The sequence below is a fragment of the Nannobrachium achirus genome, assembly GCF_963921795.1.
Source record: "Nannobrachium achirus genome assembly, chromosome: 8".
NCBI lineage: Eukaryota > Metazoa > Chordata > Actinopteri > Myctophiformes > Myctophidae > Nannobrachium > Nannobrachium achirus.
In genome coordinates, this window is record NC_137817.1 from 17226735 (window position 1) to 17294364 (window position 67630).

The 67630-nt window shown below is 42.8% G+C and overlaps 1 protein-coding gene across 1 annotated transcript; it reads right to left on the bottom strand.

Annotated features, from left to right (window-relative positions):
- Positions 1-32445: 32445 nt before the first annotated feature.
- LOC308289290 (G protein-activated inward rectifier potassium channel 4-like) lies at positions 32446-45982 on the bottom strand (the record flags this gene model as incomplete). The annotated part of the gene is made up of 3 exons (XM_080730937.1): positions 32446-32825; positions 42076-42949; positions 45920-45982. The coding sequence occupies 3 exons, from the start codon at positions 45980-45982 to the stop codon at positions 32446-32448; spliced, it is 1317 nt and encodes a 438-aa protein (XP_080587063.1).
- Between the last annotated feature and the right edge of the window lie 21648 nt (positions 45983-67630).

Genomic DNA, 67630 nt, shown 5'->3' on the forward strand with positions numbered 1-67630 from the left:
ACATGCAAACTCCACACAGAAAGGCCCTATCGCCAACCCCACTTAGGGTGTGGGTGCTGATGACGCGGAGGGAGGATTACGCCGTCAGTGCCCACAGCATCCCCCGGCGGGAATCGAACCCAGGACCTTCTAGCTGTGAGGCGAAGCGCTAACCACTGCACCACCGTGCCCCCTGCTCTCGCTGGAGCTCAACTCGCTTATTTAAGAGGGTGTCACAAATACCTCCGACACTTCCATTTTACTGCATTTAGCAAATGTCCGGCCGCACTACGGATATTCATTTGCAGATGCTCTAATGAATTCAGCGTTAGTTTGCTAGTTCCTGCTAGTTTTATACTGTGGCATCACCTACCTGATGATAGCAGCGTGAACAGATTGTGGCTGGGATGGTGAGTGTCTTTGATAATTCACTTAGCCTTGGGTAAACACCCCTTGAAGGAGGGGGGAAGGCACATGCACATTCTCTGTCAAATCTGATAATTTGTTTGCAATTATAGTTAATACACGTTTGCTACAGCGCATTTAGTCATTTGACTTTGCATGCAAATGTACAATGCCTGGCTTCTTTTTTTTTTATGGGCTGACATTGTCACGTTAATCTTGACCCATTTATCTGTTTCATACGTAGATTTTAGCTACTGTACAGTATATACTGTATTAGCAATATGTTTTTTTTTTTAAAACTCTTAGGATTTACAACAGTGGTTTAGAGCAGTGGTTATCAAAAATAGCAGATGCACAAGCTCACAACGCTTCATTTCGTGTCAGGCTGAGAGCTTGTACATCTGCAATTCTTACAAATTGAATTGTGTTCTTAATTTTTCTTACACAGATTTTCTCTTCCCATTTGTGATGGGGGCACACACACACACACACACACACACACACACACACACACACACACACACACACACACACACACACACACACACACACACAGTAAAAATCATCCTCAAAGTCGTGGCTGAGACGACTGTTCTGACAATCCTCAGTATGTTTTCCCACATTGAACCAAAAAGAGTGGCAGACGGTTTCCTACAAGCCCCAGAACCAAGCCTGTCATAGCTGGCATTATTGTTTATCTACTAGTTCAAACCCACAGCAGCCTCTGTGAGCCTAGCCATGACAGGCTTGGTTCTGCGGCTTGTAGAAAGAAAACCATCTGCCACTCCTTTGGGTTCCGACAGAACAGAGCAAATCGGGGTCCATCACAATGCAAACTTTCAATACTTTACCTATGTATTTGCCACTTTAAAAAAAGGCCTATGTTTGTTGCAGTATCCTTGCAGATCTCAACTGCATCCATTGAGATTTGAGTATTGAATTAAATAAACTAAGGGATTACTTTACCAGGACCAGTCAGAGCTTAGGCCTATATTACTGTATTATGCTAAGGGCTATAGAACCAGCACTTGTCAAATATTGATTAATTAGTCACTGCCTGTCAAATGTTCAAAGTTTTTGAGGGCCTTGCAGGTGGTGAGTAGAATATTGAAGTGTATTCTGAGTTCGTCTGGGATCCAGTGAAGGTCATAGGAGAGTTACTGGTGAGAAGCAGAGCAGTGGACTTTTGTACTGTAGTTTGTTGTTATTGCACTAATCAATCTGATATGTGATGAATGCATGTATGAGTGTTTCTGCAGTGCACACTGCAGTGTGTAACAGTTTGTCAGAGGCAGGCGATGCCTGGTGAAGTTAATATTAAGGTAAAATATATCTATATCTTGTAGAAATCAAAACAATGGTATATGATATTATGAATAAATAATTAGCACAAAGACAAAAAGTGCCTATACCTATAATAATAATTGTGTTTACATCTTTAGCACTAGTGTCGAGTTCAAACACACAGTGTGTTAAACTGGGAGTGACTTTATGGCAGCAGGCAGCAACTGTCATAATTCCACTCCCCCTCTATCTAATTATTGCAAAGTATTAAATACCAGTAAGATGCCCTAAAGGGCGAGGTCGCGCTGAAACGAGACTGACACTATGTCCATATATGGGCATTCCCAGATATGGGCTGACATCAGGGATCTTCATAGGCATAAAAGGGACAAGCTGGTCGAGTCATGGTTCTCGCGTGGGTCATGGTTCTCAACCCACGTGATTTTTCTTTTAAAAGTAATAATACCTTAATTATACTACTGTGCAGAAAGTTCCATGCAAGTAACATTTGTAAAAAGAAAACACCAGAGCAATAAACACTCAAAAAACACACTAAATCAGTAAGATTCCCTAACAAACTTTAGAAGGCAGTCGTAGCCAATCAGGAGGGAATATGGGAAATGGGACAGATCCATGATGATGACATGACTTTACCGCTTTGTGTGATTTTAGGCCAAAATCTGTAGGAGCAGTGTCCAAAAATGTGTTTGAAAAAAATCGGCCTGATGGTGGAGCTAAATGTGACAGATCCATGTTGATGAGTCTGTTCCATCCCCCTTCCACGGGTTGCTGTGAGTGAAGTGAAGTCACAATTGAAGGACTTAGGAACAGCAGTGGGGGACGAGAAAAAAGACACCCGTTGTTCGGACGCAATACACGGGGACTGTTGGTGCTGACAGCCCACTGATCTCTCTCTCCCTCTCCTTCACACACACGTCCGTCCGTCCGTCCGTCCGTCCGTCCATCAGGTTGTATCACGAATCACGTGATTGGGGATGCGAATGAAAAGTCATCAGGTGCGGACGGGAGCGGGTTTGTTTTATATCAAACAGAAACAGCAGAAATAAACACTACCAGTCACTTTCGCTCTTGCGAGTCAAAGTACACGCCCATTTCCTTCAGAAGCCTGCTGATCTACAGTACAAGCATCTTTGTAAATTATAATAAGATGTAAATTATAATCAAGAGCCGGTCGCAAGCAAGAGCCGATGTGCAGGACTCCCCTCCCACCATTAATTGGCTACCTCTCTGCGACTTGTCACAAGCAGCATAGGTGGAAACAACATGTTTATGTGTCTCCCAGAGAAACTAATACAAGCCATGGATACATATGATTTTATTAAAATGTTTGAATAGAAGACTGCATTTTGTCTCTCAGTATCAACGTAGAGGCCCTTAGTGGATGGTCAAGGACGGTGTACTAACACTACACAATTTACAATTTATAGTTTAGGCATTTTGCAGACACTCTTGATCCAGAGCAACTTAAAATAAGCAAGGTAATACATCAATACAATAAGCAAGGTAATACTCAACATCAATACATCAACATCAGTGCATCAAATGCATAGAAATATCAATCTAGACAAAAATAACGTAGGTAGACGGAGCACCTAGTCAGCAAAAAAAAAAGCTTTAATCAATCAACATCTATTATATAAACACCCCCCAATAGCCCCATGTCTTTTCATTATTTTTCATTATAAGCAATCCCAAGACAATTATTGTCTTTGAGTTGCTTCAGATAGTTGTATTACCTATGGAGCACCTGGCAGTGAAAGAGAGAGAGGGAGGGAGGGAGGGGGGAGGGAAAGAGATATTAAGAGGGGTGAAAATTTTGAATGCGTTTGAGTCAGACATTGCACTGAATTTGGCAGTGTGGGATTACTATACAGTATAATACTAATTACTAAATGATAATCAACACAAGTACTGTATGATAGACTGCGGTCACAAAAAACCCTGAAACAGAGCCTAATAGTGCAGTAAAGAATGTAAAGATGCACAGAAATGTAAAGAACATTATGAATACATATGAACCAGCAATGGATCAAATGCTGACACAGAAAAACCAAGTAAATGCTACTATAGGAGGAGGTTGGGGGAGATAGAAGGAGTTTGATGAGTTGTCATAGTGGTAGCAGAGAGAGATTTTGAGCAGGAATGAGTGAATGTCTGTCTGCTTAAATACAGTGGGTTACAACATTTAGCGTCGCCAAGTCTAAAATGACACCTAGAGGTGTCAAGAGGTGCCTAGAGGTACCTCTGTCAAACACGCCTCCAAATTCTTAGCCGCGCCCCCTAGAAATGTGATATTTTATTTCAACGTGTAGTGTGGCTGTTCAGCCACGGGGTGGCGATTCTTCAATATGAGTCGACTATTCGAGTCTATTACTTGTTGGTTACTTGTTATCTCTACCTGCATTGTGAGCTTGTAAATAGTTTCTTTTCAAGTTATTTTTGCACTCAAATTGTAATTATTTGTTTAACCCATTTAGGCCTAGGATTATTGACTGCTTTAACTATTGAAAAATAGCAAATATACAAGCACATGTAGATCTGCTATTTTTTTTAAATCATGTTTTTTTTTGCAAGTCTTTGAATATATCTACTTAAAAGCGAACATTTGTAACTCAAATATTTGCTTCTGGGGGGTCCCTGGAATAACATATTTTGAGATGGGGGGTCCGTGGCCAAATACCTGTAATTTTGGGGGTCCTTCACATGAAAAGGTTTGAGAACAGCATGATTTCGATTTTAGAGGAAGGATTTAGAAGTCGGGTCAAAGATCGGGTCAAAGATATTCAAAGACTTGCACTCATTTTCACAATTTTTCAAAAATAGCAGATCTACAAGCTCACAACACCTCACACTGCAAAGTGTTGTGAGCTTGCAGATTGGCTATTTTCGGCAAATACTTTAGGTGTGGAGGGGAAAAAAGAGCATACTAAGCAGTAAGCACAGAGGTTGAGGTACAAAGGGTTGTGGGGGTCCCTGCTTCATCTCTCTCAACTAAGGGGTCCTTGATCTGAAAACGTTGAAGATCCCTTTGCAAAACAACTCTTTGCCATCAAATCTCTTAACATGTTCACAAAATGGAACTCGTGTTTTCATTTGGTAAACACAGCCATATTTTCACATGACACACACATGCATTCATTGAATAAACACAACTAGCTTTTGGCTGAACACTACCAAGCATGAACAGAACACTGAAGAGCAAAATTGAAAACACAATTGTCGAAATGGAACACACTGAATGAATGTCAATTACTCTGGTAAATGAACCAATTCCCTTTTTGTAAAATGACCCAGTGTATGCCCACTTCTCTCATAGACAAACATAAAACAGCACACAAATATGCAGACAAAACATTTTATTGACTGTAGGTCTAAACGTTTACCCCCAAACACTCCAAACAAGCCCACAACGCGTTGTGTGCTTGTAGATCGGCTGTTTTCAATAGTTTTGTGCGACAGTCTTGTATGATGTAGCATGGCTTTTCTTTACCAAAAGCCGTACACATTTGAAACTTGGAGATACAAGTTTTCTGCCCGACAGTGACGATATTTTAGTGATTATGTTGCGAGGAAAACGTTGAGCCATTACATAATAGCCATTTTGGTTAGAACTGACTGAAAATAACTTTGTACTTTATATAATAAATAATATTTTTTCAAGTGTCCAAATAAATTCAAAATATTATCAAATGATCTCGCGGCACCCCTGGACTGCCGTCGTGGCACCCCAGGGTGCCCCATCACCCACTTTGAAAACCCCTGGCCTAGAGTGCCGCATGAAGCCCTGACAGGCCTCAAAGCCCACATCTCCATAAGCCTCCTCCATGGCCTGAAGCAGTGGGACCTGGCTCTGAATTGCTCGCCTGACCCGAAAGTTTAGAGATTTGAATATTTGTGTGTTGTGGATTGATGCTATGAGATTTTATGTGAGAAGTGTGTGCAAACCTGAAAAGTGTGTCTTGTGTTTTGACAACAAGGTGATGTGAAATTTACATCAGAGTGTAAAGAAGGAAAGTCAGAGTCTAATATGATAAGGAAATCTAAAGTAGTAACAAATTGAGTCAAGCGATTGGGGACAGAAGTAAAGGTTGTGAAAATTGTGCCAAATTTAAAAAAAAATTGTTTTAGCAATCGAAAAAAAACTGTAAGCTGATTTTGATACTATATACTGTATGTATATATATATTCTAGGGCTGGGAGAGAGAGAGAGAGAGAGAGAGAGAGAGAGAGAGAGAGAGAGAGAGAGAGAGAGAGAGAGAGAGGCGGAGAAGTCATCAAATGACAGAACGTTGTGACACAAACAATTACAAAATAATTGGTTCACACACTGTCCCAAAACAACATAAACGTGACATAATAATAATAAGCTAAATATAAGGAAACGAAAAAGACACAACTTTTGTTCACATGTTCAATTGAAATTGTTCTTTATTTGGAAACAAGGCAGTAGGCAACATTTTTCCAATAGCCTCATAAAGTTGTTCATAAAGATGTATTAGTTGTCCCAGACACCTGGACAAACATTTGATTGTGGTTTAATAATAATAATGTAATGCCATCATGGTCATAAATGTAGGCCTAATGCCTGTAGAAATCCTTCTCCATTCCTCCTCTTCTGGTAAATGTCAACGTCTCAGAAGAAGATGTGACAGCGAGGAGGTTTTTGAGAACCAAGCCTCTGACATGACCAATCGCTTTTGCTTTTGTGAAAGGGTCCCTTTCTAATTACAGAGTGAAAGGTCAAGTTAAAATGTCAAACTATTATTTACCACACTGTTTTTCAATACTTTTCGGTAATCATGACATTTTGTGAGAAAACATACGTTTACATTGCCAAAGCAAGTGTCAAAAAATTAAATAAAAACAGTCTATAAGGGAGAACATCACATGGAACATATACAGTAGGACGGTTGGAGGGGGAGCAGCTGACCATATAGGCGACCCTCTAGACAAGCTAATTGCTTCCAATACACAAGTATCTGTGCCAAACATTGAACCAGTTCTATTGTCCGCCCGTGTTGAATTGACGGCACACGCAGGCTTCATTGGTGTACTGAGTACATTTACTCGAGTAGGCTATTTTTATTCCACTACAATCTTTTGAAAACAGTTAGATACTTTGCAAATTTTGATTATTAGGCTATAAAGGCATACAACCACTTCAGCCCTACATTTAGGCCATTTGAAAATACAAGCTCACAATATTGCTTAATCTGCTCAAAAGTTGTTATTTTGATAGAGAAATAGCCCATCCCCGTAGATAATGTCCAGAAATATGCTCCATAGGCTATAAATGTTCCGACCTTCATCTTCCAGGTGACTTTTGTTGGTGTTTCACTTCACCTCGCTAAAAACCTCCTTTTGCGGGACTCATTGAAATATGCGAACAGACGATAATAATATGGATTTGGGAGCATAGCCTAATTACAAAGCATGTCTCATTAAAAACAATATATATTTTATAGTTGAAGGGTAAATACACAGTATAGGCCTATGTAGGCTGGGAACATGACACAGTTCAGTTGAGATTTTTTTTTTTTTTTTTGGAGGTGGGGGTAGAATACTGTATAGGCTACAGTAGAGCTACATCACGAGTAGACATACAGCCTTTGCAGACAGCCAGGATGTGGAGGCGGGCTTTGACGCTGGGTGACGCCCTGCTCACATTGAAAGGGACAAAGCCGACGTGTGATATCGGCTGAGTGCCAGGAATGCAGTTTGGCCAGTGCTCTCATAACTGTATGCTCAATCCCTCAGGCGCCCCCTGGACTACATGATTATAAATGTTTATAATTGAGAACTGAGAGGTGCAGTAATCAATGATATATAGACACTGTGAAGTAATGACCACCAAATTGAATTTGTAAATACTAAAGTAAAATACAAATACCTCAACATTGAACTCAAGTAATTCTTAGAACTTAGGTAATACATCATTACACCAACACCAATTACATCAAATGCAAAGAAATAGTAGAATTAGTTGGCTAATCTAAGAAAAACATGGGTAGACACATGTTTTCAAACCAACAAGGAAACAAAGACAGACAAGCGAACAGCAGAGCTTTTCCATAATGAAACATGCTCTCTCTGAAACAGTGGAACTGTTATTAAGTGCTGGTAATAAGCTCATTGTCATGTGAACTGTTAACTTTATAATTATCCGTTTTAGTCCCATAGCCAGTTTTAAATGGACCCTTACAAATACAAATGAGACATTTAATTAACATTTAATGAAAAAGTCCTATGCCAAAATGTATTTTTACACCATTTAAAGTATAATTACTCTCTAGTATCTACAGTAGTCTCTTCTGTGGTTCATTTCAATTCATTTCAATCCCCAGCAAAATAGTTAAACTAATTGCTCTGCTATGCCATCTAGTGTCACTTGACTGTATTGCAGAAGATAAGCTGAAAGGACGGCCTCCTATTTTTAGACACTCCCATCTCCAGAGAGACCGGTGGGTGTCCAGAGGTACCTACAGATACCTGAGGCGACTCAATTTTCTGTGAACCACTGTAGACCACATAGATAGAACCATTAGGATTGTACAGTAGCTGTGACTGGAGGGTGTATGATGAACACGGGACCGGCTTGACTTCCGTGCCTGCCTCAGCAACCACGATGCTGAATTTATTTTTACAGTCTATGGAAAACACGCAATTGTGGAAGAAATAATGTCACGAATGATAATAATATGACAGACGGATGAGGAGATAACACCCGGCACACGATGTAGCTGATTTAAATAACGATTGGAGCTTTCCAGACGCATATTATGCACGCAGTGAATTCCATGCACATACCAAGACATTCACGCTCTTGGTCTAACCATGCTATATGAACACACAGAAGTACAAGAAAAACTGTACCCATAAGCCCAAAAGTAGGGGTGAGATGCCGTGGGAGTAGGGGTGTAATGATATATAGTAACTGTATCGAAATATCGTTTTTAACTTAAAAAATTGAAGTATATCGAAATGAAAACAGCTAAAATCGAATCGTATCGTTTTATTTTGTATCGTATCGAATCGGCAGTGCAAAGAATCGATTGTATCGATACTACCTACTTGTGCATTGTATTTAGCATTTTTAAGAAGAAAAAACTAAAAGGAGGGGGGTTTAATTACTTTTCCTTTCCATATAGCTACACTGGTCTATCGATAAATGTGTGTAATATCTCTGGGTTCATGTCAAGGTGCAGGTTTTTTTTATATCCATAATAAGACATGTTTCCCTTAAAAACCTGCACTATCCACACCTTTCACACAGATTTAATTTCTTTGCTAAATAGTCACTATATCGATTTTAAATCATTGAATCGAATCGTATCGTTTCACCATGAATGAACCAATATCGTCCGTGTATCGTATCGTCAACCATGTATCGTGATATGTATCGGATCGCTATTAAAATGCATTGTTACACCCCTACGTGGGAGCTCAGAGGTACGGCGTCCCCATTCTTTTCAAGCTGCACGCACGTGCCCCCCACATGCACATGCGTGCATGCACGTGCAGCCGTGCACGCACGTCGTCAAGATGTGTGCGGCGGTCAACACTTCAATCCCCATACCTGGCTGCTTTGCATAACAATACTCGGGCATGCCTCACCTGACACTTACTGTACGTCCTCACAGCAGGACTTTGCCTTGTATTCTCTGCTAAACAGGCTAACGTGCTTAGCTGCACTAAAAGAGCTCGCATGGGGAACACATAGCGTTAGTGGAGTTCTAACGCTATGGTCGGACCAGTTAGGGGAACGTATTCTGGCACAGTGGCACTGTCATACGACTGTTTCGTTTCAGGATAGTGTAGTGTGGGTGAGTCTATTTAAAGGTATTTTATATAAAACATATTTTTTATATATAAAAAGGAAAATACCGGTACATTAATTGAAACTAGAATAAAAGCAACAAATTAAGTAGTAGTAACTAAACAATAAATATAATTAGACAAAAGTTTTCCATCATGGCAGGCTGGGCGAACACATTGCGTGCACCTGACGCCATGAAAATAGAGTACCTCTACTTCTAAAATCCACATCACACCACTGCCCAAAAGTATAATCACCTTGATCAAAGTCAGGGTGAAACAAGGACAGTAGTATTATTTTGATGTGTAGTTGGAAGAGGAATCATCAAGGTTGCCTACATAGAGACAAGAGAGAGGAGAGATGAGAGAAGGAGAAACAGATGTTAGAGGAAAGAGGAATGAGTTATTGTGAGAAAGATAAGGGGAGAGCAATATAGCGAGAATACAGATTTGTTTCTTCATATCTGCTCTCCAGTCCTATAGGATTAGGTGATTTCTTTTCCAGCTGAAAACGTGGTGTACTCCACCGTACACACATTTTCTCAATAAAATATTACTCTGTGCGGCGTTGAAAAATGCACCTTCTAGAATGCATTAGGCTACCGGTTCCATCAGAGCTACTTCATAACAAGAATTACCGTACGCACTATGTTGTAGATTAAATAACCTCGATAGAATATGGAATAAAAAGCCACTTTATTTCAATTTGATGCCATTTGTAATATTGCTCAAATTTAGCATTTCCTCGTAAATGGATATTTTGGATCAGATGTCTGTGACTTTCAGATATAATGCTTTATGCTCCTTCAATGACTTGAAGGTGGTAAGTATCTGAATCACTCACTGTAATAAATCAGCCTTTTTAAACTGCCTATAGCATTTTAAGCATGCCTATTCATGTCAGTTTATATTATTTTGCTGTACATAGAGAGTAAAGGTTGCCTCCCCACTGAATGTTGGAGAGTTTACTATTGATACTAAAAAAGCAGCCTCGCAGGAACAGAGCAGCCCCTGCAGAACCTTAGAACGTTGTTGGAACAAAGTGCTTCTAGATGATAGAAGCTTGCTTCCAGACAAAGTTAACCGAGGCCCTTCATTTGGCACCATTGTGTGAAACTATAGATTCAGCTCTGCTATTGATGTGGGATCTCTCGCATCTACAAAGCGCGCTCCCTCTTTCCTACGCATCGAAAGGTTAGACTCAAGAGGCCATTAAAACAACGTGCGTAATAGTCCTAGTAGTCTGTCTACCCCATTCACTTCCACATGTAGAAAAGAGTTAAAAGAATTGTCTCACATCATATTTGCGGGGGGGGGGGGGGGGGGGGGGGGATCTGAGTTTGAGCAGCACACATAAAAATGCCCTCATGATTGAATAGTGATCCACACACACACACACACACACACACACACACACACACACACACACACACACACACACACACACACACACACACACACACACACACACACACACACACACACGAAGCGTGGTTTGAATTCCCAGGCTGAAAAATGTAAGTGGGGAAGGTGTATGACTAACACTTCGCCCTCCCTCAAGAACTAATATTGAGGCACCCTTTTGAAAAACGCTTAACCTCCAGCACCCTCAAAGGGCTGCCTCTGTGGCCCTGAGTAGAATGCAGAGATTATACCGAGCAGCTCCCTGTACTGGTGTGAATGTGTAGAACTGTCTGGAGGTGATGCTTCTGAAACGATGAACCTCTGGGTCTTTCTCAATGCATTAGTTTGAATTCTCATTGGAATATCCACACCTAAATAACAAGATCCCCTTCCCAGCCAGACATTTTAAATCCCTATTTCCTTCAGTGCTGCTGCACAGGAGCCAACAGACCAGGCTTCCAGATGGTAATGTAGGCTACATATCGTCGTTGTCAGGCGGAAACCTTGTATGTCCAAAACCTTGCTTTTTTTTGGTTATTATTTTAAAAGCAATTTAAAATAGTGAAAATAGACGATCTACTAATCTGCTATTTTTTTGGGGGGTGCCTCCATTTCACACCAGAAATGTAGCTAGTCCATAGAACTTGGCATGCTTTCTGGCTGTCTCAAATAAAGTTGTTAACTATGGGAGGGCACTTGACATCTCTGCATCAGGTGAAACCAAAACTGACTGACTGGCAACCAGCTGATCTCCACAGCTTATTATGCTAGGTTAATTACTAGTTGTCTGTAATTTAACCTGCTGTGCAGTTATAAACGCTTGAATTAGTTCAGGATGCTGCAGCTAGGGTTCTCAATTTTGAACCCATTACCATCGTTTCAGATTTATATCATGGTGCTCTTTTGCACTCTTTCTTTCCTACGTCATTATTACTTATTATTTTTTTATTTTTATTTTACTTTAGATGTGTTGTTTTTGTTGTTTTGCTGTTATTTTATATATGCCACTGCATTGTCTGAAGGAAGCTGAACAAAAATAAGGTTTACTCTTATGTACCTGTACAAAAGATGTAACAATAAAGTACAACCTTGAACCTTGGTTACCAGTAAAATTTTGCATTGAGTATACGTAAGTTATAACTAATAACAAATCTTTGAATTGACAGGCACCCCAATACATTAATTGACGGAGATAGAAGTTGTCCCTCAATAGCCATCTGGATGCCCTTTTGTCAATATTACACCCACATCCCTCCCTATTCTTTTGAGAATCAAGACAGAAGGTACTGACAGATGGCCCCTCGTTGTTTTTTATATCATGGACAAAAACTAGTTGACAACATCAACAATTTTGATTAAGTGAGCTTGGGTTTGCTTAGTTTTGTTTACACAATGACAAAACATAAAATCGAACTGCCATAAAACACTGGAAGAAAAAAAAGGAGGTGCAGACAGATGAGAAGAAATTGCTTTTCTGCGTAATGGCGATAGAACAAACTGGTCAATGGATTTGGGAGAACACATCACACCAGAGCAAAAATGTACACGTCATGTCATAAAAAAGGAACTTTGCAAATATGATGCTGAAAACAAGATAATGAGCATGACTGCATTTAAAGTAAATGGTCATTTTTAAAGGACCGATTCACCCATTTTCACCCTATCTTAATTTAATTGATCTTGAGGCTCCTTATTATATGATAACATTTTTGTCTACTACCATTTTCTATTCCTGAAAGCATTAATAGAAGCCATTCTTCTTGCATTATATTTTATGTATATATTTTTTGTCCCACGATTTTGTAACCCATTTTTCCACAAAGTGCCAATTGCCTAAGCTGTAATCCTGGGTGTTACTCTCCCTCTGCCAACTTGTTGAAAGCCCCGAACTGAGCTAATGCTTCATTCAATGCATGAGGAGTGACAAGCCGCTTCTCATCACCTGACAGGGGGAAGTTTCCCTGGTTGGACATACTGTATCGCTTGAAGGAACACGTTATTCCAACAAGTTCCTTTCCAAGTTCCTATCCTGCGCCCGGCTGACCAGGGGGAGGCAGTATAGAGATCAGGATTACTCCATGTTTTTTTGTGAGGGTACCTACCCTAGGGGACACGGGGAGAACATGCGAACTCCACAAAGAAAGGCCCTTTGGCCTACCTCACCTAGGGTATGTGCACGGATGATGCGGAGGAGAGAACACACCCCCCATGCCCAGTGTCCCCGGCGGGAATCAAACCCGGGACATTCTAGCTATACCGACTGTGCCACCGGGACCCGGCCGGGGCATTAAGTAAAAAAAGAAATATAATAATATATCTTGTTTGAAGTGACCAAACCCCCCTCCTCAAAGACAGAGTGAATAGACAATTACGATATTATAATGAGCGTAGTGGTGACGATAGGTTGGTCCTTCAATACTTTTTATGCCCAAGACGTGTTAACACATTTTCGGCGCTAGATGGCGTTCTAAACTAATCCAAACTCTATTACTCAAAAGTATTTTTACTCAGGGGGACGTTGTCCGATGACATCATGACGCGTCATGACGCTGGAAGCAAAACAATGTTTTGTTTTGTTTTATCAGGACTCCTAAAAACCTCCTCCAATGTTATTCAATAGAGACAAACGGCTGCCTACAAATTCATGCCCCCTATTGTGACAGCGCCCCCACTTAGGTAAGGGAGAACGGTGGTGTACTGCAGCTGTCAATGCAATCCTTATGAGAAGCAGTAATTTCACTGGTTGAATACAGAGGTTGTAGGGATTTTATTTGTGTTCTAATTATGTGTCCCGTTTGTCTTTCCCTTTTTAATGTGATATAACTGCCATTGCAAAATACAACTCACAATATACCATATACCATAATATACTTCATCAGTGAGTCAAAAGTGCTAGGATTGAAAATTTTAAGTTTAAATCAATATTGTTTTCAGTTCATGAGGATTATTTTAAAAGTAGGCTAACTAAAGATGAATTGCAATGGCTTCTATGGGCTGGCTTGCAGTACACAGTTCTCTCTTACCCGAAGTGGGGCCGCTGTCTAAATTGTGGATGTGAATTCGCAGGAGCCCATGTGTCTCTATGGAGCAATCTTCTCATAGCATGCTGTACTGTGTTGCGCCGATCTTCATAGAGGATCGCGGCCACTCGCCGCACGGGTGTGCTCGTGCAGCATGCACGCAGTACAGAATATTTTCAGGGGCAAAAACAACCTTTTTTGGAGGGAGGGCGATCTCTCCCAGTCCCGGAGACAGATCCCAACAGTAGGGACCCGTCCCCACGTGGAGACGGAGTGCCGTCAGGTAGCAACTGGAGACGGGGACACGATTCTCCCGTGGAGAATTCGCGTCCCCGTCCCATCCCCACGGGACGGGAGGACAGAGCACTGTCGCCAGGTAGCACCTAAACCAAACCTTAACCCAAACCTCAGTAAAACTAACGCTGGTGAAATGCGAACCTGGTGAGTGGCTAACCTGCCGACGCTGGTGAAAGTTAACCTGGTGAAATTCTAACCTGCTATGAGTGGGGACGGGGACGCGAATAGAGATGGCCCTTGCTGCATTTTTGGGCAGTGAGTGTTTTTAAGTGGTTAACTGCTTGGTTCTCAGACTCTCAACACCAGCAGAACTAATATCGCTGCTGCATTGCTGTTCTCCTGCTGCATGATGATGAGTCAGTCAGGGAAGCGACTTCTCTGTACTGTATTTTGTATTAGAAACGTCCTCGGTTGCCTTGCCTTACTATCCCCAAGCTTTGCATTCAACCCATGTTCCAATGCAGTATTACTGGGGAGGTAATTATGGGATGCAAAAGGTCACAGCTAATTAATCTGAATTGTGTGGTCTGTTGGCTGCTGTCCTAAAATGTCTAGCGGTGACTGAGTGGGCTCAGCATTTAAACTTAAACGCTTGTAGATCAACTATAGTGAGTAGAAGAAGGTGTGTGTGTGTGTGTGTGTGTGTGTGTGTGTGTGTGTGTGTGTGTGTGTGTGTGTGTGTGTGTGTGTGTGTGTGTGTGTGTGTGTGTGTGTGTGTGTGTGTGTGTGTGTGTGTGGCCCCCAAAGCAAACACGGCTGCCGACAGTTTTTTTGTAGGCAGCCATTTTGTGGCCCTGGATCTATACTTTCTCTCCTTATGATATCTCCTGCATACTGTTTTCTATCCGTCTGTCATTCAATGTTATAAGCTTACTAGGATCTCCTTTTAGTTGACCTTGTACTGTCATGAAACTGCACCTTTTCCTATGCAAACTTCTAATAAAGTCTTCAATCAATCAATCAATTTGGACAACAGGGACATTTCTGCCTAGTAGACCCCATGAACAGTGATTTGGGATCAATATAAGTGGGTAGATGAGTCTACTGAAGATTCTATTTTGTGCAGAGTTGTCCTTTAACGCAAAAAGGTTTCTCTTCCCCAACTGTTGTTTACTTTGCAATTGCTGTCACTGTTGGTATTCTTTCATAACTTTTTTATAGTCTTTTCCCCCTAATTACTTGTCTGAAGAAGGCAAATAAAAATAAGTTTTACTTTTATGTGCCTGCAACACAAGATGAAACAATATCGTTCAAATTGAACCTGAACCAAACCAGTAAGACTCCCTAATCGGGAGATAAGCGACCGTCAGGTCACATACACAAACATTAGAAGGCAATGGTAGCCAATCATGAGGGAAAATGGGACGGATCCATGTTGATGACATGACTCTAGAGGCAGGGGCGTGCACAGACCTTTTGAGGAGGGGGTGCTCAAGTGAAAAAAAGGGCACCTTGTGCGGCGCGTGGAACCGTCGACTGCCTAGTTAGGGATGGACAGTGTTGCATTGGTGATTCAATGTTTGGGGGGGACGCCATTTGAATGATGTCACACGGACGGTGCTTACACCTACATTAACATGTTCAGACAATGGCTTATTGATATGCATACACGCCCTGCTCTGACATATCTATTGATATGCATGAATCAATTAATTGAATAATCGATTAAGTTAATCATTTATGAGATCAAAGTTAATTATCAAAAAACATATTATTTGTTATTGGTATCCAGAGACAACACAAACTGATGAATGAAATGAAATATGAATTTAAATTTTTGGATGAAAAAAAAAAGACTATGGCATTACTTCTGCAAGTGGTAAATACACACACAGCTGTGCTGAGACTTTCTTCACAACATGAGTTGAAATGAATGCAAGCAAGCAAGCAGCATGTATCTAAGAAAGACTCAGCACAGTTGTGTGTGTATTTACCACTTGCAGAAATAATGCCATCTAGTCCCTTTGAGTTGAAAGGGACATGAGTCTTTTTTTTTCTTCCAAAAGTTAAAATTCATAATTCATTTAATTCATTTGTTTTGTCTCTCGGCAGAGTTTCTAGTGTCTCTCTCTACTCTAGAAGAGAGGTTTTACATGAACTCTGCAGCCGCACTGAGGCGCTCCAACACAAGCTAAATGTTGCCTCAATCAGTGGTTCTCAAACTTTGTTATGTCAAGGACCCCCAACATGATATGTATTTGGCTGCAGATCTCAAAACATTTTGTTCCAGGGACCCCCAGAAACAAAGATTTTATATTAGTTAATTTGGGTCTTGCCTCAGGCTAGATGCAGAATAGATACATGCTGCTTTGATCCCAGATAGCCTACGTGTGTGGCAAGATTCCAGAGCATTTTGGGGCATAAATATATACGTATTAGAAGCTTTTAATCCAGAATTGACCAATGTCACCATGGGCCACATACTGAACACTGTACAAAACAAACAAACACTGTACAAAAAATGAACTTCATAAACAGTTCACATTGATCCAGTAAGGGAAAAAGGCAGGTGCTCTAGCACCCCCTAGTGTCTATGTGTGCACGTCCCTCTAGAGATAGGCTACTGTGTACAGCTGTGCGTGATTTTAGGGCAAAATCTGTAGGAGCAGTGTCTAAAAATGTTTTTTGCAAGAATCGGTCTCATGGTGGCGCTAGAAGAGGGACATGTGGGAAATGAGGGGTGGGGGTTGTGGTTTGGCAGCCAAGGAGTGCGTGTGCAAAGTTTGGCATGGATAGGGGCAACAGTGGCAGAGATATGAGTAGGGCAAAAGTGTGACGTGTGACGGACAGACAGACTGACAGACAGCCGGTGGAGGTTTTGATAGTAACTGCAAACTCTAACAAATAGCAAATTTCATTTAATAAGATGCCCATTTTCTTCTTTATACCCCCCCAACCCCCCCTTTTCTTTTTTTCTCGTGGGAGGCTGATAAATTTAGCATTGCCTCTAATAATTAGCATTCCTGAATAATCCCCTCTGCTCAGCATCACATCACTGGGATGAACAGCAGGTTGCAGGTCTAACCACCTGCTCTGTTGGAGACGCTTCTCTCAGGCTATAGACCTCACCATCAAGGTGTCAATCACACAGACTCCCACAGTGGTGTCTTTGGCATTCCTCATTCCTCAGACTGTGTGTGTGTGTGTGTGTGTGTGTGTGTGTGTGTGTGTGTGTGTGTGTGTGTGTGTGTGTGTGTGTGTGTGTGTGTGTGTGTGTGTGTGTGTGTGTGTGTGTGTGTGTGTGTGTGTGTGTGTGTGCGACAACGACACTGATCCACTAGGGATGGGCACGATAAGTTTATCGTGATAAAAAACACTCACGGTAATCGTATCATGGAGATTTAATGTATCGTGATATCGTCCTCCGTCATGCACCGGTACCACTTAAATCCTCTATAATTGGTAAAAGGTACTTATAATATACGTACTTGATAGTCTTTTTTTCTCACTCTCTATCACATGTCTTTGACAAAAAATAGGCGATCTACAAGCTCACAACGTGTCGCAAATGTTCTGCCCCAGGATAATGGATTTTGATTATCGCGATATCGTAAATCGCGATTTCTTTTGTCACAGTAATCGTGATATGACATTTTCATATCGTCCCATCCCTACCCTCCACCCCCTCCCCACCCTGGAGCAAGCGCCATCGCCGTACACGATAGACAGCTAAGATTGTGTGTGTGTGTGTGTGTGTGTGTGTGTGTGTGTGTGTGTGTGTGTGTGTGTGTGTTTGTCACAGCAGCTCGCATCTGCGACGCTGGATGCAGGATGCAGTCTGCCCGGAGGACCCGGCGGCGGGCCGGCCCGCCTCGGCTCGGGGGCGCCCCGGTCGCTTGCTCTGTGCCCCTGCCGGGCGCACTTTCTCCGCGGCGGTGCGTCGCGACCGGCTCTGGGTCGGGATGAGTGTGCAGCTCACGTCTCTCGGTGACCCGGTCTGAAAAAATCAGCCCCATCCCAGCTCTGTGCACTGTGTGCAAGCCCGCTGCCCGCGGGAAGTATTTACAGCACGTCGGTGAGGCGGACCCAGGCAGGATCACATTTCATCAGTTTAATGGAAACAGGCTAAATTCGCTTTGTCTTAATAAGCATTTCTGATAATTCACTTCCCTAATTCGAATACGTTTATGGAAACATGGCTATAGTTTCGTTATCATGAAGCGATTTCTAAAATTAAAACGTCTCCATATTGGTTTGGAAGTCCACTTCCATGACAACTGACTGTATTATGTCCCTGTAAATATTTAAATGTTCGCTATTTTAAAATAGACGATGTACAAGGATGTATTGAAGACAACAATACAATGAGATTTTTGTTTTCAGCTGTGAAACGCTGTCCGCAGCTTGCAGTTGCAAGCCTGCAGGGCTTGCTGTGAGGCTTCCCTCACAAGAGGGGGACCCCCCATTCATGTCAATGGCATGTTTGCATTTAGATTTAAACCACCTCTACAGCAAGTTTAAAATGAATCCCTTATTGATATTTAAATCGAAGTTTAAAGTAGTGGTGCAACAGGATTAACATTAATCCAGGTTTAGAATGAAAAGTAAAACCAAGATTAAAAGGATGGTTTAAAACTAAACCAGATTAATGAAAACTACAACTAGATTTAAAGTTTGGTGCAACTGGATTAAAAGATAAACCTTGATTTAAACCAGGTTAAGGCTTAATCCGTGTTGGTGCAAGCCGCCCTTAGACAATGATTTAGTAACACACTAGTCTAAAAATCACACCCCTGTGAACTGAGCGGTGGTTTACCCACCAACCCCCCTCCCCCCTTCCCCTCGGGCCGTGTAGATCTATGAATTCTGTCACCCGCCCCCCCCCCCCCCAGGCTAGTCTCAACAGCACCCTCTTACCCACCAACCCCCCCCCCCCTCCCCCCTTCCCCCCTGTGTGTGTGTGTGTGTGTGTGTGTGTGTGTGCGCGTGTGTGTGTGTGTGTGCCTGGCCTGGCCTGAAAACAGCGCCCCTCCCTTAACATGTGTGGTCATAAAAGGTACTGTAGGCTACATACAGACGCACCCACCCACATACACGTACGTCTACACACACGGCCACGTATAGGAGCGGCGTGACCACCGCTCAAAAAAGTAAGGAAACACGACGGGCCGCATAGACATGCCACAAGGGCCCACGCGCCGCAGGTTGAATAGCGTTGGTCTACCCTCTTCCTTTGCCTGAGACTGCTCTTGGGTCTGATTTCCTGTCCTTGTCACGGACAAATCAAAGGTCAGACATGTCCCTGCTCTCTGGGAAAAGTCAACACTGTCAGTCTGTCTGTCTGCCTGCCAGCCTGCCTGTCATTCTGTCTCTGCTCACCCCATAGGTCTCAAGGTGAATCTGTAAACCATGTACACATTGTACTTGCTGCGTCAAGAGACTCAAATAAGGAAACTGGGAAGAGAAGTAACGACACGCAATAACACTCTTACATCAGCAGCTGCCAGCTGCAAGGAGAGAGTGGAGTCTTGTGGAAAAATGTATTGTTTGTTTTCTAATGCATATTGTACCACTGTTTTTTGGAATATACTGTATGTTACTCTCTTTTTATTCGACACTTGGCTATACACACATCGACTGGGTGCTGGGTTAAAGAGGCTTAAAGGTGAAAACCACTGTCATTAATATACCTTAGAGGAGTTGTGTGGAAACTGGAAATACAAAAAAAGTTCCCCCCTTCTGTGTTGCCTAGAATTGATTTGGTTTGTATTGCACAGGTACATCGTGATGACATCACACCGGTGTACCACCAATCCTCAAGCTTATCGGACGTACGTACAGTATGCCCGTGTATGTCCATCTGGCATATGCTATGCTACGGACCAGACGTGTGTGCCCTTATTAGTGTGATTGCCTATGGGGCAACGAACTATAGTTCTAGTGTTACTTTCTAGGTAAACAATCCAGACTATAAATAAATCCTAGATAAACTTTTAGCCATTCCCGGTGACGTCCATTGAGTTCAATGGGGGAGCGGTGCTAGCTTGAGGATTGGTCAAGCTTCACATGACAATTAGGCTATCCAGACAATAACTAGGCAACCACACTCGCAATTTCCCACAATTGCATCTTTCTAGTACAGGGGTAGAGCATGTCTCTTGCTCTCAGAGAAGTGTCCTTACACCAGGGGTTTTCAAAGTGGGTGACGGGGCACCCTGGGGTGCCGCGATGGCAGTCCAGGGGTGCCGCGAGATAATTTGATAGTATTTGGAATTTATTTGGACAGTTGAAAAAATAATTAGTATCATTTTAAACTTTAAACTTTAAACTTGTGTACGTCTTTTGGTAAAGCAAAGCCCTGCTTCATCATACAAGACTGTCACACAAAACTAGTGAAAACAGCAGATCTACAAGCACACAACGCCTTGGCGTTGTGTGCTTGTAGATCGGCTGTTTTCACTAGTTTAGTACATTTTATAGATGATAAATAAAAAATGAACGGTTTTGGACATACAAGGTTTCCACCCGACAATGACGATATGCTATAAATATAAGGTGCTGGGAGTGAAACTTATAATGTAGGGGTGCCTCGGATTAAAAAATATATTTTTGGGGTGCCCTGAGACAAAAAAGTTTGGGAACCCCTGTTCTAGTATATGCCTCGATATTATTACGTCACCTTTGATTGGCTACGGGCATAGACGGCCCCTCTCTGCCAATACATATATGCCTCGATGTTATGACATCACCCGCTTTACCCCTCCCCGATTAGCTACAGGCCCATGGCTCATAGATTTGTATGGCCCGTTTGGCCTACTTATGCGCCAGAAGAGCACGCCTTGTAATTTATATCAAGTCACACTTTTTGCTGGTCCCTCATTGGCTGTTGATGGTGGTGATGACGTCATCACCCAGTTAGTGACGTCACTCCGTTTTTTTTCAAGGGTTTTCCCCATTGGATGATGCCACTCTGTGTTCTTTCAAGGGTTTTCCCATTCGATGATGTAAGTGCAGACTCACGGACGGACGGACGGGAGGACGGACGGACGGACGGACGGACGGACGGACGGACGGACGGAGATTTGCCTAATTAATTTATAATATAGTTAGAAATTGCGACCGATGCAGTATACCATAAGAAATGTCGCAGCTTGTCCGTCCTTGGCTTTACTAATTAATATACGTTTTATTCCCATATATGGAGATCCCTGTCATGTCATCAATATTAAGGACATATCTGGAATTGCCCATATTTGGTAATGCCCATATATGGGCATGTTTTTACATAACATTGTTGACTATCAAGCAGGGGTCTCCATATATGGGTAACTGGTCCGATACATCACTGGCCAGATGGCCAAGAATTGTCGCATGTCGCCCTGAGGCGTCTTACTAGTTACTAGCTACAGTATTTATCTGATATGTTTCTTTTTATCATACATATTTATCATTGTTTTCCCTTTTTTAAGGTCAAAGCCTCATGCATAATGTTTTGCATAATTGCGACCGTCAGGGAGCAGTTTACTATGAAAACCTCCACCGGCCGTCCGTCGGTCGGTCGGTCACACGTCACACCTTTGCCCTGCTCATATCTCCGCATCAGTATGACATCACACCACATGTGTACACAAACCTTTGTGTACGTTGCTGTGGCAACAGTCTGTTGTTGCTGGTTTGTTAGTGTACGTTAGCAACCACCTTAGCAACCATGGTTTTACCCTAGCAACCAACTGTTTACCCTAGCAACCAACTGTTTACCATAGCAACCATGTTTTTTACCCTAGCAACCAACTGTTTACCATAGCAACCAGATACACAGAGCAGGGATCTCCATATATGGGCATAAACAGGTGACATCACACTGATGTCAGATACTCAGAGCAGGGATTTCTCCATAATATATGGGCATAAAAGGGATTCTGTTAGGGATCTCCATATATGGGCATAAAAGGGATTCTGTTAGGGATCTCCATATATGGGCATACAAGGGATTCTGTTAGGGATCTCCATATATGGGCATAAAAGGGATTCTGTTAGGGATCTCCATATATGGGCATAAAAGGGATTCTGTTAGGGATCTCCATATATGGGCATAAAAGGGATTCTGTTAGGGATCTCCATATATGGGCATAAAAGGGATTCTGTTAGGGATCTCCATATATGGGCATAAAAGGGATTCTGTTAGCTGTTAGTGATCTCCATATATGGGCATAAAAGGGATGTTGTTAGGGATCTCCATATATGGGCATAAAAGGGATTCTGTTAGGGATCTCCATATATGGGCATGAAAGGGATTCTGTTAGGGATCTCCATATATGGGCATAAAAGGGATTGTATCCCAGATGATGCCCTGTTAGGAGATCCACACTAACAGAATCCATATATGGTCCTACCGACAGCTGCTATAAGCCAACCCTGGCGATAAGGTCTGAGTCGAAGAAATGCTTCTTTCCTGGCAAGAATTGCCCCTTTATACTGTAGGGCTCGTTTGTGTATTGTATCATATCTCCATATATGGAGACATAAGTTGCTCATGCCCAAATATGGGCTGGTGAGGTCAGACTTAGTGTGATGCGTAGGTTATCTCCATATATGGAGATTCAACTTCAATGAGTAACCATGGCAAACTGTCAACTGCCCGTATGTCTTGATAATTGGTAAAACAAACTTTTGGCCTATTTGTGGAGATAAGCGACCAACGGTCGCTTATCTCCCGATTAGGGAGTCTTACTGGTACTGTAGGGCTCGTTTGTGTATTGTATGACATCACGCCACATCATCGGCTGAGGACTGTGTGATGTCATCATATCTCCATATATGGAGACATAAGTTGCTCATGCCCAAATATGGGCTGGTGAGGTCAGACTTAGTGTGATGCGTAGGTTATCTCCATATATGGAGATTCAACTTCAATGAGTAACCATGGCAAACTGTCAACTGCCCGTATGTCTTGAGCGCAATTGAGAGCCTTCGTTACACCCCTAAAAACCAGTACTTGGGATTTGTTGATGTAAATGTTCACATAGAGCGTAATAATTGGTAAAACAAACTTTTGGCCTATTTGTGGAGATAAGCGACCAACGGTCGCTTATCTCCCGATTAGGGAGTCTTACTGGTTGCGACCGTTAGGTCGCAGTTTAGTATCAAAACCTCCACCGTCCGTCCGTCCGTCCGTCCGTCGGTCACACGTCACACCTTTGTTTGTGTACGGTGTGATGTCATACTGATGTCAGCAGTGTGATGTCATACTGATGTCAGCAGCTATATCTCTATATATGGAGTTATATGTTGTTCGTGTCCAAATATGGGGCTTGTGAGGTCAGACTTAGTGAGATTCGTCGGTTATCTCCATATATGGAGGGAGAACCAGCTTATGAGCCGATGAGTTGTGTCAGAGTCGAGATCCTGCTTGCATCTAATCTGTCGGTAGATAATGCCGGTCTTATATAAGGGTCATTTGTGTACGGTGTGATGTCATACTGATGTCAGCAGTGTGATGTCATACTGATGTCAGCAGCTATGTCTCTATATATGAAGTTATATGTTGTTCGTGTCCAAATATGGGGCTTGTGAGGTCAGACTTAGTGAGATTCGTCGGTTATATTTGTGGAGATAAGCGACCAACTAGGGACCAATTAGGGAGTCTTACTGGTATGTTAGGTTCTATTTTCTTTCATCTTTGAGCGGTGCCAGCTAGCCGTTCCAACTGACCGGGTGTGTGTGTGTATGTCTGTCTGTCCGTATGTATGAGTACGGCCTCAACAGCTAGGTGACCTACCTTCAAGTGACGCTGTTGAGCAGCCTTGAAGTGTTTGATTACTGTGTACCATGGTATTGTATAGGCCAGGGGATACTTGCACAATTTTATTTTGTATTCATGTGAAAGTTCCACCTAAATGCTACCTGTATGGGTCCTCCTCTTGTTGTTGGCGTGACTCCTTGATTGGACTTTGCTCTCTGTGCTTCCTATATTTATGTGTCATTTCAATTGATTCAAATACCGGATGAAGGTCAGTTGCCTGAAACGTGGCTTGTGCAATACATATTTCTCTAAGTGAAGACTGTGTGCAGGACTTTTTCCTGTTCTCTACGTTGGCTTTTCCTGTTCTCTACGTTGGCTGTTCTCTTCAATGCACCCGTCTAGGGGTGCGAAAGGACATTTTATTTTATCATAATGACATTCCCAAAATAGGGAAGGCCTTTTGGAAATGGTTAACATATTCCATTTTATATTGGGTGAAGTTGTGTATTGTACAGTGTACAATAGTTTTCTGAATGTAAAGTTGCAATACTTGATTGATTGCGACCATCAGGTCGCAGTTAGTATGAAAACCTCCAGCTCATGTCCGTGAGTGAGTGAGTCACGCTCATAACCGAGGCGTGTCGATGATTGACTGTACCTTTCGCAGCTGTAGTATGTGTGTCTGTGACGCGTCGCTGATTGCCCATGGCTTTCACAGACAGCTCAGCTGTTTAACCGAACTGTGTGTGTGTGTGTGTGTGTGTGTGTGTGTGTGTGTGTGTGTGTGTGTGTGTGTGTGTGTGTGTGTGTGTGTGTGTGTGTGTGTGTGTGTGTGTGTGTGTTGGGGGAAATTGCTTCGTGACCAGGCGGCCACTTCTCGCCCTTACAGCGGGTTACATGTCCCCTTGAATTAGTTTATACAAAACAACATGGGAGAATTGCCTGCTTCTTTTCAATCAGAACAGCGCACAAAGATGGCATGGTGGTGATGAGTTGCGGGAACAAGCGAACACTTGTAGGCAATCCAATTCAACTTGAAATAGTTTAACAGTATACACACTGTTTCTCTCTGTACTTTGCTTGTGTTTCTGTGTATGCATATGTGTGCACATCTGAGTGTGTTCCTTCTATGTAGAAGTTTCTTTTTTTTCCCCCTTCTTTTTTTATGGGGTCAGGCAGCCAGTAAATGCCAGTGGCAGTGAAAATGAGAGTGAAGGGGAAAAACAAGAGTAATGAGAGGAAAGTGTGCTCTCAGTGAAATTACTCCTACTTGCTTCAACTGAGATTGTAATTATTTTATTTCAGATACAGAATGTTACATCCCGGCTACACGGTTGTTAATGGCCTATGTGCTTCCCTCTTTGTCACAAACATGCATTATTCAGTGGGGATGGAGAGAGTATTAGCCAGCCATGGATAAGTACAATAGCTTTGCTTTGTTGTAGAGCAGTTCATCAGCCCCTCTCGCTTTGCCTTGGTTTCATGTCCTCACAGAAAGAAGTGTGTCCTCAAAAAGGTGTGTGTGTGTGTGTGTGTGTGTGTGTGTGTGTGTGACTGTGTGTGTGCGTGGCTGCGCGCACACGCATGCGTGCGTGCGTGTGCATGCGTAGGCAGATCAGTTATGTGTTTGATGAAGGATTGATATTGGATCTCTCTTTTCTTCACACTCATGTTCACTCCCACGCACTCACGCACACCTGCCTTTGCGCACCTATTTCAATGTACCGTTCACTTCAATACATCCATTATAGTCATCATCTTACATTATTCAAACCTGAATCAGGGCACCGTCAGCCCGCTGACAGTCTGCAGACACCGAATATAATAGTCTGTGACGAGAATAGCCTTGACAGCAAATTGCCATGATTCTGTAGATTTCTACGGCATGCTGGCTACCAAATGAAACACCCATGTTCCAGCTGCTCTGACCGGTGTACGTTGTGGGCGCTGAATAAATGAGATTACCTTGGTGACTTCTGGGATCGCTTCTCTGTGGCTGGTTAATAGATGTGACAGCTTTCCTAATCTCTGTATGTGCGTGTGTGTGACTGTGTGTGTGCATGCGTGTGTGTGTGTGTGTGTGTGTGTGTGTGTGCGTGTGTGTGTGTGTGTGTGTGCGTGCGTGCGCTTGTGCAACTGCGTGCGTGGAGATAGTGTGTGTGCGTGTGCTTGAGATCCATGTGTCGAGTGTGTGGGAGAGGTGTTACTGACTGAGTGTTGTGCGTTTGTGGATGAGCATGTACAGAATAATGTTACTATTCCTGCACTAATCCCTTCAAAATCACAGAAATATTGAAACAGCATAGGTTTGGAACACCAAATGGCAGCCACTGTTGTTGCAGCTTGTAAAGGATTTGCTGAAAAACAGCTGCTGGCAGTTTTGGTTATGGTGAAGCCAAGAAACGTTTCCCATTTTGCTCTCTATACAACTATCTTCATATAATTATTCTTGATCTTAATCATTTTACTTTAAAATTGGCTTCACATTGTTTCAAAAACATGAATCGTGAATGTTGGCTAAATTGTCTTGAAGACAGGATGACAATCTCTATGATCATAGACTATAACGGAGTCCCCCATGGGTCTATTAGGCCAGTTTGTAGATCTACTGTTTTTGCTGAATGTTTGTCCACACTCCACAGATTAGGAATTCATGTCAAACTAGAAGCAGTGCTCTTCCGAGCACAGGTCTCCACCAGGCCGTGTGTCCTGGTGGTGTTACTGTATAATAGGCCAATGTAAAAAGGGTGGCATATGTTCTTCACCATAGATCTTTCATGGAAATCGGACGCTGCATGCATGATTTGAAGCATTGTGTTCCAAAAATGTGTTTTGCTAAAGTCTACCTGCTGGTGGCGCTATAACAGGCCAATGTGAAAAAAGGTAGCATTTGTTCCTTGACCTAGTGGGAATATGTGTGGCAAATTTCACGGTAATCGCAAGCTGCGTTGATGATTTGAAGCATTTATTTCAAAAACTGAGCAATCCTGCAAACTTTGGAAGCTAATATTAGCCAATCAGGATGGAATATGAAATATCAGACGGACCGGACTTGATCACATGACTATAGAGATACTGTGTACCGATTTGCGTGATTTTTGGATAAAATCTCAAGGAGTAATATCCAAAAATGTGTTTTACATAAGTCGGCCCAAAGGTGGCGCTATAAAAGGCTGATGTGAAAAATGCAGGGCAAAGGTTTATCCTTAGACTCTAGGGAGTGCGCTTACAAAGTTTGAAACTGATCGGTGGAGTTATAGGTAAAACCACAAATCGGCCTGTTATAGCGCCACCATGAGGCTGATTTAAAAAAAAAAATAAGTGGCATTTCTTCCTCGGCCTAGTGGGAACGTGTGTGCACGATTTCATGATAATTGCACTTTGCGTTTGGGATTTGAGGCATTTTGTTCAAAACGGCTCAATCCTACAAACTTTGGAAGCCAATCTTAGCCAATCAGGATGGAATATGCAAAATCGGACAGATCTGTGTCGATCACATGACTGTCGAGATACTGCCTACTGATTTGTAGGATTTTTGGACAAAATCTGTAAGAGTAGTGCACAGAAATGTGTTTTGCGAACATCGGCCACTAGGTGGCGCTAGAAAAGGCCCATTTGAAAGATTTAGGGCAGAGGTTCTAGATTGGCATCCAGGGAATGTGTGTGCTCACTTTGGCAGCGACCGGGCCAACGGCGACTGAGATTAGCTGCACACAAACTGCGAGGACACACGGACACACGGACGCACGGACGGACGAAGGGGAAAACATACTCTCCCCCAAGCCTTCGGCTGGTGGAGACAATAAATATATATATAATAATGCATACAAAAGGAGTCATCATAGACCATTACAAATCTACTGATTAACACCTCCTGTGCAGTATGAAATCAAATGAACGTGTCGGATTTGGACAGACTGTTTCATTTTTTAATCACGTACATTTTTACGTTTTATTTCTCTGCCGCTGTGGAGCAGGTTTTTAGCGGAAGACAAGATTGTTCCACTCTATATGGTATTGAGCCTTGCTTTCTAATTATAAGCACAGATAATCCATTTACCAGCTACACGGCATAATGGTGAGTGTTAATTTAACTTAGAGTAGACCTATATTTGAATGTGAAGCTTTTTATAAATCACAGCTATTACCTCCAAAACCCTGGGTTAAATGATCTTCTGCATGCTCTTTCTTCAGACTTGGTAGAGCATGTCTCTTGCTCTCAGTGAAGTGTCCTTACACCAGGGGTTTTCAAAGTGGGTGACGGGGCACCCTGGGGTGCCGTGACGGCAGTCCAGGGGTGCCGCGAGGTATTTGGAATTTAATATTTGGAATTTATTTGGACAATTTAAGCTAAAAGACTACTGAATTCTTCAGATTACAAGTATTCTCATTCATTGTACAATAGTGTCACGTGAGGCGTTGTTATAGTGTTATAGTTTTCGTATTATTTTTAAATTATAATATAGATTAGTGAGGGAAGAGGTTGAACAAGGTCAGAAAATAGCAAAAAGATGATGTGTAGATCTTGATCTTCTATATTTTTTGGTTCTTTTTAAGATTTTTTACCAGAACATCTGTATGATTTTAGTTAGTTTAAATTAGTTTTGTAAATACGCAAAACAGTTTCAGTTATTGTTCTTTTGTAAAGCCTAGTTTGTTTTATTTTATTTCAGTTAACTAAAACCTTTTTTATTCCTCAATTATAGCTTTTGTTAGTTTCAGTTAACCCTGACTACCCCATAACCCTGACTACCAGCTTGTAGATTTTCTGCACACAAATTCTACCTTTTCTGGAAGGCAGAGGAACAGATGCACACACACACACACACACACACACACACACACACACACACACACACACGATTATGACGATTAGGGATGTCCCGATACCACTTTTTTGCTGACCAAGTACAAGTACGAGTACTTATTTGAGTACTTGCCGATACCGAATACCGACACTGTGAGTTAAGTTTCTGTACAAGTGCTTAAATAGTGTGTGGTGCTCCAAAATAAAATGCTTTAAATAATTATGTTGTCATGCCTACAGTGAGAGAATGTGAAAACACTGTTCATTAGTTGAACTAACACACACAAAACTGTCTTAGGACTTTTGATATGTTGTTACCAACATATTTATGAAACAAAATGGTTGAGTTGAGCAAAATATCCTGGTATTGGGGAGAGTACCGATTCTGGTATCGATATCGGGACATCCCTAATGACGATCATGCAAAAATAATTGTGATTACCTCAAATAATTGCAATTGGGTGATCATCATTGTGACAGGCCTGCACGCACACACACACACGCACGCGCACACACACACACACACACACACACACACACACAGACACACACACACACACACACACACACACACACACACACACACACACACACACACACACTCACACACACATGCATTTGTATGATCTAACCAGGGCATATACTGTTGTTGTTGTTTTTTGGCCATTTGATGTTTATTCCCTTGAGAACACACAGAAAACATGACATTCCAGCAATGGGAGATGATCTCATTCTCTCTCTAAAAGACAATATTTATGCCACTTAGCATAAATATGAAACAACAATGTCACAGTGTAAAGAAATACATTAATCTGACAAGCGTTTGTAGAAATGTAACATTAAGTCGGGGGGGCCGGGGGCAGGGTTGAACTTAGTCTCAAGAATTGTATTTTTATTTCAGCGAATGATATTTGGCTATTAACACATTGTCTGGTGATACATCCATAGAAACTGTCCACTTAACAATTTGCATGCCTAGAAAATACCCTGTATTTATCATTGTATTAAACTAGCTATAGGTTAAGGGAGATAAGGAGGGCTAGGATCCGCAGTCGGGGTATACATGCAAGCCGTGTCCCTCAAATGAGTAGAAAATACCGTAGGCTATAGGAGACTTGTGTGACTCTCCAGAACTGTAGAGCTGTAGAACACTACAGCAAGTGAAAAGAAAGACACCACTGCCAGATATAAAGGTTTTGATTGAGCTCAGTATGTCTGAAAGCAGGAGTCGTCATTCTATATATCAAGGTGGAGCCATCAGAAATAATTCAAAAAAGATGACAAACTTCACAGTGGATCGAGGATGGAGGGGTAGACTCATGACATATTGTAGACAGATCATTATCATCTGCTTCTTCCATGCACATATCAGACCAAAACAAAGGAACAAATGAATCACATTTGACTCAAGTATTTGATACAAAAATGAAATATGAAACAAAAACATCAATCCTAAGGTGTGTCTGATTTAGCTCAGAAGCGTTTGAAATATTCATGTGCCTGGTGAATAAAAACGAAGCACATTTCAAATAGTAGTTGAGAGTAAATATTTAATATAAATATTTGAAACTACTTTTGAATAACATTTTTTTTTTTTTTGTCCGGGACCAGCATGCATCAACCAATAGCAGTGGCTTGGTAGGCGGTGGGGTCATTGCTGCGCAGTCACGTCTTACAGAAATTGTGCTTTCATGGATGTGCATTGCATGGAAGTATCCTTCTATCAGCTGTGCCACAGTGATAAATAGTGTTTAAGCAGTCAGTTTCATTTCTTAGCAATGGAAGTTGAGAATACAGCAGTACCAATGGAGAAAAAAAAACACAGTTTCATTATCTGCCAAAGTGGCTCGTTAAAATGACTCACTTGGTGTATATGTCGCTGCCTTTTACACTTTTGGCTAGTGGCTAATGTAATGTTACATAATAGTAAAATGAGGTACTGCCTGGTTCCTCTTCATCAAGGCGTCTGGTTTGTTGGGGGTGACTGCTAGCTGCACACAAACATGACAGTATAAGCACACGGTTGATTTTGAAAAACGAAAACTGCATTGTGCTATACCCAGTACAAACAATGTGATCTAGAACAATGTCCCTATCCCTATCTTTATGAACTACTGTAAAGCAAAGCCTGATATCTTTCCTCCAGCTGGAGAGAGAGAGAGTTCCGCCGCAGTGTAATAGCAACACTGACAGGGAGGGGCAATTCCAATCTCACATATCTTTAAACCTGTGATTAATAAGATTAGAGATCAAGGTAGCTGCTGCTGCAGAGAGATGAGATTAACATTCTACACCCTCTAAAAAGAAGATGGTAGAGTATCCATTATACGCCTGCGGTACTCGTATAGCGTGCGTTGCCGTCGGGCAGAAACCTTGTATCTCCATATTTTAACTTTGTATGTTTTTTTTTAAATTAATGCCCTTCTTTATACTACACAGTGTTTGAATCCTGAAAAGTGACAACTTAGGACATATGAGGTTTCCGCCCGACAACAACCATATACAGTACTGTAACATGAGCTATTACAGCAATATGTGGCCGTTGTGATTATAAAAAAAAAAAAGGCAATCTGACCCACCTTTAAGTGTAGATAATAGATATAATGCCTCCGTCTCTGTGTGTACTTGTGTCTACAAAACCAATCTATACTATAGATTGACACTCTAGAAGAGGTGTATTGCATGGGTTGGAGTAGAGGGTGGTGGTGGTGTTCAAAGGGGGCGTTGGGGGGGACAAGCTGGCCATTGACTAATTTAGGCATCGTGTTGAGGCCTGTCATGGAGAGTGGTTACTTGTGGTTAGCAGTGCATGCCACCATGCAGAAGTAGTGACACCACTCACTCTTCAAAGAAAAGGGAGAGATTGTAGCGTATTCAGCCTCAATCCCCCCCCCCAGACAAATCAAAGAACATACACAGCAAAATCCTGTTTGTTAAATGAAGCAACAAAACAAGACCCAACAGACTGTGGTTTGCAGTGATTTTAGAACAGCTATGGGCCGTTAAACAGAGTTCCTAAAACCCACTAAAATAACTGTGAACCACTGTTTTTAAATGGAAATCATAGGTACATCCCAATCAAAATAGCTTTTAATAACAATTTAACTACAAGAAAGATTCATACAAGAAAGTTGTCCCCGACTGCCTGCGCAAACTAGACAGACGCTATCCCCTATAACTGCATGGAAGCTCATGAATGCACTTAACAAACATTTAAACTTGCAGTTACAAATGTGAAATGAATCTATTTTGAGCAACTCATTTCTCGCCTAACATGTAATCAGAAACCTTTCTTGTAACTCAAAACAAACAACATAATCATTTTCAAACAATTCGCTTGGCGCAGTAATACTGATACATGCGATCACAGTTACGCGTGTATAAAGCGGTTGCTTTGAACGCGACTCAGCCAATCATAATCACGGAACTATCCCTTTTAGAATGTTGATTCTGACAGTTCAAGATAACATTCAGAATTCTGCTGTCACTTTGATATGGCAAAACAATTCAGGGCAATTCTTTTGTTATAGCAAAACAAAAGACAACACCCGATTTCTCTTTCCTTTTTTTCCCCCGCATACGCTACATTGCCATCGCGGTGGCGTTTTCCCCCTATATCTAAACTGGCTGTAACCACGCACCAAGCGTCTCATGACAGGCCTCTGTTGTCCACTGCGTCAGTCCGTCCTGCGATTCGGGGTTGAAAATCTGCAGCCGCGATCTTTTAATTGTCAATCTGTCAGTCTGTCCGTCAGGGGCTGCTGCTCCAGCGCGGCGGCCGAGCCGTTGGTCTCCCCTCTGTCGCAGCCCGGCTCCCCCTCGCCGTCGTCCTCCCGGCTCAGGGGGTCCCCGGTGGTGTGGTGGGTGTTCTCCAGGGCGTGGGTTTTGAGCTCGGGGGAGAGCAGGGACAGCTGGGGCAGCAGCGGCGCCTCCCGCAGCTTGATGGCCATCTCCTTGGCACTGCAGGAGGGCGTGTTGGTCTCGTAGATGTCGTGGAAGCTGTTGTAGTCCACCTCGTAGAAGCCCTTCTCCAGGGAGAGCACCGGGGTGAAGCGGTAGCCCCACAGCACCTCCTTGTCCAGGTAGGAGCTCCGCGCCTGGCACGTCATCCCTGTTTGACGGACATGGACGCATACATATTAACAGACATGCATAACATGCATAAATGAAATGGACGCACGCATACCCCACAGGCATAATGCAAAACATTCACACGGGCATATACAACAAGTACCCACAGGCATATACAGAACATACACACAGGCAGATACAGAACACACCCACAGGCAAGTAAACATGCAATCAGAAGGGTAGTACCGGTGCACACACACATCCACCACAATGAGACAGATGGAAAGGGTTGTTTGGGGGTGGTGGGACAGACAGACACACACACACACACACACACACACACACACACACACACACACACACACACACACACACACACACACACACACACACACACACACACATAGACAGAGATTGAGAGAGAAAGAGAGAACAACATTAAATAATTGACAAACATGGTTCAACTCTTGTATCAACAACAGGCTGAGGCCTCTGAGGAGCCATCAGTCAGAATAAGCAATGAACAGGTGGAACTATGGGTTCAACTTGTCTCCACAATAAGGACCTTGTCTCTGTCTCACACAGTGTCAGTCCAAGAATGATTTCCCAATACTACCATAGAAATTATTGTGTCTTCATATCTCCCTCATTGACGCCGTGATCTGTTACTCAATGTGGAAATCAAAGTCTCTAATGCTAGGCCTACTGATAGAAGAGATAACTCATTAGCCAACAATTCCAAGGGACGGTAAAACAGTCCCTGTCAGTGGCAACGTCTCAGCACTATTAGTAGCAACGCTCATCAGAATTCGCGACAGAACACTGTTGCTAAGGTTGTTGTAGTTCTGGAGCGGTATCATTACTGACAAAATATGAAAGTGCACCAGCTAACTTACAGTAGAGGAACTGTAGCTGAAATACACTGAACATTCAACATGATCAAAGACTGAGTGGGCAAGGATGCCAATGGATGAAAAGGATGCACTGTAAACAGAAACAAAATATATATATATATATAGTTTTCATGAGCTACCGCTGTGTTAAGAAGACTGACTAGTTAAGAAATGTTCAAGTTAAATGTGGGCAGTGTCTATGCATGCCTAATGTAAGTCTAAAGGTGCTCTATCACACTGTTTCTCAACCTGTGGGCCATGAGGATATATGTCACCCAAATAATTGATAAAACACTAAGATCTTAAAGAAAAGCGAACAACCAGGTGCGCACAGGAAAGATAAAAAGGTAAAAATAGTTAAACGTATCAATGGTGCTCACAGATTAAACACTTTGCCAACATGTTTCGACCTCGGCAGGTCTTCATGAGGGCGAAATTTTGCCCCGATGAAGACCTTCCAAGGGTCAAAACTTGTCAGTTTCCTTTTATTAAATACATTTTCCTCCTTTTCACTCCTGAGTGCCCGAATCGTTTTCTTTTTTTTTCTTTTTTTACACAAATATTTTAGACTAATAAAAAGTCATTGTATTTTTTCTTCTGTAAAACCTTGCAAATTGATTCTACGTTGTGATACTGACCAATAGAAGATGGCATTAAGTATTCTATGTTACTTCCATTGATCCAAGCCGCAACACAATCGATAGATTGATTGTTACACGCCCTGAAAATGCACCCACCCATCTGACCACCTAATACAGCATTGTTGGGCCGCAAACTGCTCTATCAGGATAGTGTAGCTAAATGAGAATAATGTGTCTGTCTTCAGAGCGGCTGTAAACAGAGGTGAATCCAGGATGGTGGAAATGTCTGTTGAGCCATCTGGAGGTGCCGGGGGTCTACATCTACTCAACATCTGTGATGGAAGGTCCCTCACTTAATAACCCTAATTACAATCTTTCTCTCTCTCACACACACACGCACACACACACACACACACACACACACACACACGCACACACCCACACACACTCTCCCACCCACTTCACTCCCCTCTACAATGGCACTCACCCTAAAAAGCGCATGGGATGGCTAGATTACATCCTGTGCATTGGTAAATACCTATACAGCCATTACCCTTGAGGCCCTAATATTGATTCGAAATAATTATTCTACTGACTAGGATAATGCTCACAGTAACCAACACCACAGTGCAACCCATATGGTAAATCAATGGATCTTTAGAAGAAGAAAGAAAGGGAGAAAGAAAAAGCCCCATCAATTGCTTTTGCAAGCAAGCAAGCGGAATGCATAATGCATTTATTTTTCTTCTTCAGTGGTTGAATAAAATGTGCTTTGTGCAACGTGCATGCATCTGCTGTGATCTACTGATAAATGGAGTTGGTCCCTGGTGAGTGCTGCTGTTATATTACATCTAGCTTTTGGAAAGCCATTAGTCTGGATGAGAAATCGTGCAATCTATTCTACTGGGATATGTGCTGACCTTATAGGCCTAAACTTTGTATAATTTTAATATAGGGGAACAGAAACCAAATCGGCACTGGATAAAATGTTCTTGGGCTGTCACGTCGTCATTCTGGGATCCTGCAGGTGTTGCCCAAGTTCTCTGCTACGAAGGGTTCACTTATTCAGTTGGGAATTTGACCGGAGCAGTTGAACATGATTAAATGGGATTTGAATTTCATGATATAAAATGGTTTAAGTTCTTAACTTTGCTCAGCAGTCTCGCTGGAGATGTACAGCCCTATAACATTTTGATAGCTTCCATGCATCATTGCAATTTATTTTATTTTTTCAATCCAATCAACTAAGCATTCCGGGATTTAAAATTCCAAATTTCCATTAACATGACTGTGATATGACATTGTAATGAAAGATGTTGTGTATGTCTATGGCAGGGTTACTCTTTTATTTGTTTGTTTGCACAATCCTGTGGATGTCTTGAAGACTGAATAGACCAATTGACTTGATTGCATTGATTCGTCAACATAAATAAAAGCATTTATGATGAGCATAATGTGTGGGCCACAAAATCTCATACAGACATCGTTATTATACACTGTATATGTCTGCTAAATTCTTACCTGGTATACCATTAATCCTGCTTTTATGCAAGCAATACAGATTATGAGAGAATCATGGAGACAAGGAAATGTTATTAAAGGGGAGAACGACCCATTTTCAATATTGAACTATGTGGTTCTCCCCTTTAAACAGTCTCTATTTTATCTATAAACAAATGTAAGCCTCTGAAGCCAGACCATGAAAATACTACCTCACACCTGCTATCTTCATACTACAACAAGTAAAACAAGACTATGTTGGCAACATCAACAGCCTGTTGATGCACTGTAAACAGACTGCACTGTAGTTACTTTGGTTTATACAGTATAACAGTAACTGTCCTCAGACTTACTTAGTACAGGGGGGGCTGCCACTTTCTTTGCGTGTTAGGAATGTTTGTTTTTTCCCTAAACAAGATTGAGTGTTAAAATACTAACATGAATTCAACATATTATTAGCAAAGTCAATTCAACAGCATTGTTGATAGTTCTGTCAAACTAATCTATGAAGCCATCAATACTGCGGCATCACTGGTAGGCAACCCATATAGGCACTAAGGAAAACACAGTGGAATACTTCCAAGTTAATCTCAACTCTTGAATCTCTCAGCAGTCAACAGACATTGATGAGACAATCAGTTAAAAACACTAGCTCTGAATGAGCTTTGAAAGTCGCATTGTGGGGCTCGGGCAGTGCAGCGGTAAAGCGCCTGCCCAACACCGCTGAGGTCGTAGGTTGGAATCCACCATGATGCATCCAGTTTTGTCGTGCGTCTATTATAGTACACAAGCACAATTGGCCCGTGTCCGGGGGAGGGAAGCTGGGCAGGCAGGGTGACAATAGTTACTGCACATACTCCTATGAGCTGGGGGGCGACAACTGTGAGTACGTGCATCCGGCTTTGTCGGGCGTCTATAGTACACAAACACAATTTGGCCGTGACCAGGGGAGAGAACCTGGGCAGGGAGGGTGACAATAGTTACTGCACGTCCTATGACTATGAGCTGGGGGGGTGGCAACTCTGAGCAGGCAGTGTTGGGCTGGAGGATTAGAATGAAGGCTCTACGTCCTCCCGGTGGGGGCTCCTCACTGGTATAGGTGAGTAGGATAGAGTAGGATACAACAGCAGTGACAACACAGAAATGTGTGTGGGGGAATCAATTGGCATTATGGGTATGAAAAGGGGTAAAAAAGCTAAAAAATAAATCAAGTTGCATTGTAGGCTTTCTCAAACATAAATAAAATGTAATATGCAACAGAATTTACAGTATGTAGCACAATGTATGTGGGGGTCACTGCTTTGTCTCTCTCTCTCTCAGCTAAGAGGTCCTTGGCCTGAACAATTTTAAATACCCCATGGTTTTTAGATAGAGGAATCATTATACTGTATACTGTGTCACCAGGAAATGTGCCAGCATGATTTTCGTAATTCAGAACAGCGATGATGACAACAACGACCCAAGACTACCACACGAGAGGCCACCCCTCCCCCTTCACCCCTTCCCTCCCCTCTTCTCCCCCCTTTCTAGTCACTTTTTTCAGCGCCATCAAGGTTGAAGAGCCAACGTGCATGTGGGAGAGCCCATCACCTCTTTGCATTAATTGGCCTTCCAGAGGAGCTGAATAACATAACCACACACCCACGCACAGCGTACGTGCCCCTCTTAACCCTGAAAGTCGACAGGGCTAAGGCAAAATCCATTGGGATAAAATAAAAAAAATAAAAAGACGAGTGACCTGCAAGCCAGCCAGCACGTCAAGGCTACGGTTCCCATGGCTATTTTTTGACAGCTGTGCTGGCAGTGAATTCAGCTGACACCGTGAAACACTGAGGGTCAATGCTGCACCGCACTCACAGTCTGAATACACACAGGAAATTATGGGACGTAATGACCACATTTCTGTCAAGAAGCCCTTCAGTAACTCGCTGAAACATTGAATTAAAAGAAAAGAAAAAACATGCATACACAAATTACTATCCCTTGGGCTGTAGAAGGCTAATATGCACTATGCAACACATAACGAATGTATTAATGATCTATTTATGTGATGAATAAAAGGATACATTGTATTTCACATTGCCGGTACCTCTAATTTGTTAGATGGGATTTTAATTATGATCAGATATTTTGGTGCTCTAGATTAGTGTTTCTCAACCACTGTGCCTGGGGACCTTTGGTGTGCCCCTGAGAATGGTCAAGTGTGCCCCTTGAAACTGCTTGAAAGCCAGTATTGTATTTATCATTTTAAAAATGATTTAAACTAGTGAAAACAGCCGATCTACAAGCACACAACGCCACGCGTTGTGTGCTTGTAGATCTGCTGTTTTCACTACTGTTGTGTGACAGCCTTGTATGATGAAGCAGGACTTTACTTTACGAAGAAACGTACACATTTTAAACTTGGAGATACAAGGTTTCTTCCCGACAATGACGATATTATGTTGGTGTGCCGCTGTGCCCATGGATTCTTGGGACATGAAAAGTGTGCCCATACAGAAAAAAAGGTTGAGAACCACTGCTCTATATTCATCAACCACAACCAAATCAAACAGTTTATTTTTTATCTTAATAGAGAACTATGAAACTCATGTTGAGAGAACCTCATACTGGGCCTTTTTTTTTCCTCCTTAAAAAAGGCCATTTCACAATAGGGGGGCCACAGCCAGAGGCTATGTCTATGTGTGGGCGAAGGGAATTGGGAATCCCTGTACTACAGCGCTGCACTGCCTACAATTTTATTCATTATTTCCTATCTAGTGAGAAGGAAAAGGGCAGAATGTTCCTTGGCGTGATAAATCATCCTCTTATTTTACGTGTCGGTTGCAGGCTCAATTGTGCGGCGGGTGTGTGAGAAGCCAGCGTCACTGGTGATTTTCCTAAACTGACTCACTTGTATTACGCAAGTCTTGCTGCCCGCTTGTCAGTGTAAGAAGTAAAACTGATGTAGGCCCATTAGGCGTACAATTAAGCCATTCTGTCGCCAAGTTATCTATCAATTTCTCTCTTTGATTCATATGGTGATACTGCAGGAAATATTTTTTTCTTTTTTTTTGCAGGTGTTTGCATAACCTGATTAGTTAGACATCAGAAGTAAACAGTGTGCATTTTCCTCAATGGGACTGACTAGATATACAATATGTAATCTGCTGCTGGGACATAGAATGCCTTTTTTCCCCCTTCTTTTTTACTGAAACGGAAATAGAACACGCTCACGCAATTGCTTATTGCAGGGGTCTTCAGCGTTTTCAGGCCAGGGACCCCTTAGTTGAGAGAGAGATGAATTAGGGACCCCCACGACCTGTTAATAGATTCCATGTAGTTTAATCGTTTGACAGCACGATCATCAGTGTATTTTGGATTCATGTCAATTTGTGTTTTCAGATATTTAACCACTTGAACCGTCAATACTTGACCTTTCACCCTCTACTTAGTCTGCTCTTTTCCCCCTCTACACCAAAGCTCTTTGCTAAAAATAGCCGATCTACAAGCTCACAACGCCTCGGCGTTGTGAGCTTGTAGATCTGCTATTTTTGGGTAGAGTTCTCAGAATATGGACACTAGGGTTCAAGTGGTTAATATAAAAAAGGAGAAAAAAAAAAGATTTGGAGGACCCCCTGTAGTGACTCGGAGGACCCCCTAGGGGTCCCGGACCCCCTGTTGAAGACCCATGGCTTATTGGATGTTGTCTGTGACCTGTGAACGGAGGCCAGTGGTCATTAGCTCTGACTAATGCCACTCAAAACATGCCACCATCTTCTGCCAGACTTGACTGAGGGGATGCTTCAGGCCAAACCCCCCGTGGCCTGCTGTTCCCCTGGGTCTCCTCTCCGGGGTCGATAGCACACTGACCTGACGTACTGTATATTTCAAACCCTGTGTGTCAAATGTGGTACTTGCTTGTAATTTACACAAAGTCCCATGAAATCAATGTCATTAGCAAAGAGCGGGGCCATATTTCCTCTCAAAGCTATCGACTTGCTTTCTCAATGATTAAAATCATCTCATGTGAACTAGCTAGGTGAAAGCTTACAATCCCCCCCAAGCCTGAGGGGCTGGAGGAATACGACCCCTTCCCCTCCTCCCCCCAATCTCCTTTTAATTCCCAGGAGACAAACACTCCGTGATTGGATCCATACGTCTCTTTAAAGATAATGACAAGCGGGGGAACAGGAAGTGTGGAAGAGACAGAAGAAGAACACATTTGTTCACCGCTCAGCGGTCAGCGATTGTGACACGTTTAATCCTCCCCAACACCCCCCCCCCCCCCCACACACACACACACACACACACACACACACACGCCCCGCGCACACCGCGGGTCCCCGCGAGGCGAGGCGGAAGGCGATGCGATTTAATGCCTGAGTCAAGTGTCCAACGGTGTGAGCAAAGGGAGCCACGATGACTACTGGTGCCGAAAATATATAAATAAATGAATAAAATACTAAGAGAAATAGAGCAGAAATATTCAGACGCATGAAAGGCTGTGCCACATTGCATTAGGTTGGGAGAGACTGGGCGAGTGGTTTATTTTATGCCTTTTGTATATATATAAAAAAAAGAAAATAAAATGGGGCAATTGAAGTTTGAATGGGCACTAAAAGCCAGTAATCATGTTAATGAATATATGGAATAGAGAGTGATGGTGGACGAGTTACATGTATAATGCATTGTATTTGAAATGAGGCCTTGGGCCAGTAAATGATGCGTATTGCGTATGGGCCTACTGTATTTATTTACTTGACTTGGAGCCAACGCTGCTCATGAAAAACGCATGTCAGGACAGCAAATATGTAATTAGCCAGGGTGCTTCGTGCAGTAAATGTGCATTTATCCCCTTACGTTAAAGTGATAAATACGAGGATCAATATTCCATAGGATTTCCACAAGCTTTTCAAGGCTAATGGAACACTAGCTGGGGATCTCATGAATACGATCAATTTAAGAATCCCCTGGAATGCCGTAGGGTATTGAGAGTGTGTCGTTAGTCTTGTAACCGTTCTTTTCTTTTTTTTCTTCTTTTTAGTTCAGAATAAAAAAAGCCACTGCATATTTTACTTCCAAGGTTTAATTACAGTCGTGGAAGGACAAATTACTTTCTGGCCGAAGGATGGCACTTGCCTGACGGTGAAACTGCCTTGAAGCAGTCTTCATCACTGCTTGTACTAAAGATACCAGTGGTGTGGGCAGATAAAGTTTGTTCGTTTGGGAATAAACACTTTCAAAGAGACGGCCCTGGTGTAGCAACAGAGGAAATGTGGGCTGCAGTGCGTAGAGACGGTTGCAAGTTGCAACACAGACCTGCACCTCCAGTCAGAATTATGTCAAAGGATCACGTGGAAACTATGGCTGTGTGATACATGTACTCCTCAATATTATTTGCCTATCCCTATAATGTTGGTAATCTAGAAATGAAAGATTGTGGCTTTTTTTGAGCGTTGCTTTGTGTTTTTCACCATGTGTTGTTCCAAGGGTTTTTTCCATTTTCATTGGATGACGTAAGGGTTTTCCCATATGGGGTTAGAACCACACGTGACATGACGTCACAGGATACCAGTATTTGATATTATGGGAAAACACTTATATAAAACTTTCTAAGTTGCTATGGTCAACTACTAAACCCCTATATGTTGTTGACTGGGTCCCCAGGGTTCTATTCTATCCCTCCTGTTTTCCCTCCATAAAATCTTTTAGCTGAAAATAGCTGATCAGCTTCTTTTTATTTATTGCCAAATGTTCATCTACTTTTGCAGAATGTCTGCTTATTATGAAAAGCGTAGAATATGGATGTTGTTTCGTGTCTGCTGAATGTCACATGGAAATGCAAAAAGATTTAAGCTTTAAGATTTTACTATTGTTTTACTTTTTTCCCAATTTTCCCCCTTTTATCAATCAACTAAGACAGACTACAGACAGTGGTGTGCTCTCTAACCCCCATGAGATCTATAATATAAGACCTGCCTTAATTTATAACTCCCCCAGTTCCCTCTGTTTATTCAAATTTGTCCCTACTGCATTTTACAATCCTTTAACATCCTTACTTCCCTATTTCTCTTTGCCTCTCTCCATTGATTCCCCCGTTGACCCACCCATCAATCTATTGATATTTCTTCCCTTGTCTGCCCCACCAATGCTTCTTTTCCATCCATCCATCCATCTATCCATCCATCTTTATTGTCAACCTCCCTTTCTTCCTAAACCCAGGACAAACCGTTCATTAATCCATCAATCTACTTGCTCCCTCCATCTTTTCATCAATCTACCCTCCCATGTGTACGTATTTCAACACTACCACCCCCGCCATCCCTTTTCGTACCTGTGGCCTCCACCATTCCCTCGAGGATAACCACGATCTCAAACTCCTCTTTCTCCACCTGGGCCTGCGACCACTCCCAAAACGGGCTCTTCTCGTTGATCTCGTGGGAGATGATGAGCGGCGACACCAGGAACAAGCGGTCGTCGCCCGTGTCGAAGCCGATGTTGAGGTCCGTCTGGTTGAGGGGAATGAACTCCCCCTCCTTGGTTTGCTGCGAGCGGATCAGCTTGGCGCGGATCGATGCCTCCACAATGTGCGAGTTCCTGAGGTCCCCGACGCGGAACATCAGGCACATCCTGTTGTCCCGCACAGAGATGACGGCTTTATGCGAGAACATGAGCGTCTCTGCGCGATTCTTGGGCTGAGAGATCTTGACGAACATGCAGCCCACCATCATGGCGTTGACGATGGAGCCCAGTATGGCTTGGATCAGCAGCAGGATGATGCCCTCGGGGCACTTCTCAGTGATGACGCGGTAGCCATAGCCGATGGTGGTCTCCGTCTCGATGGAGAACAGGAAGGCAGACACGAAGCTGTTGAGGTTCTCCACGCAGGGGGTCCAGTCCTTCTCGTCGCCGTGCCACAGGTCGCCGCGGATGAGCGCGATCAGCCACCAGAGCAGGCCGAAGAACAGCCAGTTGACCACGTAGACCAGCGTGAAGATGAAGAGGCTGAGGCGCCAGCGCAGATCCACCAGCGTGGTGAAGAGGTCGCTGAAGTAACGGTATCTCTCCTGCACGTTGCCGTGGTGTACGTTGCACTTGCCATCCTTCTGCACGTAGCGCTGCCGTGGCTTCTTGACCGGGTCGGAAATCAAGTGGGTGCGCTCGGTCGAGATCTGAGCCTCCCGTAAGTGCTTGGGAAGCTTTTTCACCTGCAGAGAGACAGAGAGAGAGACAGATGAGGTGAGATTAAACAAGAGGGAGAGAGACATGGAGATAGATGAGGAGAGAGAAAACGAGAGGAAGGGAGCTATACAGATAAATGAGGAGAGGGAAACTGAGAGAGAGACTTAGAGAGGGATGAGGAGAGATAGCTAAAAATATACATAGTAATAGAGAATACATGCACAAGAAAGAAAGAGAAAGGGTAGAGGAATACAAATCCTTGGTTTTTACAGTAGTCAGGACTTTATCATCATCATTCCATTTCTTTAAATTACCATGAACACATGCTCCTGTCTTATCCTATATGCTAAGTTATGGCTTTGAGTCTTTAAAAGAAACAGGCAGTCAAAGTGAATGAGTAATGCCCTCCTCTCCTCGAGCAGCTAAGCTGAAAGTGCTTCTGTGAGCAAGACTCTTAACCTCCAATTGATCAGTGCAACAGCAGAAAATTGTGGTTTTGCTGGGCAGCTCCCATGTGAACACACATGTATAAACATGAAGGGACATTGCGTTCAACCTAGCCTTCTCTAGGCAAATAAAGGTTAAAATGGAGACTGGAATGATTCCAGTGAGGAAGGTTTGAATTGCTCTGTGCACCAGACCTAGCTGCAATACATGTACAACCTTTTTAAATTAACTACACTTTCAACCTTGAAAATAATGTGTTATCACTGCTGTCACAGAGAAGTAAAACTGCAATTCTGTTCACCTTTGTTTTATCCTCAAATGAACATAGCCTACACGGGTCCATGAACTTGATTTGTTCCTATGCATTTCATGACCATTAAAAAACCCATCGTCTGATACCAATCAGTGATTTAAAAATCTCTGTTTGCTGAAACAAAATGTTCTGGGCACAGCTCTGTTTTTTTATACCATAATAGTGCAATGGCCATAAATACAGAGCAAGATGCATCAGATCTTTCTCCCTCTGCCGTAGTGGAAGTGAGAGAGTGGACTGCACAAGGATCTAATAAAATGAAGGGCTCTGATAAAGTCAGTGCTCTGCACTATACACCACAATGACATTATGAGAGGGAGAGAGGACGAGAGGGAGGAAGGGGCGACAGACAAGGAGAAAGAAAGAGATTGAAGCAAGGGGAGAGACAGGAAGGCAGAGAGTGAGAGAGAGAGTGAGAGAGCAAGAGACACAGGGAGAACACAAGGACATACAGGTCTTCATCTGTGTTTGGCCCGACTCCAGCCAAGCGATCTATCTCCACAGCTGTGCCCTGCCTCTCTCTCACTCACTGTCCCCCTGTGTTCCCCTCCCCCTCGTCCCCTGTGGGAGGCTGGCAGGCCTGGATCAGAACAGGAACTCAGAACAGACCCTCTGCCCCCATCCCCCCCCCCCCCCCCCCCCCCCCCCACCCAGCAGGCCTTCACGCCATCCCATCACAAAAAAACAACAGACATATGCCCACACTCGCATATGCTGCCCTCATGATGTGCAAAACAGGATAGTGTGTGCAGGAACAGCACGCAGGCACTCACTCTAATGTTAAATGAGGGCTAGAGACATTTTAGGGGCATAGACTGCGTGACACGTGAAGCGACAACTGTTACAGAAGAGAACGTGCAGATTTCTTCCTGACATACACACGTTCGGACAGTGCAGCAGCCTACCCTTCAGGCATCCCAAGGACACTCGCAAGGACATTGACACTCCGTCATCCCAGTCAGAGTTGTTAATTGAAATGTGGTGTTGCGTTGAGACAAGAGGACGTTTTCTGTGCCCTCTGTCTCTGAGTGCTAATCACACACCTGTGATCCATCTCTCTCCTGAGTCATGCTGGCTACATTTATAGACAGGGCCGTATCCTGTTGGGGTTTGTACTATTGAGTAACTCCCAAGCACTTAAACAATGGCTCTCCACCCACAGTTCAGTGGGGAGAGGACAAAACCAAGGTGGTGTAATATCAGTGTATATAGAAACCAGATAATAAAATACGTCACCTAAGTATTGACCTGAGGTGGATGAGTTTCTTTGAGATGCCTACTGTGTACTTTTCCCCACAGTTACCCTGTGTACAAGTACATCAGCAGCGGTCTGCATGTATCAAATGTGCCGATATTGATGTGAATGGATCAATGTATAGACAGTGCGTTAGTGAGAGGTTTGATAATGAGGACTGGGAAGACAATACTTATTGACCTGTACAGCAATTACTGACCCAATGACACTTGTGACTAAACACCAGTGGGCTCCAGCTGCTGTCAACAGTACTTGTAGAAAGTAGAGACATTTTAACTAGTTCCACTTTTCAGTGTTAATTTTCTGTGCTGTTATTAAAGAAGTGGCTAATTGAGTGATAGATGAAGCTGTCCCAAACTGAGCAACCCAATCTTTGCCCTTTGTAGTCAATGTGGATCCTGAGGCGGATGCTTGATAAGCACAATCATTAGTTCTCCCAGTGTGTGGCACTGCTGAGCATGGAGGGTGGTTTCCACTCAAATAGGCTTTTCCTTGACTTAGTTTGAGAGGGTGGAATCAAATCGGAGTGGGAATCAAGTCAAATAACCGCTTATGTTACAGTATAATTGGGAGTTGTGAGTGGTTGTGCCATTCTCCAGTCCTTCCTCTTGTCTCCAGTGATATTACCTCTCTTGAAGTTCTGCACTTCAATGAATCTACAAAGGCTAGATCTCTTTGATTCAGAATATTGTTTTTGTTTTTATCACAGTATGGTCGGTCTGTCTGTCTGTCTGTCTGTCTGTCTGTCTGTCTCTCTCTCACTCTCTCACACACACACACACACACACACACACACACACACACACACACACACACACACAAACACACACACATTTCAGCATCGTCATCCTCTATATAATCTAATGGGGCTTCCCGGAAGGATGCAAAAACAATCTAGTATCACTCTTTCTCGTCGCCATACCCCCATCTGTCCAAAGCACATTGCAGATAATGAGATAAAGTGTGAACTGTGTAGTATACCTGTCCAGGTGTGACACCTATCTCCATGTCGTGGTCCATTAGGATTTGAGAATCTCCTGCCATCCTCAGCTGAAGCTCAACACCTGTGAAAAGAGCACACATCACAATTCACGATAATTATTATTTGTAAATAAAAGTAGCAACCTCGAAGGCACCGAACAGTACTACTGTAGCTAGGATTTGTAAGTAATTGCCATTTGACATTTATAAAAAGCAACTTCAAAGAAGCCAACATTACAAGTCAATTAACAGTAGGAAATATAATTAAGCCTCATTGCCCAGGAAATCTATTCAACAATAAGCCAGTGTTGACCTGTTGTTCAATGCTGAAAAGTTGAAAATGTTGTCTTTAGACCACAGATCCATACTATATCGATTGGCTCCATATCGTCACTGTCGGGCAGAAGCCTCGTATCTCCAAGTTTAAAATGTGTACGTTTTTTTTTTCTCGCAAAGTAAAGCCCTGCTTCATCATACAAGGCCGTCGCACAAAAGTAGTGAAAACAGCCGATCTACAAGCACACAACGCCTCGTGGTGTGAGGCGTTGTGTGCTTGTAGATCGGCTGTTTTCACTAGTTTAAATCATTATTAAAATGATAAATGCAAAACGAACGGTTTTGGACATACAAGGTTTTCACCCGACAACGACGATACAGTATGTGACTCTTTTCTATCTGGTCTAATCCGTTCCTGCTGGAGGCAATATGCACTTTCAACCCACTAGCTCTTAAAAAAATGCAAGCAAATAGTCACGTCTCCCGCTGGAATAGAACCCGGACCAGCCGGTCATCTACCGTCGTACCGCATTTGTAACCTTTTGAGGGAAACTGACCTGAGGTGCATGCCAGCTATGTGCTGAATAATATTTTATTTGAAGGCTGTGGTGGAAAATTACTATATAGCAACTCATCCTTGTGCTGTGCTCAAGACACTTCTGTAGACAGAAGCCTTTAGTTACAGTCGTTCCCTTATCTCGTGCACGCATATACGTAGTGGCAGAGCATTCCATTCTATTGAGGCTATACTGTGCAGCCAAGGTCAAGATTATACATTAAGTCTCTTTCTCTATAAGGATATGCTGGTGAAACTGGGGTGTTTGTGAAGAAAAGATAACGGCAGCCCCATCTATAAATGAAATAACTTTCTAATGTATGGAGAGACACCAAGAACGAGATGTATAGACTGCATTTTCCTTTATTACGGCGTGGCTCTGACCCTATAAGAGGGTCAGGGTGTGTGTGTGTGTGTGTGTGTGTGTGTGTGTGTGTGTGTGTGTGTGTGTGTGTGTGTGTGTGTGTGTGTGTGTGTGTGTGTGTGTGTGTGTGTGCGCGTGCGCGTGTGTGTTCGTAGCTAATCTCGCAAACCGCTGAACCGAACAGCACTACATTTTGTGTGCACTGCCAGTTGGCCACAGATATTCCTCCACTTCCCACATTGTTTGCCCTTTGAAATATCCAACATTAATTTCATAATGGAATTAAACAGGGCTCTGAGTCTGAAACCTTGCCCAGATTTGGAAGTTATACCATGATAATTACAGCATAGATGACTCGCATCATAGAATACATACAGTATAGGGAACATGCTGACCACATGAAGCCTATGATCCACAATGGAGCCACAACATTCCCGTGTGGAGATTGAAATCCACATGATTCAATGTTTCTTTTATCAGGATGGCAATGACCATTTGGTCCATTTGGGTGTAAGGAGCATCACAACCTCTAGGGGCCACTAGCGGGACTTTTAGGGCTGTATTTTGGTTGTCTTAAGTACCAGCTCTTATACTGTCTCCGACCACCGAACCTTTCTCGAGAGCTCCGACTTTCCGACGTGCAGCTTTCCGAACTCTAATTCGGGGTAATGCTTTACAGAAGATGCAAGTGACGTCATTTTGTAGTTGAACCGGACCTTTCCGACGAAAGGTTCGGTGGTCGGAGACAGTATGGATAGACCTTTAAGTTAAGGCATAAGAGCTGGTACTTAAGACAATCAAAATATAGCCCTACTCTCTTAACACTTGGAGTGCCTAACATGTTTCCAGACGTGTTAACGATCCCCCCCCCCCTCCCTTCCTGTGAAGTGCAACGGCCCCGTTAACATGTCCTGTGACGTGTTAACTGGTTACCATGGTAACTAATAGCCACCGCAGGTGGGAGTGAGGGAAAAGACTCAGTTTCCCATGATGCCTTGCAAAATACACATCCGGCAACATCCAGACGTCCATTGAATTGTACTGGCTGGCGAAACATTTATGTATCTTGGCTTCTTTTCCCATATTGCACGTTTGGTCAAAACGGCCTGTTTTCTATCGCGGTTGTATTTTTCTCCGCATGAAAGAAAAGACATTCTTCGGCCATCACCGGGATGCCCCGTGAAAATCAGGTACAATTTTAGTTATGGCAAAATTATGTCAGTCAAAGTGTTTAATTACTCTTGTGGAAATATGTGATGTTTAATTACTTATTTAACTTCACAAGTGAAGTACCGGTATTTGTACTACAAATTTTACGTAATCTGCTAGTCATGCATTTCAAGAATACGTAGCATGCCACATACAGTACTTTACGCACAATAGACACACTGTGCTTCTCTTAGATCTAAATGTGGACAAAATATTATCGAGCGACACAAAACACGACTGATGTAAGAGGTTAGCTGTCACATACCCACATGGGAGATGATGACCCAATACACACCGTGTTTTGTTAATCTGGTCTGTAGAACGCAGCAGTCACAGCTGTTGCTTTTTTGACATTGTCATTTCCCCAAAGAGGAGGCTGATCATTGCCAGTTGCTTGGGTTGCACGCACGCACGCACACACGCACACACACACAGACAAATACACATGCTTGAATTTGCGCAAACGCAAATGCATGGGCACACCACGTGCACATGAATGTATGAGACGTGAGCATGCTTGCGCGCGCGCACACACACACTAGGGCATTCACGAATAGTGATTTTTAGTATTCGAATTATTCGACCTCAAAGTATTCGAATAGTCGAATATTCTACAGGACTGGCCAAACTGTCAAATATTAAGTAAGCAAGAGGCGAACATTGTGAAAATAGCAGATCTACATGCTCACAACGCCTTATCTGCGGAACCGAGTCATATTAAATGTAATACCTACAATTCCAAGTGCTTGTTAGGGTGGGGGTCCCCAGTTCAAATATATTTATTTTGAGGCTCACAGCCTAAAAAGGTTTGAGAACCCCTGGTATAGAGCATTAACAAATTCATCCACCAGGGGCACTGACAACTCATTCTTATGACTTCCTATCTAGCCAAGCTTTATAAACTATAGATTTTTTAAGAGAAATCAATAAAAAAATAAGCGAATATTCGACTTCGGTGAACGACGTCGAATAGTGAACGACGTCGAATAGTGAATTTGATATTCGAACATTTGAATATTCTAATATTTGGTGAATGCCCTAACACACACAGACAACACAATGTATTATTAATACAATCAATATTAACATTCTGTAGGAGCCATGGGATGTTGTTAAATGTGTACGCGTGTACAGCAATAGAACACATGCCTACACAGTGAACCCTGTGACCACGTCCTCTTTCAACACTTCTTAATCACTTGCCAATGTGGAGTGGAGTCTAAAGTATGTGTATTTCCTGGGTTCAAACATAACAGAAAATCCTACATCTTCTATTGTGTTGTTAGTCAGTGGTCTTAAAGAGTGGGACGAATATTTTAATTTCAGTATTATTTCACTGTCTCTAGAACAGGGGTTCCCAAACCTTTTTGTCTCAGGGCACCCCATAAATATATATTTTTTAATCCAAGGCACCCCTACATTATAATTTTCACTCCCAGCACCTTATATTTATAGCATATCATCGTTGTCGGGTGGAAACCTTGTATGTCCAAAACAGTTCGTTTTGTATTTATCATTTATATAATTTACTAAACTAGTGAAAACAGCAGATCTATAAGCACACAATGCCTCGCATCGCGAGGCGTTGTGTGCTTGTAGACCTTATGTTGCAAGGAAAACGTTGAGATTTTGGTTAGAACTGACTGAAAATAACTGTGTACTTCAAGTTTAAAATGATACAAAAATATTTTTTCAAGTGTCCAAATAAATTCCAAATATTTTCAAATGATCTCGCGGCACCCCTGGACTGCCGTCGCGGCACCCCAGGGTGCCCCGTCAACCACTTTGAAAACCCCTGCTCTAGAAGTTATTCTAATGAGAGAATCTGTGTGAATTTGTGTGTGTGCGTGCGTGCGTGGGTGGGTGGGTGCGTGCGTCCATGCGTGCGTCCGCGCGTCTTTGTTTTTAAGCTTTGTTCAGTGAGACCTGCTGATTGCTGCCTGGTATTATATTTTAATTACACAAGGTTCAAAACCAACAGAAGTGAAGAAACACTCAGGGGTTTCTGACTAATACAGGATTTAATCATCACTGCCACCGCAGTCTGTAGAGGAACAGCAGAGGAGGAAGGAGGGCCCCCTCCCCACCTCCCTCCTCCTCTCTCCTCCATGCTGATAAGGTACTAATTTTAGCAGCAACAAAAAACACACACACACACACACACACACACACACACACACACACACACACACACACACACACACACACACACACACACACACACACACACACACACACCATTTAGCTCCATTAGAGGCTATTAAAGGAATACTCCACAGTTTTTCAAGCTTATCTCCATGTATTCATTGGTAGGAGTATATGCTCTTTGTATCGCTGAGGCAGCAAATCAAACGCACCACAGATTGCCCACACAGTGTGTTCTGTAGTAGGGGTGTAACGATACATTTTAACGATATGATATGCATCACGATACATGGTTGACAATACGATACTTGGACGCTATTGGTTCATCCATGGCGATACGATACGATTCAATTATTTAAAATCCATATAGTAGCTATTTAGCAAAGAAATTAAATCTGTGTGAAACATATCAAAAATCTATTATTATGGATTTAAATAAGTAAACACTGTGATTTTCTAGCAAACACATATGGACAAAACCGCACCTTGACATGAACACAGAGATTACCAATATACCAAGAGTAGCTTCATGGAATGGAAAGGTAATTAGACCCCTCTTTTTAATTTTCCCTCTTAAAATTGCTAAATACAAGGCACAAATACTTAGTTCCCAGACAATGAATTATTTGCATTGCAAAACGATTCGATACAGATTATCTGCATTTTAAAACGATACAAAGCCAAAACGGTACGATATTTTGCTTTTGCAAACAATATAGATGTAGATCATTGCAAATGTTACTATATTGTTACACCCCTATTCTGTAGTCACGCACGCACACATCTAAAGGTGTAGCCATTCTCCCCTCTGCCTCTAGTGACAATGGCCTCAAATGTAATTAGGACTAGATGGCAAAGTGACATTGTTAAAAGCTACAATACGTTAATTTTCTGTCCTGAGAGAGCTCATATTGCAATGATATCTATTACTAGAAAGGCAGAAAAGCGTGCAGCTCGCTGAAAACACACAAAGTATATTACTGCCCAAGCAGTAATATAAATGGTAAGACAGAATTAATTTCATCAAACATTTTTTTTTTCAAAAATCTCAAAAAGTATATCAATTCGTAAAGAGAAAAACACAAGCAATAATGAATGCTTAAAGCTGAACAAGTTGAAGTTTGAAAAACATTTCTAGCTCAAAGAATGTGTAAGTAGTAGATGCCAAAGAAAGTGTCGGAATAAAGAATAAATTGGGGATAACGGGTGTGCTCACTAAAGCGAGGCCACAATAAAAACGAATATTGGCGCATCTAGTGCCCAGTCAGGTGCGATGTCAGCTTCAAATCAATTTATTGACATGTCAACCAGTACGTGTCACCAGGATCAAAATTGTATATAGGCTACCTACAGTACTGTGTGTAATGTATTTAGTTATTTATATTTTGCAGAGTAAAAAAAAGACAAGATGCAAATTGCGTTATAAATAACCAACCTATGGACGATATAAAACGGGAGCTGAGACTGAACATAATCAGGTATGACTGCGCTCAGTCAGCTTCACTTTGACATTATCCTGTTTGATCGGTGACAAGGCAAGGAGAAAAATGCAAAAGAGCTGCATTCGCAGCAAAAGCGAGGCTAGGAGCAGCACATCACATATACATAGAAGCCACATAGGAATGCAGTGTTGACACTGATGGTGCAAAGCAAAGGGCAGAGTGACGTGACGTGCAATCTGAGCAGGGAAAAGGACAGACTGACTGTCTGTCTGTCTGTCTGACTGACAGACAGACAGACAGACGGGTAGGCAGAGATGAAAGGGAGGATCGGAGGAGGTATTCTTAAATCTTCTGAAAACCTCAGCGAATACAGTACATTCAAGGTTGTCTAAGGTCTCGTTTTCTGAGTCACTTTAGGGTCTCATGCATAAAACATAAACATCTCCCGGGGGGATTTGTGATCTCCAGACCTGTGTGTGTGTGTGTGTGTGTGTGTGTGTGTGTGTGTGTGTGTGTGTGTGTGTGTGTGTGTGTGTGTGTGTGTGTGTGTGTGTGTGTGTGTGTGTGTGTGTGTGTGTGTGTGTGTGTGTGTGTGTGTGTGTGTGTGTGTAGTGTGTTTGATTACAGCGCCTGTTCTGTTGTAAACACCAGCCACAAATGAGTGGTGTTGGAACATGGATACTGCCCGGGCGGTTGTTATCTGGTCGCTTTAAGAGGGTATCTTGTTACTGTGGAGAGTGACAGGGCGCTTCAGCTGAATAGTGTTTGTGTACTGATAACACCGGTACTCATCTGTCGTGTTTAGAGGAGTGTGGGGGGGGGGGGGGGGGGGGGGGGGGGGCGCTACTGGTAACCAGGCATCCCCCAAAAAGTATACTGTATTATCTACAATGCCACACGTAGATATTCTCCTTATTTGCTGAGTCTGCCTGCTGTAAACATACGGTCCATATGGAGCTCAGAATGATGTGGGAGGAGGGGTTGGGTTTGGTGTTACCCATGACATGATGCTCCCATACTGCAGTGGTTCTCAACCTGTGGGTCGGGACCCCCAGGGGTATATACACTTAAGCATAACGTTTAAGTGTATAGGCCTACAGAGGTATATGCACGTTTCTAAAATGACAATTTACGGGCTGCCAAATTGTCAAATATTAGAGGCAGAAATTGGGAAAATAGCCGATCTACATGCTCACAACGCCTCGTTATACAAAATGTAATGCCTCTACTCTTAGTGCTCATCAGGGTGTGGGGTCCCCAGTTAGAATATGATTATTTTGGGGGTCGCGGCCTGAAAAGGTTGAGAACCACTGCCATACGGCATGTGGTTTTCCACTGGGGCCTGCGTTAGTTGAATAGCATGAGCGGCTATTTTGAGATTTTAATTGTCTCCATTTAGGGAACTTGTGAACGCTACATTATAACGCTGGAAGCCATGTGTAGCTGTTCTGAAAGGTGAGGGTTTGGCTCAGAGCCAAGAGACAGGGCTTGTATCAAATGCTAATTACTGCTCCAATAACATGGCTGGGAGAGTTAAACCTACAAATTAGCCTCTCTGAATTATTACTCTCTCCCCAATTGCGCTCTCTTTATCTCTCTCCAAAAATAAATGTAATAAAAAGATCAACACAAAAACCAGAGAGCATTTATTTCTTTATATATATTTTTTTTTTCTGACCATTCGAGATAATCAATTTGTTTCTACATTTGACTAAACCTGATGTTTTTTCAAAAGGAGTCGAGATTAATTTTGGAGCTTCCTAATGATGATGTATATTGGAAACCTTGAAATATACATTTATTTTTTAGAGATAACACCAGGTTCCACCTCCTTTTAATAGTCAGCAGCTGTTTGTCCTGTGAAACTAACCTCAAGGGTCCAATAAACTCAATTAGAAAAGTCATTATATTCACATTATTTTGCAGTTTGGTATGCTGTTAGCCAGCCATCATGTGATTTGTCTCTCCCAACAATGGCTGTCGAGGGTGTGCCGTTTTCTACGTCGGAAGAAATCATCACACATACGGTGCATAAAATCACAGGGCGATTAGAGACCCCATGACCCATGAACAGCTGTGAGGCATTGTCAGAAAATAATTAACCTCAAGTTTGCTTACTGAAGCTTAACCCATTTAGAACGGGTACACATTATAGTTTATTATTGTTTTATGCTTTAACTATTGAAAAATAGCAGATATACAAGCTCACAGCGCGGCACCGAGTGCCGCTCTGCGAGCTTGTAGATCTGCTATTTTCATGAAAATTTGAATTTTGACCTGATTCTATAAGTGTCTTTTGAATCCTTCTTAAGGTTTTTGGAAAACCCTTAAGAAAACCCATGTAATCCGGCTAGCCATCGTAAAGAAAAAAGGTCCTTTTCACTTAAATGGAGCTCAGTTAGTCTGTTCTTGAGAGACTACTATGTCAGTGGTTCTCAAACCTTTTCATATGAGGGACCCCCAAAATGATATTTATTTGGCCACGGACCCCCATCTCAAAATACTTAGTTCCAGGGACCACCCAGAAGCAAAATTTGAGTTACAAAACAAAACGTTCGCTTTGAAAATACATATATTCAAAGACTTTTCACGACTTTTTCAAAAATAGCAGATCTACAAGCTCGCAGCGCGGCACTCGGTGCCGCGCTGTGAGCTTGTAGATCTGCTATTTTCACTGGTTAAAGCATTCAACAATTCTAGGCTAGTTAGCGTTATGCTGCCTGACGTCGGTGAAACATTTGTACGACAGAAAAATGTGATACCTACATTTCTGCTGTTTCTATGGATACAAAAAAAAGACAAGAAGAAAAAAAAGACAAGAAACACTGAACACTGCACAGCACCAGTTACACCCACCATTGAGCCTCAACTACATTTTGGAAATATATTCCTGGCACGTTACTGAAGATTCATGACTGACTCAAAACACTGAGCCCTATATCTGCTTCACTCAACACAAAATGTCCAAGATATAAGAGAGATGCTCTCTCACTGTCAGGCCCTCTTCCCCACACAGGGACAAGATGGCACTATACGTTAAGAAAAAATGCAGAGTTCGCTCCCGATAATGGCATCACAGGATGTGTTTTTTGGTTTGTTGACCACAAAAAGCCGGCAAAAAAGTGAAGTAGTGGCACACGAGGCAGTAAAAAAAAAAAAAAGATGCAAACTCTGCAGTATAAGGCTTGGTTTATAATACAAATTCAACTGTTAGTGGGCACTCATCCATAACAGTAGATGTGGAGGTCACAGCTTGCAGTTTTCTGGTGGAAAATACAATTCTGAGGTGTCATCAAAAGACAATGAATGGCTCTGACATAAGAGAGAGTAAGAGCGATATAGATGGATGGACACACACATGCACGCACGTGCCTGCGTGTGTGCACGCACACACATGCATACGCACGCGCGCACCCACGCACGCGCCTGCCATGCCCAGGCTAAAAAGTGCTCCAACTGATGTCACTGACACGTTTAAAAGCCCTCCTATACACGTATATCCCTGATGTAAAGATACAAAAATTTGCCGACTATGTCACTTTTATTATTGATTCAAACTAAGCAGCTTTGTGATATACCCATCCCCCTTCTTTCTCTATCCCAACCCCCCTCTTTAAGATCCTCTAGGACTTTCCTTGCATTGATTCCATCTCTCTCTCTCTCTCTCTCTCTCTCTCTCTCTCCCCCCCACCCTCTCTCCTCCCTTGAAAGTCATGCTTACCGGAGCCTGTCATGATTGTATCCCGGACCGAGATTGGCCCACCAAATAGCATGGCTATCTCCGCTCACTTATGACACTTTGAGGTCGAGGCCAGCCAGATGACTAAAAACTTCCCAGTCAGTTTGGCTCCGGGCCCAGCAGCCCATGCACGTACGTACGCACGCACGCACGCACTCACTCACACTCAGGCACGCGCATATGCACCCCTCCCTCCCTCCATCCCTTGTGATAGTGAGCTGTGAATGTATCCAGTTGTACCCTGCTGGTATCAGCGCTCCAGCGTGTCACCTTCCGTAGAGTGACATTGCTGCACTGAGATGTCCCACACAGAGCGCACAGACTATTTGCCTAATGAAATGAAAATGTCCACGGTCCCCTTGTTCGCCCAGCTCCTCTCTCTTGCTCTCAATGCCCCTCAATTCTATGATGCATTACAATGCATCACACTTTCCTACAGCAGGGGTCTTCAACATTTTCAGGGCCAAGGACCCCTTAGCAGAGAGAGAAATGAAGCAGGGACCCCCTCAACATATTGTATAAATGTGTGATGGAGATTCACATCGATGTCATAGATAGATTCATAGACTTGTTTGACACTTAACCATTTAAAATCATAAATCGTGGATACTTAGTAGATTTGACCTTTCACTCTGTACTTGGTCTGCTCTTTTTTACCTCTAAACCAAACCTATTTGCCAAAAATAGCAGATCTACAGAGCTTGTAGAACTGCTATTTTTTGGCTGAAGTTCTCCTCGGAGTATAGGGATGCGAGGGTTCAATTGTTCATTCAAAATAATTATCCTATCACACAAGGATTTTGGGGCCCCCCTGTAGTAACTCTGAGGACCCCCTAGGGGTCCCGGACCCCCTGTTGAAGACCCCTGTTCTACAGTATATTTCTGAGAGAGACGAGCTCCGAAGAGCAGCCTTCCTGGTATTACAGCACAACATGGCAAATTACAGTCAATACAAGCAGTCAGATACACTGAACAACACATTTTTATTATCGATTATTTCAAGTTGGTGCATTGAATTGAATTGCATTGAACTACATTGCGATGCATTGCTGAATCGATTGTTGTTGACACCACTATCTCTCATGCATTCATCTTTCTCCCTCTCCTTTGCCCTCCTTGTCAAGCTCTCACTCACCTTTATCCCCCCTCTCTCTCTCTTTCGCTCTCTCTTTCTGTGTGTCTTTCTCTCTTTGTCTCTCTCTCTCCCTTCTCCCCTGTTACACTTGTCTCACCTCAACCTCATTGACCCTCTTTCTCCCTCTCTCCCTCCCCTCTTACCGCATATCACACACGCACATCCTTGACCAAAAAAAAAAAAAATGACAGTCAGTCGCACGAGCCAAGAATAGCCATCCGAGTGACGGTCCCCTCCTCATCCCCAATCAAGTCCTGTCACACCCTGTGAGCACTAAAGGAGGGGGTGTATTTTAAAACATGCTCATAGCTCCTACAGTGCTGTTGAGTGGGAGAAGATGGGATTAGAATCCAACACCTTGCGTAGGCCAATGACACTCCCTCCCACATATGCCGGGCTGGCTGGAGGTCCCAACACGTGTCATGGTTTGCAAGCGGATGCACTGAGAATGTCATGGAAGCGGAGCCAGTGGGTACATTATATGGATTCTGCATTTATTAAGCCCGATAAATTGGGTGGAGGAGCGTGTAAATGAACGTTGTAAATCACTGAATTTAATTGCCAGCGCTGAATTTAATCTTTGGCACAATGGAAGTCTGCCAGCTTTTATGTTATCGCTTCTTTTATAATTTATATCCAAACGCTTACACTTTATGATGTTCAGTAAAGTGAGGTTTCTCTTGAATATATATGCTTTACTGAAATTGATCCAAACTGTGTGTAGCTCACTTTCATCTGGAGTGTCACTGTCCAGACACACTCTGTCTGATATTTTTACCACGAGCCTGGCTTAATCGTCTTTGATTCTCTCTGCATTCATTGCATTTGGACTTCAACTGGGGATCTTGCCAGTTTTTTTATCACTTTATTTAACCAGGCAGGCAAGATTGCGAACAAATTCTTACTTACTTTACAACTGCCGCCTGGTTTATGTGATATCGTTGCATAGGCTGGATGAAATCAGTAAAATCGATCAAGTTGCTGTGTTTAATTTGTTTCAACTGAAACGGGCATCGCGACTGGAACAGGCCTAACCTAAATGATGAATTGCTCCCAGTGTGAAGTAAGTGGTGCCTTTGATGAGTATATTTCATTGAACTACAGTATATGGATATGAACTAATCTAGCGCAACGTAGTTAATTTGGAGTGCTAGATATACCCCGAACCCCCCCTCTTCATTCACTAACAGTTAATTAATTCATACGCCCACGTTCATTCTTACTTTGTTCTCATTCGCTACAAGCTACTTCACACACGCCCTCATTTCTCAGTGTAGTCCTTATAAGCAGCCTCTGCTCACTGCTCATTCTACATGTTCAGCTGTCAAAGCAGGTTGTGTGATGTGTGTTGGAAAAATCCTCCACCTCCCCGGCCTCCTCCCTGTGGCATATAGCTTCAGTTGTAATGGTTGTACTGTGATAGGATAACGTGGATTGTTCAATGGTTATTCCATGATTGTGGTATGATGAAATGTTGATTGTACTATGGTTAGTCTATGTGCGGTAATTTATGATGTAATTGGAAGTTCGTGTTTTATGTACATCTGTAACTTATGCTCTGCTCTGGGGGGTCTGAGATAGCAGATTCTGTGTTATGTTACACAGATAAATCTGTATATCATCAGAGCAGAGCCCATATGCCAAACTCAATGCAATATCATTGCATAAATGGTTATGTTATTTCGAATAAATGTCAAATGGTTAACTCTAAGCTGAAGTGTTTAAATGAAGTTACAATGTTAAATCCCTGCCTATTCATTTCAATAGGCTTTTCACCAATGACACAGCAAATCACACCCAGGCGTTACAAATACTGCTAATAAATGATCAAAACGGCAGGTTGCTGCTATAGTGTGCATTGTGTGAGCGTGTGTCCTGTGTGCCTCTGTGTGAATATGTGTGTGCATGCGTGCGTGCGTTCGTTCGTGGGTATGCGTTGGTGCTTTGCCTTCCTGTTGTGTGTGTGCCTGCGTTTATAAGTGGCTTACAATGTGTGTGCCAGCCAGTGTGTGCGTCGGCGTCTCTTTAAGTGCGGTACCGTGCCTCCTGTTTATGCCAATTGTAATGGGTTGCAGGTTTGTGTTTCAATCAGCTGCAGGTGACCATGCTCATCATGATTGAAGACAGTGCACGCACACACACACACACATAGGGCTGTCACGATATGACATTTTACATGACGATTAATTGTCACTCAAATAATTGGCGATTAACGATTTAATTGTGTTTTTGTCGTTGATAATTACATTTCAGTTTGCCTTTTAGGCTTTGAAGTTTTACATATGACACACAACCTAAATATACAAAGAAATTACTGACATATTTGACAACTTACTACTTAAAAAATAACTTTGATAGTGGAAATAGCCGATCTACAAGCTCACAACGCGTCGCGATGCGACGCGTTGTGAGCTTGTAGATCTGCTATTTCCACTATTTCTGACATTTTTCAACATTCACGATTATGACGATTATGACTAAATAATCGCGATTATGTCAAATAATCACGATTAGACGATTATGTAATAATTGTGACAGCCCTACACACACACACACACACACACACACACACACACACACACACACACACACACACACACACAAAGTCACTTGTAGAAGCAGCTAGCACTGCCTAAAAATAAAAATCACACCCGTGTGAAGTGGAGCTGTGTGTGTGTGTGTGTGTGTGTGTGTGTGTGTGTGTGTGTGTGTGTGTGTGTGTGTGTGTGTGTGTGTGTGTGTGTGTGTGTGTGTGTGTGTGTGTGTGTGTGTGTGTGTGTGTGTGTGTGTGTGTGTGTGTGTGTGTGTGTGTGTGTGTGTAGATCATGTGTACCGATTTTTGTGACATTTGAAGAAAATATGTAGGAAAAGGAGCAAAAAGTGTGTTTTGGAGAAAATTCAAGATGGCGGAAAATCTATCCTGGCGCAAATGGGCGTGGCCTATATGGGGAGATGCGTCTTGACCCAAGGAATCCAGGGAAAAAAGAATTTTAATTTTCCGATCTACGGTTCAAGAGTTACGTAAAGTGGGCCGTTATAGCGCCACCATGAGGCCGAGTGATGTAATTATTTTTCGATTCATTCTTAAAATCATTATGAATCTCCTCTCCGAGGTTTGAAACTGTAGCTCCTATGGTTTACGAGAGAAAAATACTTGAAAGTGATTTCTTGCATTGTCCCATTATAAGTCAATGGGGACAATTAAGCGTTGTTTTTTGCCGATTACGTCGGCATGGTAAGGCGGATCGGAACGAAAGGTAATAGAACACCATTCCCGGCCGAGCCGCACATTTTGATGTATATATTGCGCGAGTGGCGTAAATGGTGCGGCACTAGTTACGCGCCGAAGTCAGGCTACATACAGACACACAGACAGACACACACACAGACCCACACAGCCACGTATAGGGAGCTGCACACAGCTCCAAAAACCCATAAAAGGTTTAGGTAAAATCCTCAGTGAAACATAGAGCCCTACTTCTTCTCTCTCTTCTGCTCTCTGACACTGACTCTGTCCATGGTCCTGAATGGTGCATGTCAGAGTGTCAAGTATCTTTTCTCACATGTGTAGCCTACAGAATTATTGCTGAATCACTGATTGTAGAAACATCAGTGAGACTGCGTTTTAGTATTTTTTTTTTTATGTAAATCTATTAATGAGATGTTAAAGTGAGTCATTTTTGTTCCACATAATTGTTTGTTGTGAAATGACTTCGTTACCACTGAACGTTTATACTGTACTGTAGCCTACTGTATGTGTCTTGGATCATTTTAGTTGAAGATGTTGAAATCATGACACATTTTGTCATGTGACACTGTTTTACGTTTGTCATCTATAGCATTGGTTCTCAAAGTGAAATGTATGTAATGTAAGTATGCAAGGCTCATACCATTTACCAAGTCAGAACAGTTGAAACACTTTCAATGTGATATCGCCTGTCCATGTGAAACGGTTTCATCCAGTCACCTATCAAAACTGTTGTCAGCAGCACACGCCACCCAACCAGACCACACTATGTCCCACTGCATGTGCCTTTGAGGAACATCTGTACAGTACTGTAGAGTCCCTGTACTGAGTCAGAGTTGTGACCGTGGTGGGCTAAGACAGTGGTTCTCAACCCAAATTATTTTGGGGGGGTCCCCAGATGATTAATTTAATGTGCAACATTGTTTTCCTACTCAACAGTAAACAAACCAGTTTAAGTGTATAGAGGGTTTATGGACATTTCTAAGGTGACAATTTAAGGACTTTTTAAGACCTCTTGAACCAGTAAGACTCCCTAATCGGGAGATAAGCGACCGTAGGTCACTTATCTCCACAAATAGGGCAAAAATGTGTTTTTCCAAAGACTTCCTGATCCATGTTGATGACATGAGTGTAGACATACTGTGTAGTGATTTTCGTGATTTTAGGGCAAAAACTGTAGGAGCAGTGGCCAAAAATGTGTTTTAAAAATCGGCCTGTAGGTGGCGCTAGAAGAGGGCCATGTGAGAAATGAGAGGTGGGGTGTCCGCGTTGCCTTGGCGGACGAATAGGTACCGGCCCCGGCTCTCCCGGACGCTCCTAGCCCGAGTTACGGCATTTTATGTGAGCTGCAGTGGCAGGGGGTCCTCCACTGGGGGCGCCACCACTTTTGCATCCGTTCTGGAGCACCAGGAGTGGGTGGTCCCCGGGAATTCCCCGTGAGCAGCCCCGTTGGGGTGGTCATTTGGTAATTTTTGCACATGTGCTCATTTTTTACACTTGGGGGTCCCCGAGGGAGCTTGGGGTCCCTGGAGCTCTGGGGGTCCTTGGGGGTTGTAGTTTGGCAGTTAAGGAGTGTGTGTGCAAAAGGGGGCATGGATCGGGGCAACGGTTGCGGAGATATGAGCAGGGCAAAAGTGTGACGTGTGACGTGAGTCACGGAGGGAACTTTTTTTACACCAGGGGGTCCCCCAGGGACTTGGGGGTCCCTGGAGCTCCGGGGGTCCTTGGAGGTTGTAGTTTGGCAGGCAAAGAGTGTGTGTGCAAAAGCTGGCATGGATCGGGGCAACGGTTGCCGAGATATGAGCAGGGCAAAACGTGTGTGACGGACAGACGGACACCTGGTGGAGCTTTCTGTAGTAAGTGCGACCTACGGTCGCAATGACAAATTAAACATTGGCCAAATTGTCAAATATTAGAGGCAGAAATTAACGCGAGGCGTTGTGAGCATGTAGATCTGCTATTTTCACAATAGAACTGTGTTATACAAAATGTAAATAATGCCTCAACTCTTAGTGATCGTCAGGTTAAATATGACTCCAGTTAAAATCTGATTATTTTGGGGGTCGCGGCCTGAAAAGGTTGATAACCACTGGGATAAGAGATAGCGAAACAAGAGCCCTGTGACTGGAGGGTCACTGGATAGAATTATTCTCCAACCGGTAGGAATGGAAGAACTCTAATGGTTATGGTTAGTTCTGCTCCCTCCCCCCCAGCAGCTCAATATGCCCTGGAGCAAGACACCCAAACGTAACTGTACAGCTGCTCAGCGGCTAATTGCTGAACACTGCGGTTATAGTGGACTCTTTCCATATGTGAATCTATATGTAACCATACTGTATGTAGGTTTTCCAGGATTAACAATGAACAAGACTAAAATAGTCTTAACTCTAAATTCCTCGCAAGGTATACCCAATTGGAGTAAGTGCTTTGAACCGGCTGACATTGCCATCCTTACAGCCTTGTACTCTTACTAGCAAGGAGAAAATAATTTGACAGGGGGTCTTTACAGATGGATGGAAGCATACCCCCCCTTAAGGGTCTTTGGAGCACAAAGTTGCAAAGTAAGTCCTTTTCAAGATAAATTGTTTGCGACAAATGTTAGATTGCCTGACAAATCAACTGACGGACATAGCAATCCTTATAGAGCCCTGATGTTTAGCAGGGCTAAAAATGAAACAATTTATTTGTGTGGGCTTATTTTCAAAGCACTAGCATCAGAATTTTACCCTGACGCAGCAATGTGGAAAAGGGTGTAAAAGAAAGGAACACGATATAGCTTGGGAGGCCACAGCTGGAAAGATAAAACAAGATAAATAAATAAATCTAATTATAGACTCTATTATCTAAAGTCCACCAAGGAAGGTCCCATGTGGTGCGTTTACAGGAAGAGGGGCAAAGAAAAGCTGAATCAAAATGAATCCTTTGGTGTGAGCTTTACTGACCTTTATTTATCCAGGGATTGTTACAGAGCATGGATGCTCTGTCAGAGCTATGCCCTCAGTCAACAGCTTCACAGACACACCTGCCCAGGTTTCCTTTTCAATTAAACCATCAACTTTCCAAGCCAGCTTCTCTAACTTCTGTTCTACTACTAGTCACTTACTACTCTGCCCCAAAGTTATCAAAACAAGTGATTGTATGTCCATTACACCGTAAAATCCACAAATGGATAAATGAACACTGATGATTTTACTGTGTACATTGTGCAATAAAAGTAATTCAGGATCAGAACATCTTAAAACACTTCGATCTACATCGACTTCGGCTATTTGAAATATTTAAAAATGTTTTTCAAAATAGTACAAAATGTCAAAAAAGAGTTTAGGGATAAACCATAAGGCATGGACGAAAATAGGGCTCATAATAATCTGCCTCCTGTATTTCCTGAGATTCTGAATGAATATTGATGTGATGCTGGCAAGAAAATTAGAGCAGTGAGATGTCCAGGAGATACCAAACCCATGGGCCATGTTGTCCCATGCTTTAGTTGACCGGCTTCCATTTCATTATGTACGATAAAACACTGAACAGCCAACCCTTTTTATCCAGTCTAAAGAATAAATATGAAATACTGTTATTCCAGGTCTCCAATGTATTCTTAAAGCTTTATGTCTGTTGTAGTTGTGTGTTAACCCAGTGGTTCTCAACCTTTTCAGGCCAAGACCCCCCAAAATAATCATATTTTAATTGGGGACCCCCCACCCTACACAAGCACTTGGAATTTGACATTACATTTAGTTTGACTCTCTATTCCATTGTGTAAATAGCAAATCTACATGCTCACAACAGCGTTGTGAGCATGTAGATCTGCTATTTTCACAATTTCTTCCTCTAATATTTGACAACTTGACCAATGTTTGACCAGAGGTACTAAAAAGGTCTTTAAAGTCCTTAAATTGTCATTTTAGAAATGTGCAGATACACCTGGTTACACGTACTGTATACTGTATGTTGGTCTCTTTACTGTTGAGTGAGAAAACAATGTTAACATTTAGCTAAAGATCTGGGGACCCCCCAAAATAATTTGGGGACCCCTCTGGGTGTCCCGACCCACAGATTGAGAACCATTGTGTTAACCAATAGGCTATATGCAGTATGTACTGTACAGTGTAAAGGAATCCAGGAATTAACTCTAACCGTATATTTACCATTTGCAGGCTAGGCATTAGCACATTTCCACTAAAAAGCAATGATTGTTTCACCTGGTTAGCCACCATGTCTAAATAATTAAGCCTTTATCTAATAAGGGAGGATCCCAATGTTGCTTCACTGCTTTTTTTGTGTGGAAATGTGCTAATAACTCCAGGAGCTGAAAGGCTATTGTTAAAAGCCCAATGCCATACTGCGTAACCCAGCTGTAACACTTAAAGCAGATAAGAGGACTGGTTGTTATTACGAAGGCTCTCCCTCAGAGCCAGTGACAGCCAATTAACCTGAACATGGAATGCACACTGGAATGGCTTATCACAGTTGGGAAGGTTACTTCCACCATGTAATCCCCTGACTTTACCGTTTCTGAAACAAGCCTTGACCTGTTTGATCAAACCTGGCCCGTTTCATATTGTAAACTTGTATAGGCTATGCATGATGCAGGTTTTCAGTGTTTTTATCTGCGTGTCAGTGATTATGCAAGCTTAATACCCCTGTCTGCAATCTCAAAATCAGAAAAGGCATATTACATGTTTCCGACAATTAATCCAGTTTGTGTTTTGATAACATCTTCAAAGGAGCCCTGGCAAATGATAATTAGTCTCATTTATTTATTTAATAATTTTGATAATCATGTAGATGTAATTCTATTTCATGTAGTCGTTTTTTTCCCAAGCTATAGCTGTTATTGCCACATGAATGACTTTACAGAGCAAGCATGCAGAGGCTGTGGGGGGTGGTGACATGAACACACATACAACCACCATGCATCTTTACTTCATTCCGTCCTTGTTTCTCTAGTGAGGACAGACAGCGGGGAATTACAGAACACTTATCGTCGCTGTGTAAAAAATAAATAAAACGAACTGTGTTCCAATGGATCCACTGTAGTTTAATTTAGTATAGCGAGCTCTGGCTCATACTTAACATTGGTTAAATATTCATATTTCCCACAGACATAATTAAGCACTTTCAACCTGGCGTCCCCAGTTTGGGCATGTCATTATCCTTGAGTCAGGGCTGTGTGTGTGTGTGTGTGTGTGTGTGTGTGTGTGTGTGTGTGTGTGTGTGTGTGTGTGTGTGTGTGTGTGTGTGTGTGTGTGTGTGTGTGTGTGTGTGTGTGTGTGTGTGTGTGTGTGTGAGAGAGTGTGCGCGCGCATGTGTTCACGTGTGCGTGCCCCTGTGCGTGCACATGTGTGCCTGCATGTGCACTCATGCGTGTGTATACGTGATCGTGTGTCAATGTGTTTGCATACACCGGGTGATGTGGAGGTGGATTTGGAGGACAAAGAGGTGATGCTTACTGCAGTCCCCTCTGTTTGCAGAGTCTATTTAACAAGGGGGTACTGTAGTGTAAACGGTGCGTTAGTGCTGCCCACAGACCAGCACTGCGCACCCATGTATCAACTTTATGTACGGTGTAGATCGTGTGTGGTGGTGAGATGCATGCGTGGTGACTGAGAGGATATTGGTGTGGCAGTGGGGCTGATTGCAGTCACGGACTCGTGTGTTAAATCACGTACATAAACATTGGCGATGACACTTTTAAATACAGTAAAACACAAGGCCCTGGTCCTGCGACGGTTGCAGATTTATGATGGCATGAATGGAAGGATTTTCTTTGGGGGAAGGGGCTGACAAGATTGCGCTTGAAAATTTAGATTTATTCTGCTTATCCGTTTAAAGCAGTTACCGAGCCAGGGTTTTAAACCTTAAGTGTGGGATGTGTGTCTACAGAAAAACAACACTAATGGGCGAGCAGCAAAACACCCATGTATGTATGTATGTATGTATGTATTATGTATGTTATTTATGTATGTTATGTACTGTATGTACTGTATCTATGTATGTAATGTATGTATGTATGTACTGTATGTATGTATGTATGTATGTATGTATGTATGTATGTATGTATGTATGTATGTATGTATGTGTGATGCGCCTATAGTATACATACTATATGAGTGGGGTCACTGCCTGTAGGCCTTCTCATTGTTTTTTTTATATTATTTATATATATATTTCTTTTTTTCATTCAAGACAAATGCACATGAACACACACATTCTCCAGCACACTTAATACAAAGAATACTTCATGCTTGACTAAGCTCTTGACACAAATGCGCTGCCGCAATAGAGGGGGTGGAGGCGGGGGGGGGGGGGGGGTTGCTTTCAGAATCTACCGTAGCTCTGCATACCTACCCTGGAGATGCGCTCTCTTCTTGCCTAAATAAACAGCTCCAATTAATAATTCACAATGTGATTTCATTCCTGCGGTTCTTCACGTTCTACTATGGTGCGTTACAAAGCCCTTGCCCTTCACCCACGTGTGTTGTGAATGAGGAGGAGAAGAATCAGCCACTCTGTGGAGCCAGTTGTGGCTCTTAATAGGGTCAATGGAGCATGTCTATCAAAACGCATTACATTCCTGCGACATGCACTTCCATCCCTCTCGTAACCGTCAAAAGGACGGTTTCATGATTCATGAATTGACCGACCACCTCTGGGTGAGGCGCAGTCTATTACTGCAAAGTGACCTGTGTTGCCCCGAAGCAACTGACAGATAATTGCAGGCCTTTCTTGCCTCTCAACGTTTTAGGACAGATGAAACCATACCTGGCCTCATACCCTCACGGTGAGCTTCCTCCTCACCCGCCCCCATTTCAAAGCTCGCTTCGAGGGGGAGGATAATTCTATTACATGGTGCTGCGAACGTGTTGTGCAAAGAAAAGAGAAAAAAAATAAAAACAGTGCAGTGACGATGATGCGAGCAGAGCTGGTTTGCTCTCCTTCAGCCACCTCCTGGCTCATGTACCCTTTTCTCTTTCTCTGTCACTGTCGGGCAGAAACCTTGTATCTCCCAAGTTTCAAATTTGTACATTTTTTCGCAAGGTGAAGCACTGCTTCATCACACAAGGCCGTCGCACAAAAGTAGTGAAAACAGCCGATCCACAAGCACACAACGCCTCACGGTTCGAGGCGTTGTGTGCTTGTAGATCGGCTGTTTTCGCTAGTTTAATCCATTTTAAAAATGATAAATACAAAACAAATGGTTTTGGACATACGAGGTTTCCACCCCGACAACGACGTTATGCTGCCACCTTGTCTTCCGGTAGAGGGGATATAAAAAAGTAATGAGCGAGCCCACATAATTACATAGGAATTGGGCTCAGGCACACCGTAGGAGAGAGAGAGCGCGGTTGATTAAATGCGGCCACACAAGCCCATCGAGCTGTCATCAAAGTTTTACAACGACAACTCTCGAGACGCAAGAGAGTGCATCGGAGCGAAGTCGGTTGTTGAAGCGGCAGACGAGAGGATCGTGATGCACGTTTGCACCAGCACCATCGCAGACCCAACAGGGGGGCTCTAATCCGCAAACTGGTGGTGGGCTGAGCACTCCATGGGAATCAATACAAATGACTTTCTCTCAATGCCTTTTTTCAGTG